Raw genomic sequence first — 72,089 nt, forward strand, 5'->3', positions numbered from 1 at the left:
GTGTGTGCAAAGAAGAGTACCAGTTAATTTAGTAATAAAAACACTTTGATATTAATTACCGATTGATCCTCGGTAGAGTGAGCGAACCTCGAGCATGCTCGAGTCGATCCGAACCCGAACTTTCTGCATTTGATTAGCGGTGGTGGCTGCTGAACTTGGATAAAGCCCTAAGGCTATATGGAAATCATGGATATAGTCCTTGGCTGTATCCATGTTTTCCAGACAACCTTAGAGCTTTATCCAAGTTCAGCAGCCCCCGCTAATCAAATACCGAACGTTCGGGTTCGGATCGACTCGAACCTGAACCCGGTTCGCTCATCTCTAATCCTCGGTTGACAGCTGGCACCCACCGCCTACATCTAGAGTGCTGCGTTATTTTGTTTAGTGTGTATATATATAATGCAAAGAACCAACTGTGTGGGAGCCCCCACAAAACAGAAGTTCACAAACACCAGCGCTATGATAGTCTTGCAGCTGTCAGGCTGGGAGTCACCCTCTTCTCTCCACAAATAAATAAGTTACTAATAAATACTAAAGTGCCAAGCGCAAGTAAACATGTACTGCTATACTATAGGTGCAACAATAGGTCTCTTTTTATATAATTGTACGCTGAATAAAAGTGACCTACAAATGAATACTAAAATGCCAAGCATAGATATTATGAGCTGTTGTACTTAAAAAGGCAATGATAAAACTCTTTTATAGTTGTACGCTAGATATCACTGTGAAATAGATGAAAGTACCTATAGAAATCGTGCAGTAAAAACTTCATAGGCGTAGTAGTCCTCCAATGTTGGCGGTAATGGCAGACCGAGATCTGGTACGTTGGCGTTGCTCCAAGGTCTAATTATGGTGCAGAAATGTGCAATACTTTACCCAAGCTGTTTGGATAGGGATTCCCTGGCCGGCGGCCAATCCCCCCAAGAAAAAAAAGAAGGTTCACGGAACCGAGTGACGTCACTCTCTCCCACTACGGATTCTGTAGAGATTCAAAAACCAACGCGTTTCAGCAAAATAAAGCGTTTGCCTTCGTCACTTTAGTATTTATGTGTGTGTGTATATATATATATATATATATATATATATATATATATATCATCAGAAAACAAAGGGTTACATAGATCCTATTACCTACTTGGCTTAAATGTTAGTGAGAGAGCAGCTAGTCTAGATATATTCTAAACTTAACCTCTTCAATGTGTCACTTGGTGGATTATACAGCCCTAATTATATTTTTACACAGGCATTGGAGCATAAAGCTTTCCAGGATAGCGAGAAAAAACAAAAGATTTGAAGTTGTTTGTGAAAAGCCCAGCACTCCTTCCCTGCACTAAACACTGCAAATATTCATGCCAGTCCCAAGCTGGCTGTGTTCTCCTTACTATAGAAGTCTCTCATTTCCGACAGAAAATTTAAAGACTCTTTAGATTGGTGACCAAATATAATTCTGCAATGAATTCAATATCTGTCTTTCACATAAATGCTTTTCCCTTTAACAAACACTGAGTGTGGAGTGGGAGAGACTTAGGGAACATACCAAATTAATATAACTTTTATCAAAACCATCTCAGTCCACGCTCGACCCCCAGAAACATTGGTGGTTTTCCAATAACTGGAATGTTATTATTTTCATTCTTGTTTCATTCATTCAGTTCTGAATAGAGTTTTTGTTTACAAAACAGGTTTATTGGTTTTATTTGGCAAGATCTTCTCTAGGAGGCCTATTTCATCCTCTCCATTACCCATATGTAATTGCCATACTCCACTGCCGAATGCGATGCCTAAAAATATATGAATCCACAACAGAACTGCTGTTCCGTAGGAAAACAGCTTTGATTTATCCAGCTGATCTGTATTACCAGATCTATGTTTGGAGGTCATTTTAAGAGAATCTGTTACTATTTATTGAGCTGTAATCTATGTTAGCTTTGCAGCTTTTATGTCTTTAAGTGACTGTTTTGCACAAAACATGAAGCAATCTCACTTGCTCCCTTGTTATTAAAAAGATATTTGGTACTTCTGAGCCTGTGTGATGGTGCTGATAGTATAAGTGTGATTTAAGCATTTCATTATTTAGGTAGCTCCCCCTACTCTACAAGTAGAGAAGCAGCATTGGACAGGGTGTAGTAATGCACTGTACAATTTGGTGTGTGTGTATATATATATATATATATATATATATATATATATATGTATTCTTAATTGTTACACTCGCAATTGTATATATTTTTCACTACTGGGATAGCCTGCATGTTTTATTTATAGGCTATGGTGCAGTGTGTCATGTTCCCATAATATACTATGTGATACCACATACCATGAATGATGCCATCTTGTTCCACCCTTGCTTATACCTAAAGGCATTGCAAAGTTCTATAAAAAAAAAAAAAAAATCTCATTTAAAATAAGCAATGCCAACTTAATATTCTGATCAGCTTTCTATTTGTTTCTCAGGCCTACCCCTGATTTCTGAAGTTTTCTTGTCTTGTCTGCCTTTTCAAAAGAGAAACCAACAGCAAGTTAGAAGAATCTAACTTGCTGTTATGTTCCCATAGGACCAGGGAAGCTAAGGAAGAAGGTAATTTTTTTTACCTTCACCCTCAGTGTCTTTGTTTTATTAATTAATTAGGCCGTTTAGTGTAGTAGAGGCAGTGATACAGCCAGTCCGCTTATCTGCCCGCCCCTCCTCATTATTAATTATCTCGTGCTCTGTATGGGTGGGTTTATACTGAGAAATTCTCAGTGGATAATGTCCGCGGAATTCCGCTGTCTGTCCGCGTGACATGTCACTTCTTTCGTCGGATAGAGGAATACGCCGGCCCATAGAATGGTGCACGCGGACAGACATCGGAATTCCGCAGACATTATCCGCGAGAATTCCTTAGTATGAACCTACCCTAAGGGCCAGTTCACACTGAGCAAATTCGGCAGAATCCCGTGTCAGACATTGTGTCTATGGGAGGGTTTGCACGCCTCCACTCTCCACATGTGAATTCTTTGAAAGGAGAGCGGAGGAATGCGAGCCCTCCTATAGACAAGCTGTCTGACACTGAGGTAGGTGGGATTCCGCGGCTGAGAATTCTGCTGAATTTGCTCATCGTGAACTGGCCCTGTCAGGAGTGACATCACTGCCGAGCAAAGCCTCACTATTCTTGAAGAAGGGCAGACGAATCAGTGCATCAGGGCCAGTACTACCGCCCCCAGTGCAACAAACCACCTAATTAATTTAATAAACACAGCATTTCAGGTAAACGACTCTGGGGATAAAGGTAAGAAAACAACTTTCTTCCTCAGCATCTCAGCCTTATGAAAAAGTAAATACCTCAGGGTCATCTTAGTTTTAAGTGACCACAAGGGCCCTTGTGTTTTACATCAGTGCCCATATATGTTTGGTGAGTTACTATACGTTTTTTCCAGTTCATCTTACCTGCTGTTAGTTTGCCTTTAAAGATGACTTAAATCATATTTATAGTGAGTGTGAGATAACATAAAAAAGCCAATCAGTAGTATAAAGAGAATGCTGCTGAGATGGCTGGACAGGGGTGGATGCAATATCTATAGACAGTTATTGATTAAAATAAACAGGTAAAAGTCAAAAGAATTAGGCCATGTTCACACAACATAAATTCCACAGTAATCAGAACAGAATTAGAACAGAGCTTATGTTGTGTATACACATAGGGGGAGATTTATCAAAGGGTGTAAAATTTAGACGGGTGCAAACTGCCCACAGCAACCAATCACAGCTCAGCTTTCCTTTCAGCACTGCCTAAAGCTGAGCTGTGATTGATTGCTGTGGGTTGTTTGTGCCAGTCTAAATTTAACACCCTTTGATAAATCTCCCCCATAGTGTACAGGGCTGGGATCCCTAGCAACCCCACGAGAAACTAACATGTCAGTTTTCTGCAGCCACTATTCAATGAATAGCGGCCGCAGAAAACCCTGTCAGTTCACACAATTGTGTGCAGTGGGGAGTTCTGATGCGGGCGCACACGGATGCACCCGCATCAGAACTCAGCGGCCCTAAAGATCATCTAGCCGGTACTGCAGTACCAGCTGGGATGATCTTTTCTGAGACTGGCTGTTCCGTAACCCGGCCGTGTCTTGTAAGGGCAGGTCTCTTACAGCGTCTGAACATAGCCTGAAAGTGTAATATATATGTAGGACAATAATTCTTTGTCTGACAGTACAAATAAAGTGTGTGGAAAACATTAGAGCTTGAAAATTAATGTTTGTCTGCAAAAAGTTTTTAAGAAAACATTGATAGATTTTTTTTAATTATTTATTTATTTTAAAAACAACATGAAGGTTTCCCCCTATTTTTATAACCAATCAGGTTAAAAACCAAACAACAGCAGCCTAGTAATACCAGGACGGGAAGGGACATTTATTTTGGCCCTCCCCAGCCTAATATTACCAGCCTGCTGCCACCCAGTCCAGGAGCGCCAATTTTGACGCTCCGGGACCACTGGCACCCGGCTCTTCCCAGTACCCCTGGTGGCATTGGGTACAGGCTAACACTAAGCCCTGACTTAGTAATGGATTCCATCTATTAGACGGCTTCCACTACTAAGTCTATATAGTAAAGAAATAACAGACACAAGGGAATTTTTTTTAATTAAAATAAAAACACCCCCACACCCCCACACCCCTTGGTGACCATTTTATTAAAAAAAAACAACCTTAATTAACGCTCTAGGATAACACAGGCATAGGAGCTGCGCCTGTGTCATCCCTGGTGGGTCCCAGCTATCAGTGACAGCTGGGGACCCACCACAACCATTAATCTTATAGATACTGCGGTCAGCACGACCTCAGCATCTATAGGGCTCCAGATAGAGAATTCTCCCTCTACAGAGGGAGAATTCTTTCTCCGGTGTCCATCAGGGCTCTGTGAACTGATCGCAGAGCCCCGATGGTAGCCATGGAAACCGGAAGACTCAGGCTTCCGGTTTCCTGGCTACAAAAGCTGGCGGGGTCGGGAGGGAAGGCTGGGCATGCGGGGTGCATGTCGGTGAGCTCTTCCCCCACCCCTCTCTCCTCTGCCACTGATACAAGATAGTAACAGCGGCAGGGGACAGAGGAAAGGGGGCATAGGGACATCAGCTTATGGTATGATTATGATTGCATAAGCTGATGTCCAATCACGACCTGGGCATTGAGGCATCAATGACCCCAGATCGTGAAAGGGTTAACATAGAGGGCAATTGGGCAGCCCTACACAGGAAACGGTTCGCCCTCATTCTACAATGCATTTCTTCCTATTGTTATTAAGGACTCCCTCAGTGGTCTATTCATAGGATAATGCATACTGTACAATAGACACTTATGTTTAACAATAGTCTGGTGTCACTGGTTACTAAAATTATTTAGAAAGAATACTGAAGAGCTCAATCTAATACCTGTGTATACCAGCAACTGGTTAAAACATCTAATATGGGAATAAATGCACCTAAATCACTGTCAAATCAACCAAAGTGATCACAATTGTGACCACTAATATAGGGATCAATGTAAATATTTCTCACAGTAATTCCTTATCAAAGGCAAATTCAATCAAACCAGTATTGACTCAAGGCAATGAACATTAATAATGAATAGAGGAACAGTGTACGAGGCAGATGAGGTTCAATAGTGATAAATGGCGGATAAGATTCAATACTGTCAGATGTAAGGTTATGCACATGGGGAGGTAAAATCCAACCTGGAATTAGATATTAAATGGAAAAACACTGGATTAACTGTAGCAACCAGTTTCAGGCAGCTGCTGCAAAGACAAGTCACATTGTGGACTACATCAAAAGGGGAATAGATACGCATGACAAGAAATTGTTCTGCCACTGTACAGACTGCACATAGAATATTGTATACAGTTGTGGCACAAGTTTAGAGGAAAGACATGGTGGAGCTGGAGAGTGTTCAAAAACAAGCAACCAGAGTAATAAATCTAATGGGAATACTACAGTCCCCAGAAAAATCATGAAAGTTAGGGCTGTTTCCATACCAGCACAAAAAGGGATTCTTTACTGTAAGAGCAGTAAGACTACCAGAGGAAGTGGTCATAGTGAACTCACCATGGTCATAGTCATTAGAATTTGGAAAAGGGTCTTTGATCATTGATCCCTGTTATAACAAGATCTAGGCCTCCACACCCTAAGGGTATGTTCACGCAGATGGGGAAAAAAAAGCCACAAAAAGACACAAAAAAGCCTTAGAAAACACCAAAATTTTGAAACTTTTGATTTCAATGGAGAATGCTCAAAAAAGTGACATTATATTTTTTCAGTGGTTCCGCTTGGAAGTTCACATTTAAATGAGATGGAAGCTTGAAATAACGATTGAAAAGCCACCTAAAAAGCACATGGGAAGAAGGGCTGAAATCAGAGGTGTTTTTTGAGACAGTTTTTGCAGGCAAGATTTAAGGGGAATCTGTCAGCTGCAATTCACATTCCAAACTACTGACATTATTAGATAGCTCTTAGGTCAAGAATACACATGGTACCTTTCATATAGCCAGCTGTGCTACCAGAATGTAAAAAAATATTTGTATTACATAGTAAGATGAGTAAAAGAGGTGTTCCTGGGCTCCTGAAAAACAGCAAGCTGTAACACCTCCTTACTTCCCCTTCCCATACCTAACCCTGCTTGGTGCTCAGCTTTCCGGTGTCAGTCAAGCAGAGAGGAAGGAAGAGAGGAGGTGTTGCAGCTCACAGAAGACCAGGAGCTTGGAAACACCTTTTTGACTCTTTGTGCCATTTTTTCCAGATTCTGGTAGAAAAGCTGGATATATGAAAGGCACCATTTGTCTCCTTGCACTAACAGCTATCTAACAGCTTTAGCAGTTTGGAATGGGAACCACAGCTGACAGATTTAAGAAGCTTTTTGTTAGCCTTATAAACATACCTTAACACTACAGCTAGTGCTCTTCAACCAGGCCCTCCTCCCAAACAGTATCTCTACTCTTGCACCATTGGCCTGATTTCAGATTGAATCTCAGTCCTTAACATATGTTTTAATTATCCAAAAGACTGGGATTTATAATGTATATTATAATCTTTATAGCAGAATTATTTTCACAGCCAAAACCCAATGATGATGGTGAATGGATGTGTACACACATGATGTAATTAACATTACATCATTAACTTCAAAAAACACAATGCTTTGATTTCCTATGTTACTCTGAAAAAAAAAAATCTAGGGCCGTTGTTTGGGTCATTGCATTTGAGAAAAATCTGAAACATATAATCATCAAAAAGACAAAACAATATAAATAGCTTATACTGGTGCCAAGCAAGATTCTCCTCTCCCAGATATAATGTAGCATATTGCCATGAATTACAAGCCCGAGTGGCGATGACATTGTTAATATTTATTACAGACATATGCCATTACATTAAAGGCAGGTTATTTAGTTGGAAGAAAATAAAGATTTCCTTTCTGCGAGCCAGGCCTAGAAATGATTAATGCCAAACACTGCATAAGTTATGCTGGATCATACCTAAGAGATAAAGCACAAAGGTACAACGGGAATGTGGGGCCATAAAACTGCACAACTGCACATTGTAACTCTTTGTATCCTGTTTACACTTTCTATCTGCTATTTTACCTATTGCTCTGGTCTGGCTTTCAATCTATTACAAAACTCCAAAAGACAGGGTCCAATTGCTAATATTTTACCCACATATCACTAAAGATGGGAAAAGAGGTAAATTGTTTTCATATCTCCTAAAGGGCTGATAGAGTGATAAAGTAACAGTGTTTGTAATCATAATCTAACTAACACCAATATTTCCAGGAACAATCATATAAAATGTTCTGATGATGGGAAAACCCTAAGACTGATATAAGTAAACCTACAAGAATGGTTGCCATTTCACAAAAGTAGTCATACACAGTATTATGCAAAACATAACTTTTTTGTTCATAAAACATGACCATGAAGGAAGGAGGCCAAGCTTTTGGGACAAAGTATATGGTGCGTGGTAAAGTGCAAAGAGTGCATCCACTTTTATATCCCCATGATAAGACTATTATATCCCCATGATAAGACACCCAACATCGGCATAGAAAATAAAGTGCAAGGGCTTGATTTTATGCCACAGAAGGGTTAAAAATAGGGATGGTCCGAACCGAGTTCGGATCGGGTTCGTACGATCCCGAACCGTCGGTAACGATTCCCGCTGTCTGCCCGCTCCGTGCAGCGGGTGGATCCAGCGGGAGGACCGCCTGGAAAAATGGGATACAGCCATAGCCATAGGCTGTATCCCATTTTTCCAGGCGGTCTTCCCGCTGGATCCGCCAGCTGCATGGAGCGGGAAGACAGCGGGAATCCGATGCCGAGTGTTCAGGGTTCGTACGAACCTGAACCTCGGCAGGTTCGGACCATCCCTAGTTAAAAATATGCACACAATTATAATGCTACTGTACCCAAGTTTAATACCCAAATAAGAATAACGGTCCAAATTTCAGCTTGGACAACTGGAAATTTAATCCTCTCATCATGGGTGCTGTTAGAAGCTGAGGATACCACATTAAATTATTTCATTGCCATACACTTTGCAATCTTCTCTGGGCACTGGTGCATCCAAATCAGTCTACAAAAGCAGTCCTGTAATCTTTTTCCGGTGGTGCACAGCTCTATAACTAGGTTCAATTATTCAATAAATTTAGAACTTCAAGGGTACTTTTAATAAATAGAAATACAGTTCAGGTAACTTTAAAAGGTACATGTCACCTGTAAAATGCTATCTAATCTTTTGGCATAATGATATTGAGCAGAAAGAGCTGAGATTTATAAATACTGTATCTTTGTGGGGAAAAAATTCAGTATAACGTCATATATTGATCAAAATCTGTGATGTTTCTATGCTTCAGGAGTTTAGTGGTTGATCCTTTTAGTTAGTGACACTGGATTCTTAAGAAAAGGAAGAGTAGGAATTTTTAATTAATGTGTTATAAGTTGTACTGAATATTTCCTGCAAATATATGTATTAGTCTACTCAGCTTAGATTAGAAAACAGATTTGATAGCCTCCCTGAGATCAGTGATCTATCTGTTTACCGTATTGGTCTACTAGTCATTGCTCCCACCTAGCCAGAATCCTGCTCCACACCAATTAGGGGCAACACCCTAAAACAGCTGTCTGTGGATGGAAACCAGGGTTTGATATTTCCCCTGTCATATCCTGAGACTCGTAATTGGGTTGGATATTGACTGAAAGGTTGTGGTGGTCTCCTTTTGCTGGGTCCTTCCCTGGAGCGATATCTGGATAATCCTGTGTTTTGAGACTCATAACTGATGCTCCGCTGACTTTCTTGCATCTATAGATTAGGTGACATCTTTGTCCTCAAGAGAAAAGGAATCAATTGTTTCCTACTCTTCTTTTTATTTCAACAAATATTTCCCCTTTTCTCGTAATTTCCCTTTTTTTCTGGTTAGGACACAAAAATTCTATACAGTACATTGTGATGTCCAAAGTGACGTACCTATTTTAGACCCTCCCATTGCATTGTCCTATTTCCCTTTTTTCCTTAATTAGAAGGATTTTCCTAGACATTATTTGGAGAGTTCGACACCCAAGAATAGCAAGGACGTAAAACAGACTTCATGGGCAGTATAGGATTTTACAGCATAGCTCAGCAGTCACTTTGAACAAAGCAAGAAGCAGTTTGAATTCATTTGATGTGTAGCCATGTCAACCTGCAACTGTAGCTTAGCTCCCGTTCAAGTGAATAGCAGCAGAGCTGCAGCTAAAGGTCGCTGCAACTTCTTTGGATAGTTCATCATGCTATTATGGCTGAAAAAGCCAATTAGCTCTCTTGACCCACTTACATCGGTTGTATAACTCGGCTGTTTTGAAGGAGCTGACTCGGAAGCTGATCCCACCCCATAGACAATGCACTTTTTTCTTTTTTTTTTGTCTTCAAATTTCAACCCACAAATATTTTTAGTTTTTAGTTATACTATATAGTAAAATGAAAGAGTCACTAGAAAGTACAATTATCTCCACACTATATAGTAATGAATGGAGTCATGGATCTGCTGTACCACCACTAGCGATGACATAAGACGCACCAGGAAGCAAAGTCTAAGGGGCTGCTGGTGTTAGGATCAGGACAGAGAGACACAAGGACAGGTGAACCCTGAAGCTAGCACCCGCCCCACTGCCCCTACCTGCTTGCCTCAGATGCTCTAATATAGCAAACGGACAACTGGACGGCAGTCCCTGATCTAACTACAGTGAATACACAAAACAAAACAAGACAATACACAACACAATAAAGGGAAGTCAGAAGTCCGAGTCAAAACCAGCCGAGCAACCAAGTACCAAATCGTGTCCAAAAGAATAGTCAAGTAGTCAAAGCTGAAGTCAGGTAACCAGGATATAATGCAGGGAATGCTAGATCAAGTAACACCAGGCAAGCCAGGGACTTTCACAGGCGAAGCATAGTAGACTGGGGAGGATACTTATAGGTTCCAGACTCAAGATTACTGACAGCTGATTGGTAGTGTCAGCTGTCAATCAACAATCAGCTAACACACACAACACCTATGCTGCTTAGCCAGGGCAGTGGAACCCTGGCCTCTGCTACAACACAGAATAGCAGAGCCGAGTAGGTAAAAAACACAAGAAGCAGTCCAGCTGCTATGAGCGCCGTCGTCCCGCCCCTAGCAACCGGCCTGAGCGGTCATGTATGCTTTGACTGCATGCATCGGCGGTGCCAGGAGCCGAACGAGTCCTAACAGCTGGTCTCTATCGATCCCCACCGCAAGGCAGGATGGACTTGCTGAGGCAGGTGACTCCTAGATCGCTACCCCTGGCCTGGATTGGTAGTGGCGGCGGGTGAGGTGCAGCTGGAAAGTAGTAGGCAGGCTGGCTGGAACACAGCAGCACTCACAGCTGGAACCAAGATAGCAGTCACAGGCAGGGACCCCATATAGCTGAAATGGGCAGGAACCATGGGCAGGAATCACAGGCAAGCTGGGACCACACACTTATGGGAAGCATACAGATGCTACAACACCAGGGTCAGGAGGAAGCAAAAATTTATAGGGCGATGTTTATTTGCAAGGACCAATTAGAGGCGCACTGGGGGTTTACAATTAAAATGGGTACTTTTATTGGTCAATTATCTAGCTTTTCACATGTGCGACAGATCCTGACTGTCTGTAGCATTGCATGTCAAGGTTTTAAGTTACGGCCATCCATAAAGGAATGTTATATATTGAAAATATTGCAAGCTGAGGCCATTGTATCTTGAGGGACCACTGTATATGTGTTAAAACCAGGTATGGCAAGGGCAGTCAGACAGATATGGACAGACACTGAGCCCTGGCTGTTCAGACCCCTGTACCTGCCTACCTGCCTAGGTCAGCCCTAGGCAGCTGCGGACAACCACAAAGACGGTCCCTGCACTGGTGTGAGAGGAACACAGAACACAGACAGACAAACAAACACAATAAAGCATGAACAGTCCGGGTTGGTCACGGCGGGCAACAAAGATACAAAAAATGGAGGCAGTCGGATGGTCAAGGGTCAGGCAATATGGTCAAGGCAGGCAGCGAAACTGGAAAGTCAGAAAACAAGCAAAGGGTCAGAAAACGAGCAAAAGGTTAGAGTACTACAAGTCACAGCAAGCTAGCCTAGCAAAGAACACTAATAGCCAGCATTGTCTGCTGGGCTTACACACTATTTATGGAGGATCAGGAACTCAGTCCAGCAGCTGATTGGACCGGCCCCTGATCCTCCACACAGCCCACATATACAGCAGCAGGTTAACCCTCAAACTGTCAAGGCATAACAAGCAAGATGGGTGGGGCTGAACAAACCTAAAATAAACCTGTGCTCAGACAGGGTTCTGGAACTGCACCAACTCAGTGCCTTCTCTGCCGCACAGCCCAAACCGAGGAGCGCCTGCGCACAGTCCTGACAATATGGTATATAAGAACTACCTAGTGGCATTTTGTTCTATATTGCACTTTTAGTTTCTCTCATTTTATTCTATGTTTATGCTATCTACGGGAATGGATAGTGAGCATTTGTGGGAAGGTACATCAATGTTATACCCAACATATAGCATCAGTGTAAACTCTCTCTTTATAAAATCGTAAAGCAGTTCTTTTTTAAACAACTGAGCAGCCTCTTAGTCAAACAGGTTAATTTCTAAATCAGGAAGAACAATGCATCCAAATAATTTTGATTCAGACATGAAACATTTTGTATAAGTTATGCAAATTAGGAAATTGTTATCAGACTGATTTCCTAACAGTCAGAACAATACTCTATATAGTGAAGCAACATGTAAAGATTTTATTTTGAATTGATTGTTAGCATGCACATTAACTGCATTTACTACAAATCTTAAACCTAGTGAATCGATTCTATGGATTAGTGCAAATTTGCCCATAAATATAACATTGCTTAAGCAAACATGGGATATTTCATTAATATTGCTAGAGTCATAGGAACTCCAATGTAGAAAAGAGTTTATTGCTCTGATGTAGAAAAGGAAAGTGCTTGTCATATTTAAACTACACATTACCTTTATAGACTCTATGGAGGCGATATATCATCCCTTCACCTGGATAATACTTAGTATAGTATTCGCCATGCACCTAAAGGATAGGCAAGGTGAGCACGGCAAGGCAGGGAGAAGATTTGGCTTCCTCATGTGCCTGATTTATTATGATTTACACCTGCTTGCAGGCCTAAATCATGCTAGAAATATACACCTGCCCCTGACCAGGTGTAGATTTTTGTGCCCGTCTCAGGCTTGTCAAATTAGGCTGGCATACTCGAACGATACATGGCATACTCATTTGATACATTTCCCCCCATATGCTTTTCCAATATAAGCCACAAATAATACACAGAACATTTTTTTTTTTTGCCAATGACATTAGGCAAGCTAATGAAAACCTGCAACCACTGGGAGAAAGTAAAAGTCTGTACCATCTAATCTCTTTGTCATTTTTTTTTTTTTACCCTTACTCAGCTTTATATGTCCAAATTTTCACCATGACCTCTGCTTACACATGGGCCTCTAAAGAATGTTAAATGCAAACAAATACCTTGCCCTTTGCTGTTTTCCGCTATTTGAGGTTTTTCAGCAGAGAGTAGGCCCCTAACCCTGAGAAATTTTGGAGGTCTAAGGGACCAGGATGCCAGCCACTATAGAAGGAAGAAGAGCACTAATGTTCTGCTGTTCCTGACTAGCAGCACAATACTGAAGAGTAGCAGCCCTAGTCAGCAATGGACCTGCCTATTTGGACATATTGGTGGTAGGGTTATTAGCAATTTACCACATCAAAAGGAGAGGAACAGAGGAGCAGGACCTGCCAGGTCCTGCACAGCACAGGAGAGGGTTGAAGGACCTTATGATCACATGACCCAAAGGTCCTGAATACTTCTATGTTAAGATCAGCCCGGACTACAGGAGGAAGAGGGGGGAAGCCTGGGAGCTGTTAGTGCTGTGTATGTGTGTCAGTGTGTGTATATATGTATCTGTGTATATATGTTTATGTCAGTATGTGTCTGTAACACTGGTGTATATGTGTGTGTTTGTGTATGTCAGTAGTGTCTCAAGTGATTGACAGGTTTTCTCCTAAAGACTGCAGCCGCTTCTATTAATGCTGGGCTCTAATAAAAGAACCCACCATTAATATCTGCTGCGTTTTCATTTATTTCTGGTTGAGTATTTATTTATTACACTGAGATGATTTCCCTGTGTATAGTCTACTCATGGTGTATACATCAGCACTAGTGTATATATGTGCGTCCAGGGGTGTAGCTAATGTCTCTTGGGCCCTGGTGCAAGAGGTAAACTTGCCTTCCCCTTCCTCAACCAAGCGATGCTAGACTGATATTACCAATAATACCAGTAATATGGGAAATATCACCATGCATATTACCGCCATACTGTTACTAACCAAATCCTGTATACTGAGACCAATATTACCAATAATACCAGTATATAGGAAGGAAACATTATCGCCACACCACAACCACCATATTTTTACTGACCAGATCCTGAATACTAAATCCAATAAAACACAGTACCGGATTACAAGTAACAAATAATACCACCACATACTGACTAACACCACCGCTGCTACTGACTAACACCACCACATACTGACTAATGTCACTACATACTGACTAACACCACCGCTGCTACTAACACCACCGCTGCTACTGACCAACACCACCACTACTGAATAACACAGCCACATACTGACTAACACCACCGCTGCTACTGAATAATACCACCGCTGCTACTGACTAACACCAACACATAATGACTAACCCCACCGCTGCTACTGAATAACTTCCACTGTACACAGATCACTATCACCCATACAATCATATAGAGGTAGCCTCAGCTCTACACAGGTCCTGTACACCATATACATTACAGTGCAGTTACATCAGGTGCTCACATGGGACGTCTTCTCTGATCAGAGTTCTTCCTTTTTCATCTTCTTCTGTCCTGGGCCATTTAAAGAACTTTTCCGAGCCACGAATCCACAGAATCTGTCAGACAGACATGTTAGGCTCCTCACTTTGTCACCATCCTCATCTCTTTACACAATGCACATCTGTATTGGCCCCTTTACACCCTCATTTAGTGGGTAGGCTGACTCTATGTGACCCCCTTATAGTATATGCCCCCCTCTGTGGTCCACTATAGTAAATGCCCTATTGCATACACTCCCCATGTAGTCCCCCAATGTTTCCCCCTTATAGATAGCCCCTTATAGATGCCCCTTATAATGGCCCCCATATAAATGGCCCCTATGTAACCCCCTTATAATGGCCCCCATTGTAATCCCCCTTATAGATGGCCCCCATTGTAATCCCCCTTTATAGATGGCCCTCATTGTAATCCCCCTTTGTAGATGCCCCCCATTGTAATCCCCCTTTGTAGATGGCCCCCATTGTAATCCCCCTTTGTAGATGGCCCCCATTGTAATCCCCCTTTGTAGATGGCCCCCATTGTAATCCCCCTTTATGATGCCCATTATAATGGCCCCCAGTCTGTGCAAAAAATAAACAAACACACAACTCACCTGACAACTCACTCCCCCGCCGTGTCTCTCTCCTCCCCGGTCTGTCTGTCGGCTGCCGCGCGGCTCCCAGCTCCCTGTCTGTCCCGTTCCCAACCGCACACGCACCATAGAGCTTTGTGCGCACCGGGATGGTACTTCCGGCGCAGTGACCTCTGTGCCGGAAGTACCCCCAGCATCCCCAGCATACACAGAGGTTTGTGTGCGGCTGGGGACGGGACAGACAGGGAGCTGGGAGACGCGCGGCAGCCGGGGGCCCGTCCCAGTCTCCATCTTGTGACCGCAAGTAAAACCGTGCTTGCGGTCACAAGAGGGAATGGGAGGGGGGGAGTGCAGTGGCAAGGGGGGGCGCCGCGGGGTACCTACTCCACTGTGTCCGTCATTGTCTGTGTTTGGCAGTGGGGGTGGGGTAGGGGACGTACAGGATTCATGGGGCCCCGTACAGTTTTTGCTATGGGGCCCCATGAATCCTAGCTACGCCCCTGGGCTTCCCCCTCCACAATTTACAGCTTCCCCCTCATTTCCTACTCCCATCTTTCTTTAACCCTTTCCTTTTCTCCTTACTATATGGTCTAGAGATAAGCAAATTTGCAAAAATTTATTTTGAGTTAATTCTATCAAATTAACTTTCTTTTCGTCTTTATTTTGAATTTGATTATCAAATCAGATTCAAAGAGAATCAGAAAATCCTGTTAAAAGACAGGAGTGCTTGGTTCTCTATAGCAAAGAGTGATGTATACAATGTATGCTGTCCCAGGTACACGTATATAAGCAGCGGTAAATACAACTGGTATAAAACACACAGCCCAAACCCCGTGAAGTGAGCAGGAGTTATGGAGTGTATGACTTACCACTCAGGCTACAAAAGAGGGGGTTTCCTGCCTTTGACAAGAGTCTCTGCTCCTATGCGCAATTCATCAGAAACAAATCCCAAAAATTCAGATTCAGACAATTCTTAATTTTTGAGGAAGCATGGAACAAAATTTGTTTGTGCCGAACCAACTTGTTTATGTTGAATAAGGGACTTACATATAAGCATACGTATATAAGATGACAGAAATGCTCTAATTATTACTTCTGACATCAACTATAAATGCCGGTGAAATCACAGAGTACAACTCAATACATTATAGTTTGCCAAAATATATCAAATCACCAAAGTGCAAACAAAAAATACAACTTTTATTGAGAGGTTAAAATATAAAAAAAAAACTTAATATAATGGTGTTCCAATCTCAAGAACCTGTGATAGGCAGGTATATACCACAGCCAATTGACAAATACAGACCGGTGACAAATCTTGCCACATTTATAGGCATATCCTTGTAGGTACTGGACATAGGATCTGAAAACCATCTAGCCTAATCTCTCTAGTGAGACCAAAAAAAAGCCTACCTGACTACACTACTTGTCTTGTCCTACTCACCCACTGTCAAAAACATTTGAATATACACTCACGCCACAAAGTTTCTGATATAGAAGTTTTTTTCTCAGTTTACTGTATATGTGTACACTAAAAGTTACATTTTATTTTACTTACTAGTCAACTACAGTTATTCACTATCTTTACTACATATAGTATCAGGCCAAATATAGCGATTAAAAAAACCTCCAGCATAAGCAGTCATCAAAGCAAGGGAAATGCACAACCATTAGCCATTCCAGCTTTATACATAACCAAAAAAAATATTGCACTATTGTGGATACTTAGCCATCCCTACGCTGTGTTCCTACCTTCAACAGGTTTCCTCAGGGGATAAATGTGGCCATTAGTGATTAAAGGATTCAGGTATCGATGTGTATCCCTACTCAAGATGTCACCAAGCAGCTCTTTCCCACCATGATGCAGGTCTGTAAACAGGGAGGGATAGGTTACTGACCTAGACGGCCCTTTTTTAATCAAATTCCCCATCTAGGTATAGGCCAGTGCATCTCCATAATAGGGCTGGTCATCTTAGGCCCCAGACACAGCCGTGAGGTCCAACAGTGTGAGGTCCTATCCTTATGTGCCCAGCAGGGCAGGTTTTCTTGGTTGTTGGAATTGGAACACTATTACATTGGGTGTATTTTAGAATCTTAATAAAAGTTATATTTTAAGTTTGCACTTATGTGATTTTATAAATACAAGTGCCCCATTTAAGTAAAACACATGACATTAAACTTCCTATACTTCATATACCACAAGACAACTTCCTGCTATCAACCTGCAATGGGATCTTACCGTGACATTCTACCAAAGGAGCTTACGGTATTTCTCATGCTATGTGATTTACCGGAGAGGTGATAAACGGACATTAAAAGGGTTACTTGAGTATGGGATGCATAAAGTCTCCTGCTGCTAATTCAAAGTTCCAGATGAACACTAGTAAACACCCTAACTCAAGGGATGTGAACTGTATCTAAATGCTTACTGTACCTAATGAATCAGTCTGGGAATACAATATAGTATTGACTATGAATGTTTTAGAGAAGACATATAGGGGGTGAAATGTTCCAGAAAGGCAGAAAGTCTTAGATACAATGCCATTCTCCATCACCAGTATATTAGTTACACTGATGCCTACTTAGACATCTGTAAGAGAATCAAAGTCAGCATGTAAGAATGGAGGACACATTGAGGCAATCACGTAGGGAATATTATAGCAGGAAACAAATATGAGCCTGATTTCTTTCATGACAGTTTTGCCGGTTCTGTCACGCTGTTTCTAATGAAATGTTGTTTGAAGTTAAATTAAATACTTTACCGGATATAAGAGATATCTATATTTTTATTGGACAAGAAAGAATAAAATAGTTCTATTTATTATAAAGGGAAAATACCACTTTAATGTCCTTGCTTGAACTGGTGGGGTTAAAGAAGCCACAACCAAATGACTTTGAAGGGATAACTTATGATGACTTTACTACCATATTTTAATGTTCATATTGAAAAAAGGCAGAGGTTAAAGGAGTTATCCACCCTTTAAAAAATAATATAATATTATATATACTTACCATGAAAACTTACCATACTTACCATGAGAACTGTGAATCTGTGGAACAGTCTACCACAGGATCTGGTCACAGTAGAGGGCTTCAAAACAGGACTAGACAAGTTCTTAGAGCAAAATAACATAAATGCATATGTATAGAACCTATCATCCCTCCCCCTCCCTGTATCCATCCCCTGCTTGGTTGTACTTGATGAACATGTGTCTTTTTTCAACCGTTTTAACTATTTAACTATGTAACTATATATACATAAACGTTCAAAAGTTTGGGGTCACCCAAACAATTTTGTGTTTTCCATGAAAAGTCACACTTCTTCACCACCATACGTTGTGAAATGAATAGAAACTAGAGTCAAGACATTGACAAGGTTAGAAATAATGATTTGTAATTGAAATAACATTGTTTTTACATTAAACTTTGCTTTCGTCAAAGAACCCTCCTTTTGCAGCAATTACAGCATTGCACACCTTTGGCATTCTAGCTATTAATCTGTTGAGGTAAGCTGGAGAAATTGTCCCCCACGCTTCTAGAAGCAGCTCCCACAAGTTGGATTGGTTGGATGGGCACTTCTGGCGTACCATACGGTCAAGCTGCTCCCACAACAGCTCAATGGGGTTCAGATCTGGTGACTGCGCTGGCCACTCCATTACCGATAGAATACCAGCTGCCTGCTTCTGCTGTAAATAGTTCTTGCACAATTTGGAGGTGTGTTTAGGGTCATCGTCCTGTTGTAGGATGAAATTGGCTCCAATCAAGTGCTGTCCATTGGGTATGGCATGGCGTTGCAAAATTGAGTGATAGCCTTCCTTATTCAGAATCCTTATTCAGAATCCCTTTTACCCTGTACAAATCTCCCACCTTACCAGCACCAAAGCCACCCCAGACCATCACATTACCTCCACCATGCTTAACAGATGGCGTCAGGCATTATTCCAGCATCTTTTCATTTGTTCTGCGTCTCACAAACGTTCTTCTTTGTGATCCAAACACCTCAAACTTGGATTCGTCCGTCCACAACACTTTTTTCCAGTCTTCCTCTGTCCAATGTCTGTGTTCTTTGCCGATTTTATTGACCAGTCTCAGATATGGCTTTTTCTTTGCCACTCTGCCAAGAAGCCCAAAATCCCGCAGCCGCCTCTTCACTGTAGATGTTGACACTGGTGTTTTGCGGGTACTATTTAATAAAGATGCCAGTTGGGGACCTGTGAGGTGTCTGTTTCTCAAACTAGAGACTCTAATGTGCTTATCTTCTTGCTTAGTTGTGCCTCCCACTTCTTTTTCTACTCTGGTTAGAGCCTGTTTGAGCTGTCCTCTGAAGGGAGTAGTACACACTGTTGTAGGAAGTCTTCAATTTCTTAGCAATTTCTAGCATGGAATAGCCTTCATTTCTAAGAACAAGAATAGACTGTGGAGTTTCACATGAAAGTTCTCTTTTTCTGGCTATTTTGAGCGTTTAATTGACCCCACAAATGTGATGCTCCAGAAACACAATCTGCTCAAAGGAAGGACAGTTTTGTAGCTTCTGTAACGAGCTAGACTGTTTTCAGATGTGTAAACATGATTGCACAAGGGTTTTCTAATCATCAATTAGCCTTCTGAGCCAATGAGCAAACACATTGTACCATTAGAACACTGGAGTGATAGTTGCTGGAAATGGGCCTCTATACACCTATGTAGATATTGCACCAAAAACCAGACATTTGCAGCTAGAATAGTCATTTACTACATTAGCAATGTATAGAGTGTATTTGTTTAAAGTTAGGACTAGTTTAAAGTTATCTGCATTGAAAAGTACAGTGCTTTTCCTTCAAAAATATGGACATTTTAATGTGAATCCAAACTTTTGAACGGTAGTTCAACATTAAGTAAATTGTTAATAATGCAATGATCTAATAGGAAGCAAACCTGTATCTACAACATTTAAATGTTCAATATGTTTTTGCTTTCTTCAAAAAGTTTCTACCTCCATCTTAGTTGTTGACCTAATCTGACTTTCATGACATCTATATCTTTAAAGAGAATCGATCAGCAGAATTGCTCCAATAACTTTTTTACACCTACAGATCAACACTGTCATGCTGAATCGATCAGTGCCTCTCATTTTAAATTCTACTGCCCCATTTCCAAGTTATACATGTGTTTCTGTATATGCTAATTAGCAGGTCTGGCACACTGGAGACATGCCCAGCCCCCCTAGTGCAGCGATTTTTTCCTCACATTGTTGACGTGTCCCATTATTATTCATGTATTTAAACCTTTTGGTTCCCAGCCTGGACATACATGAATAATAATGGGGTACAGCTGGGAAGGCAGTTTTCACAAAAGTGACTATAAGCTGTATAGTCCTTTTCTCTCACTCCCTATAAATCCCAGCATGCCCTGTCCTTTGTGTTGGAGCCTCTACATCCTTCCCTTAGTGTTTTTGGCCCAGCTCCCTGTTGTTCCTGCCCACTGCCCGTGCCCGTTGCTTCTGTCCGCTGCCTGTGTCCGTTGTTCCTGTCCACTGCCCTTGTCCATTGTTCCTGTCCATAGCCTCTGACACCTGCGGTTACGCCTAAGACCACCGTCTGCACAGTCACCTGCCTACTGCTCCTGCTACACCTTGCCTGCCGTCACTAGCAAACCAAGCCAGGGGTAGCGACCTGGGGGTCACCTACCGCAGCAAGCCCATCCCGCCTCGCGGCGGGCTCTGGTGAAAACCAGCGGCCCCTTAGACTCTGCTCCCTGGTGCGGTTTATGCCATCACTGGTAACGGTACAGAGGATCCACGACTCCCATCGTTACAGTAGGCTCCAACTATGGATCCCGGCGAGGTGCCTGATACCCGTGACATTGCCAGAGTGGTCGCCCAGCAGGCTCAACATATCCAGCAACAGTTGCAGCAGATCCAACAACTGACTACCGCCTTACAGCAGCGTGCTACAGCTCAACGCTCGCCTCCAACTGCACCACCTCCAGCACCCTCTCTGAATCTACGACTGGCGCTCCCAAGTAAATACGGTGGAGACCCCAAGATGTGCAGAGGATTTCTTACCCAGTGCAGTATGCATATTGAACTCCTAAGCAACCGGTTCTCCACCGAGCACTCTAAAGTGGCATTCATCATCAGCCTCTTGGAGGGTAGGGCCCTGGCCTGGGCTATACCGCTGTGGGATCGAGATGACCTGGTTGCTGCCAATCTCCGGACCTTCCTGGCTGAATTTCTCTCTGTCTTTGAGGAGCCAGCTCGTCCTTCATCGGCAGAGACTGCTCTCCTCAACCTCTTACAGGGGAGCTCCTCTGTTGGCAAGTACGCCATCCAATTCCGCACACTGGCAGCGGAACTAGACTGGAATGAGGCTGCTCTGGTAGCCACCTTCAAGAAGGGCCTGTCCAGTCAGGTGAAAGACGTGCTCTCCACCCGAGATCTTCCGACCTCCTTGAACGAGCTCATCGCACTGGCTATTAGGGTCGATATCCGGTTCTCCGAGAGAGAGGAGGAGGTTCGGCAAGAACGGCTACTAAGCCTTCCTCTTCGCCATCACCGGCTGCCGGTTACCCCTGCATCCAAGCCGACTGCTGAGGTACCCATGCAGGTGGAACGAGCTCGCCTGACCCCCGATGAGAGAACTCGCCGTTGGGAGCTGAATCTCTGCCTCTACTGCGGTGGCTCTGATCACTTCCGGCTGAGCTGTCCCCAAACGTCTGCAGCATTCGGGAAACGCTCGCACCTAGGTCCGGTAGGAGAGGCCTCCCTAGGTGTGAATGCCTCCTCTCCAAGGTTGTCTATGCCAGTCTCCATCCTGGCACCCTCAGGACAGAGTCACCAGACCACTGCCTTTCTCGACTCTGGGTCTGCAGGCAGCTTTATTGCAGCAACGCTGGTCCAAAGATGGCAGCTACCCATAACCCGGCTTGGTAGATCCTTGACTATCTCCTCGGTCACTGGCAAGACTCTTACTGATGTTGTGCACTGCCAGACTGCACCACTAATCCTCCAGGTGGGCGCTTTGCATCAGGAGAAGATCTCCTTCTACATCTTGCCCCATTCCTCTTCCGCCATCCTGCTGGGACTCCCGTGGCTGCAAATACATTCCCCTAAGCTAGACTGGAGAACCGGGGAGGTTCTAAGTTGGGGTCCAGACTATTCTAACCGGTGTCTGAATTTCACCCTTACTCAGGTGTTCTATGACGTCGACTGACCCCGTCAAGTCTCTACCCGGCTTACCGGCAGAATACCAAGACCTGGCTGACGTGTTTTCTGCCAAAGAAGCTGCCTCATTACCTCCTCACCGGCCATATGATTGTCCCATTGACCTCCTTCCCTGGACTTCTCCCCCTCGTGGTCGAGTGTTCCCTCTCTCCGTTCCCGAGACTGAGGCTATGTCCTCCTACATCAAGGAGAATTTGCTGAAGGGCTTCATCCGTAAGTCCACGTCTCCTGCCGCACGGGATTCATCTTTGTGCAGAAGAAGGACGGTTCTCTCCAACCATGCATTGATTATCGGGGCCTAAATAAGGTGACGGTAAAGAACCGATATCCTCTCCCGCTCATCTTCGAATTGTTTGATCTTCTCCGCGGAGCCCGTGTTTTCACCAAGTTGGATCTCAGAGGAGCATACGATTTGATCAGAATCCGTGAAGGTGACGAATGGAAGACCGCCTTCAACACCAGAGATGGGCACTATGAATTAGGGATGAGTGAACTTTTGAAAAGTTCGGTTCGGTTCGATCCGGCGAACTTTCGTGAAGTTCGGATTGGTCCGAACCTAACCGAAAACGAACCTTGCTCTAACGGCTGACTAATTGCAGCTACAATAGTGGGAGTGTGATAGGTTATAGTTTCGTTTGGTTGCAGTTGATATTACAATGAAAAAAGTGGGGGGAAAAAAGTGCAAAAATAATGAGTAAAAAATAATAATAATTATAGAAATAATAATAAAATATAGTAAATAAAAGTGCCAAAATAGTGACAAAAAATATTGAAAAAAAAAGTTTACAAGGAGGATGCGGCAGCACTTGACTGCACCCAGGCCAGTATTGTTGAGAAGGGACAAGTTGAGCAGCAGGAGGAGGCAGCGGTTGATTGCTCACCTCTCAGGCCAGTATTGTTGAAAAGAGACAAGTCGAGGAATAGGAGGAGACAGCAGTAGATTGCTCGCCTCTCAGGCCAGTATTGTTGAGAAGAGACAAGTTGATCAGCAGGAGGAGGCAGCAGTTGATTGATTCCATTCCAGTATTATTGAGGAGAGGCTACTTGAGTAGGAGGCAGCAGTTGATTGATTTCAGGCCAGTATTATTGAGGAGAGGCTACTTGAGTAGGAGGCAGCAGTTGATTGATTCAAGGCCAGTATTATCGAGGAGAGGCTTTTCGAGGAGGATGAGGCAGCAGTTGATTGATTCAAGGCCAGTATAATTAAAAACAGACTACTTGAAGAGCAGGAGGAGGCAGCAGTTGATCGATTGCAGGCCAGTATTATCGAGGAGAGGCTACTTGAGGAGCATGAGGCAGCAGTTGATTGATTCAAGGCCAGTATTATCGAGGAGAGGCTACTTGAGGAGGAGGAGGAGGCAGCAGATTATCGATTCCAGGCCAGTATTATTGAGGAGAGGCTACGTGAGGAGGAGGCAGCAGTTGATCGATTCAAGGCCAGTATTATGGAGGAGAGGCTTCTTGAGAAGGAGGCAGCAGTTGATCGGTTCAAGGCCAGTATTATCGAGGAGAGGCTACTTGAGGAGGATGAGGCAGCAGTTGATTGATTCAAGGCCATTATTATCGAGGAAAGGCTACTTGAGGAGGAGGCAGCAGTTGATCAATTCAAGGCCAGTATTATGGAGGAGAGGCTACTTGAGGAGGAGGCAGCAGTTGATCAATTCAAGGCCAGTATTATGGAGGAGAGGCTACTTGAGGAGGAGGCAGCAGTTGATCGATTCAACTTTGTGGGTTGCAGCTATACAGGGTTGACAGCACCCAACAAAGCAGCAATGTACAGGTTATCACAAACGAACAAACAACCAACCTTTTAAAAAAAAACTTTTTGCAAAGTTCGTAACGAATCTGGTTCGGAACGGTTCGGTTCGCTCATCCCTACTATGAATATCTGGTTATGCCATTCGGCCTATGCAATGCTCCAGCGGTCTTCCAGGAATTCGTCAACAATATATTTCATGACCTTCTCATCGTCCATCTGGATGACATTCTGGTCTTCTCCTCCGATTTTCAGACTCACGTGACCCAAGTACGCCAGGTTCTACGACGACTGCGGGCCAACCGTCTGTACACCAAGCTAGAGAAATGTGTCTTCCATTAACCTAGCCTTCCCTTCCTTGGGTATATAGTCTCCAATCGGGGTCTACAGATGGATCCAGCAAAGCTCTCTGCTGTCCTTTAGTGGCCACGTCCCGTTGGACTCAGGGCTATCCAACGCTTTCTGGGATTTGCCAACTACAATCGGCAGTTCATCCCACACTTCTCTACCCTGGTTGCGACGATCGTGGCACTCACCAAGAAAAAGGCGGATCCCAAGCATTGGCCATCCGAGGCTGAGCAAGCCTTCACCAGTTTGAAGTCAGCCTTCGCTTCAGCACCCGTCTTAGCCCGTCCAGACCCCACCAGGACATTTTCAGTAGAGGTCGATGCATCTTTGGTGGGCGCTGGGGCTGTGCTCTCACAAAAAGATGCTTCTGGTAAGACCCGAACCTGTGGGTTTTACTCAAAGACCTTCTCCCCTGCGGAGAGAAACTATACCATAGGAGACAGAGAACTTCTGGCGATTAAGTTGGCCCTGGAGGAGTGGTGTCATCTCCTAGAGGGAGCTAGGCATCCGGCTAATATCTATACGGACCACAAAAATCTCCTCTACCTCCAGTCGGCCCAGCGCCTCAATCCCAGGCAGGAGGTGGTCGCTCTTCTTCTCTCGCTTCAACTTTGTCATCCATTTTCGTCCGGCTGAGAAGAACGTGAAAGCCGAAGCGCTCTCTCAAGCTTCTGATGTCCTGGGACAAGAAGAATCTCCTCGCCACATCATCCCTCCTAATTGCTTAATGCCAGGTGCCACTTCGGTCCTTCAAAAGGTTCCTCCTGGGAAAACTTATGTACGCCCTGCACTCCAGAGAAGAATTTTTAAATGGGGACATTCTTCCTTAATTGCTGGGCACCCTGACATCCACAAGACCGGTCAACTAATCTCCCGCCACTACTGGTGGCCAAGCCTACCCCAAGACATCAAGGACTTTGTGGCTTTCTGTACCATCTGCGCCAAGAATAAGTCCTCTCGTCTTAGACCTGCTGGCTTGTTACAACCCTTGCCAGTTCCAGACCGTCTCTGGTCCCACATTGGCATAGACTTTGTCACGGACCTGCCCCCTACTACGGGTAACACAGTCGCTTGGGTGGTCACAGACCGATTTTCGAAGATGTCTCATTTTGTGGCGCTTCCTGGACTGCCGTCTGCTCCACGCCTGGCCCAGTTGTTTTTTCAACAGATCTTCCATTTACATGGACTTCCTCTACATATCATCTCTGATAGAGGATCGCAATTCGTTTCCAAGTTCTGGCGTGCTCTATGTTCTCAACTCCAAGTGGATCTGGATTTCTCTTCGGCCTACCATCCCCAGACCAACGGACAAGTGGAAAGGGTCAATCAGATCCTGGTAAATTATCTACGGCACTTTGTATCTGCACGTCAGGACAACTGGTCCAGCCTTCTTCCGTGGGCGGAGTTCTCATACAACCATCTGGACTCAAGTTCCACAGGCAAGTCACCCTTCTATATTGTCTATGGTCGTCACCCTCGTCCTCCTCTGCCTCTCTCTTCATCTTCCGAGGTGCCAGCCGTCCAAGAACTGGTATCAGATCTTCAGTCTATCTGGGAACAGACTCGACAGTCCTTGCTCAATGCTTCCGACCGTATGAAGGTCCAGGCGGATAAGAAGAGAAGACCTGCCAGAAACTTTTCTTCTGGTGACAAAGTTTGGCTCTCAGCCAAATATGTCCAACTCAAGATTCCCAGCTACAAGTTGTGACCCCGATTCCTCGGGCCTTTTTCAGTGTTAAGACGCATCAACCCGGTCACCTACAAATTTCGTCTACCCCCTACTATGCGGATCCCGAACTCCTTCCACGTCTTCCTCTTAAAGCCTGTGGTCCTCAACCGATTCTCCAGTAAGTCTCCGTTCACTTCTCCACAAGCCATCTCGGACGATGTCTATATTGTTAGAGATATACTGGCAATGAAGACTGTCAGAGGAGGACAATTCTTTCTGGTGGACTGGAGAGGTTTTGGTCCTGAGGAGAGATCCTGGGAACCCGAATCTAACCAGGATCTTATCAAAAGATTCTTTGCAGACAAGAAAGAGGGGGAGGCCAAAGGGGGGGGGTACTGTCAGGACTGCAGCGGCGTCCCGTGCTCCGGGCCGCCGCCACACACCCTCTCTGTCCTATGCAGCCGCCGGTGTCCCTTTGCAGGGACCCAATGCTGCTGCTAGCTCGGCCCCCAGGGGCGTCTCACCTCACCTCGCTCCTGTCTCCGTCTGTCCCGGCCAGCGCGCGTCTCCACCTCCTAGGGCGCGTGCGCCAACTGTCACTGATTAAAAGGGCCAGTATGCTCCTAATTGGTGTATGCACACAATCACTCCCTATAAATCCCAGCATGCCCTGTCCCTCGTGTTGGAGCCTCTACATGCTTCCCTTAGTGTTTTTGGCCCAGCTCCCTGTTGTTCCTGTCCGCTGCCCGTGTCCGTTGCTCCTGTCCGCTGCCCGTGTCCGTTGCTCCTGTCCAGTTACCTGCTTACTGCTGCTGCTACGCATTGCCTGCCGTCACTCGCAAACCAAGCCAGGGGTAGCGACCTGCGGGTCGCCTGCCGCAGCAAGCCCATCCCACCTTGCGGCAGGCTCTGGTGAAAACCAGCGGACCCTTAGACTCCGCTCCCTGGTGCGGTTTATGCCATCGCTGGTGACGGTACAGAGGATCCACGACTCCCATCATTACAGTGAGGCCCAGGCATCATTTTGTCTGTTGGGGGAGGCTAAATTAGATAAAAATTTAGAAGTATTGCATTAGATTTTGAACTTGATTTAGAAAAGGATGGCATAGAAGTATAGTTGGCCATAGATATAAGGGAGTTGTCAGTTGAAGTGATTTTGGACATTTTGGCCCACCGCCATCTGTAAATTACATATGAACAATCAAGAGTGATCGTCAATTACAGGCCAAAAACGGCATACTGTATTTGTTTTTTTCTTCCACTTTTGGTTGGCTGACAAAACCAGTGTATGGCATGAATAGCAAACTGCACCCAATCATTTGTAACTCTGGGCAAGCTCACTGTGTTTATTTTTTTTTTTTTTTTATTCTTACAAAAAACATAACGATTTGCCAGTTCACAGGACACTACATTACACGCTACAGCATGGACACAGATCTGCATGTACTGTATGGCTCAGGCTGTTAGGAAACTGTACAAACTGTCATGAATGTTACAGCACATGTCATAGAGATCAATAAACAACTATTTTGACAAGTGTTAATGCTGCTCAACTTTCAGTGAAAACACTGCAGGGAGATACTCCACAGACGGATGTTAAATTGTGTGAAATTGTGTGTGAAAGTGAATCCATACCTTTATAGGTATTAATTTTCAATTTATAGCCACACATGTAGTTTTCACCAGGGTCTGATTTACATAATTGGTGCTCGTAGCACAGTTTCAACAAGCTCAGCAAGAGTTTGCACCTATGTCAATGAACAGATATAGTATCATTCACCAAGATTCTCACCTTAGTTATTTCTTTTCTACATATTATTATTTTCACATTTCTAGGGATGATACATCAAGTATTTAATCAGTTAGAATGAAATTTAAAAAAAAAAATCTTACTAGTGGAAAATCACATTCACTAAAATAAGCCAAGGTATACTTCTTCCGAAACTTTGGGACCCTTTAACTTTTGTTAGGCCTATTTCACACATTCAGTGAATTTTTCTGAACCATACATTAATGTCCACAATCTCGTCTCTAATCCACAAAAAAAAATAATAATAATTGCCCATAATGCCCATGCATCTGCAATCTATATTTTTTGCAGATCCACAAAAATTAGGTTGAACTGGTTAAAAAAAATGTTCAACCTCTAAAAGAGTCACATGATCGCTTTCAGACTGTGATGTTTCTTAAGAATTTTTGTATTTTCTGCAGATCCATTTTTTTTGCGGACATTACAGATGTTACATCTATACCATCCGCAAAAAATAGTGGATCCCATAGACTTCTATTGGCTAATCCATTCCACAATTATGATCCATACTAGGACATGTCCTTTTTTGTGGTAGAGATTGTGGATGCATAAAACTATGTATAGTGTGAATAGCCCAATAGAAATCAATGGGCACATTTTTTCCCATAATTGTGGATCCGCAATTATGGACAAAATAATGGAATGTGGGAATAAGGCCTTTACATTCTCGCCTTTCAGTGAGATCAGCGATTGTTTGCAGTGCCTTTACATGGCATGAGAAATCGGGTGACTGAGTTGCAAAACGATTCATGTATCGTTCTTGCAACCATTAAAACTCAGAGCACAGATACACATATATCCATCCTGTCAGTTTGCTAAACACAGAGCAATGGCTTAATTACCTAGCGCTGCTGCTTGTAATCTGTCATCCTCTTCTCTATCCTGTTCTAGCAACACTCCTGGACGATAAACCTTAGTTTCCATCCATCCTTATATAACATTGTACATATGTGCCTCTCTAACAGTAGGGCCCATAGACTCATAAAAAATGGAGAATGTGCACACCAAGGGTCCTATTACACGGAGCGATTTTTAATGATTAACGATAAACGATCGCAAATGAGATTATTTATCGTTAACCTGAAATCGTTCACCATAATACACAGAACGATGGTTGTTAGTTACGATCGTTATAAGGATCGTTATTGCAATTGATACTATAATCGTTTACTCCTTCTGATCCCAGAAAAACAATGAACAATGTGCTATTACACTGAACGATTAGTGAAAAATGCGGAACTTCAGTGAACAAATGTGGAATTACAGCGAACAATTAGCGAGCGATTATCGATAATTTTAGGTTCAGATCTAAATCAATGATCATCGACATACAAACAATTTTTCCATTGTTGCCTGCAATTACACGGAACATTTATCGTTTAAATTTTAACGATATAAAGATTTTTCGCACAATAATCGTCCCGTGTAATAGGGTCTTAAGCCTCTGAGGTGTCAGTGAGACAAAGCGTAATCTTATACAGAGAGAGAGAGAATATCCGACAAAGATGTGTTGGAGCCAATCAGATTTTGGGTTATACAGATGGTAAAGATTGGCTGCTCTGAGGCCTGGAAGGAAGGTTGGATAAAAAAGCCAGTTCAAGGTTTACTTGTAAGATCAGAGAGAAAATAATCTCAAAAACCCACTTGGAGAATAACTAAGACAGACTGTACCCTCTTTCTGCAAAGAGAGTAGATGGTAGATGGTAAAGATTGGCTGCTCTGAGGCCTAGGAGGAGGGTTGGATAAAAAAGCCAGGGCAAGGTTTGTTTGTAGTATCAGAGAGAGAAAGTAGTCTCAAAAACCCTCTTGGAGAATAACTAAGAAAGACTGTACCCTCTTTCTGCAATGAAAGTAGAACAAAATAGAAAGGGATTCTCAGCTCACCACACACCGCAAGAGCTCCATCTGTCAAGTGCTCGGCAGTGCAAGCTTCACCAGGTAAGATACGATAAAGGCTAGCCAACCAGGATACCATCCATAATGCTTTATTCGGTCTTCACATAAAATACAGAATTAACAGCTGTAGCTGATGTGTTTCGATCCAAAGGCACATGAAATACAAGTCTTATATATGAAACATGCCATGGAAGCCACTGATTAATTGTCTGGGAGTGGCCACCAAATAAATGGGCGTGCATAACAATAAACATCTTACATATGCAAATCTACACAAATACAAAAATGCTAAAAAAAAATACAAAGAGTAAAAACATTCTATGATGTAAATAGTCATCTATTTTTGCACTTTAAATGGAAAAGTTGCAGAATAAATATCAATAGTATACACAGAAATGTGTGTTCATCGAAAACATTCAAATCAATACTCTACATATGACAAAACCATAAGTATGGAAAATGACATGTTAGTGTATGGCAAGATATGCATGTGAGTTACTTGGGAAAGGAGAGGGGAAAGAAAAAAAAAATAATAAATAAAAAATGTCAGTATTGATACATGAGGTCCTGCCTTAAATTTAGATCCTCTGGAGAACTATTTCCCAGCTTGAAAATCCAGTAAGCCTCTTGTGCGATTACCGACTTGTTCTATGCCCATGCAAGTCATGCCCGAGAGATTTCCTTGATGGTAGGTTTAAAAGTATTTTGATACGGCGGAAACATTTACCGCAGGGCAGTTCACACTGTCGGAAAGATGCCATTGTATCCGGACTTTCAAAGGTAGTAGTAGTGGTACCTACGTATTGAATGGAGCAGGTAGTACATGTAATCAAATACACAATGTAAGTGAAACTGCAGTTAATATATTGTTTAATGAAAAAACTCATATTGTTACTGCAAGATGTGAAATTCCTGGCTATCTTCATGTAATTACAGGTCTTTTTCTCCCTGACGAAGTTCCGGTGGAACGTAACGCGTAGGGGCATCATGGGTCGCCAAAAGTTGCTCCTCTCACTCTCTGTTTGGTAATATGCTTTTTTGATAGTCTTCATTCTTTATGACATTGATGTATTGTTTATAACTTCACAATTTAGTCACCATTCACATGACACATACATAATTTGGTTTCCATTCAGGACACTTTTATTTTTGTTTATGTTGTTTACCCACTCTGTATCATTATTAAAGGTTAGTTGAGCTGTATCACAGGATCGCGTGCTGACCTGGGGGTACCCCATATTGTGTGGGTTCTCCCTTTTTGTGAATTTTAATTGTTTTTAAATGTGCAGGGATTTCTATTCCTTTGCCAGTTTTTGTGTCATTATAATGTAATAACTAATAAATATATTTTTGTATTATTTCCAACTTTGGGGTGCTCCTTTATATGACATATTCCTGTTTCTTTTGTGATGTGGAACTGCAGTTAATATACTGTTTAATGAAAAAACTCATATTGTTACTGCAAGATGTGAAATTCCTGGCTACCTTCACGTAATTACAGGTCTTACACCTATTATGTCCACACTTATGGTTACCCGTTGTTCTTAACCATGTCCCATTTCTGCCACTACTTTCGCTCTGATATAACTTGGTGATCAGCATGTTTTCCATGAACACACATTTCTCTGTATACTGTCGATATTTTATCTGCACCTTTTCCAAGCAACTTTTCCATTTAAAGTGCAAAAATAGATGACTATTTACATCACAGAATGTGATGTGCAAGTGAATGGTCTTCAAACAAATGATACCCTTGTCTTGTTGAACTTGAACTCAAAATGTGTTGATCATCTGGTGGTCAGAGACTTGTGAAAAGGAAAAGTATTGAGCGACATGTAGATATGTATGTAAGCGTAGCATAGTGGTATGTTGGTATGTTGGTATGTTGTAGCATAGTGGTCATAGGGACACACAGGGGCATTCAGGCAGTCCAAGACAACTGGCTAGTGCAACGCTAAAAAGTATGCTTTGGCAAACACAGCCATATGGTATCACTCTCTTACATATGCCAGTCATGTTTGATGGACCCCATGGAAAAACAGGGGTCTCAAATTGCAGCCAACACTGACCAGATCTAATTGTAAAATAAGGGTCACATGGTCATGTAACCCCTATTATTTCAAGAGACCCAAGAGGGTATTGTGTAGCTATGGCAAAGAATGGATTAGAATGTCTCTTCAACTTATAATAATGTACCAAAAAATCTGTTAAATTACAAATTAGGCACACACTGTAGCATAACATGGTCCTATCATTCTAGAATCATGATATTTATCTATACTTTCCACATCTGCATGTCATTAATTGTATAAATTTTACATTATTGGAGAAGCAAAACTTCAATTTATGACCAAAGTAAAAAAAAAACTAATTAAACCCCAAGGGAACCCCAATAAATTGATCTATTTACAAACTTAGACAGACTTCAAATGCACCAGATTTATCAATGTTGTGCACGCTGATGGATAAATGTGTCGCATCAGAAGGCTTTTATGCCAGATTTGTTGCATTATAGGTCAAACCTCTTTTAAACCAGATCCTCTTTTCTGACCTGGTGTTCAGTGTCTTAAAAGTGTTTTAAAAGCATAATAAATGTGTCCATTCAGACACATTTTGGGCTTTGGTGCTGACTAGAGGTGAGTGCAACTTGAGCATGCTCGGGTCAGTCCACACCCAAGCACTTAGCATTTCATTAGCTGTGGTTTCAGAAGTTAGATGCAGCCCTAGACAGTCCTGGAAAACATAGGATGTATTCAACTTCTCCAGCCAGCGCTAATCAAATGCCATACTGTATACGCTCATATGCTCAAGTTGCTCAGACACATTAGTATAGCTGGGCCAATAGTTCTTAGAACAGAATGGACGCCAAAAACATAGCCTTGGCCTTTCTATGAATAGCGAAAGCTAGAAGAACCCCGCTCTATAATCAGCCGAACTTGTTAAAGGATGAACTTTCATCTCAGCATCCTGTGTATTGTTATTCCTTGTCTCTTCTCCGCATGTAATTGCTTTTAGTCTCTTAAACCCACATATAATTCCAGACTAAGAAATATTCCTTTGAATTACATTTGAAGCAGCAGAAGTATTAGTATCCCAGCCATGACAGTGATGTCCTAACAATCTATACATATTGATTTAGGTTGATAATAAACAATTTGATTAGCCTCTATCTATTGTGTGTCATTTCAATCACTGTCACAGAACCAATAGAGTGGAAGGGAAGCTTTTGCAAACGCCTAGGCCGAAATTTCTCAAAATAAGAAACTCCGTCCTGATTAGAGGCCTGGATTCAGTGAATTGGACAAGACAGTTCAACTGCCAGGTTATTAACTCCTACAGAAAATACTCTGCTTTTTTCCCCCAAGGCCTAGCTGAATATTCTGATCTGGATCGATAAGCAATCTCCACTGTGTAGAAAATGCCAAGCAGAATCATTTGTCTCGATGTATCTTTCCTACAAAGGATAAAACACCTGCAAAGGAAAAAAATATGTCCTCTGAACCCCCTCGTCTATGCACATTTTAAATAATGACCCGCCACCTAAAGCACAATAATGGAATCCATTTTATCACAGAAAACGTCCTCTAAGGTTCCGTCTGCCAATACGTAACAGCAACCTCTCAATCTGATAAAAATTATATCAGTCATTGTATCCCGATGGCATATTTATGGCAGTAATGTGTGTAGCGTTGTAATGACAAGAGTACAGATGTCACACTAACAGTGCCCTTGGCTAGGAGATATTTCAGAATGTCACTTTTTTTTATTAAACACTCATACTGTCTGTACAGTTTGTGGATATTAAGTTTTTCGACAGTACAAGGCATCAAATGCTTTATCATGTTGGGTCACAGAGAATATTGAAGGCCCTGGTTGAAATTGTTTTCTCCACTATGCATTAATCAGAATTAGGTTTTATTTATTTGTGCAGGTCACATTGTTTTTCGCACAGAGCTGTACATAGCATATAGGGAATTAGAACATATACTGAGAAGAAGCACTGAAAACTAAATATACTGTTATCCAATGTTATATCAAACGTCAATTTTACATGGGATAATGAACCCTCTATTGGGAAATTGATTCCTGCTTTGAAACTGTTCAAAAATGGTAAAATGAAGAATTGTTTTTCATTATCTTATTGTTATCCACTGCCTGTTATTATGTGTTTCCATTATGTTTGGAAGACTTAAAGTTACACAGCTCATGTTATGTGAAAATCAGCAGGGCCCTCAAAAAACATGTTCCTTTAACCCCTTAACAACATCGGGCGTATACTTACGCCCTGATGCCGGTAAGGACGTTCAGAGCGGGGCCGCGCGGCGACCCCGCTCTGAACCGCGGCGATCCCGGGTGCCGCTTGTAGCCCGGGACCATAGGTATTAGCGGGCACGGTCCGATCACCGTGCCCGCTAATACAGTAATCAGATGCAGCTGTCAAACATGACAGCTGAATCCGATTACCGGATTCAGCTGTTCCCTGGTGTCTAGTGGCGGAGATCGCTCCCCCGGGATGTTATCCCGGAGGAGCGATCTCCGTTTCTGAAGCCGGCCGGGGACCGCTCCAAGATGGTGCCGTCCCCGGCTCGGCACTCGTTTACTTCCGGCTGCAGCAGCCGGAAGTAAACGAGTGCCTATCTCATGGATCTCTGCAGCATATCTATGCTGCAGAGATCTCAATGAGAGATCAGATCACTTATACTAGAAGTCCCCTAGGGGGTTGTTAATAGTAAAAAGCCCCCTCCCCTAATAAAAGTCTGAATCACCCCCCTTTTCCCAGGTTATAAATAAAAGTAAATAAATAAATAAATAAATAAACAAACATGTTTTCTATCGCCACGTGCGTAATCGCCCGAACTATTAATTAATCACATTCCTGATCGCGCACGGTAAATGGCGTCAGCGTGAAAAAATCCCAAAGTGCAAAATTGCGCATTTTTGGTCGCATCAAATCCAGAAAAATTGTAATAAAAAGCGATCAAAAAGTCATATATAAGCAATCAAGGTACCGATAGAAAGAACACATCATGGCGCAAAAAATGACACCTCACACAGCCCCATAGACCAAAGGATAAAAGCGCTATAAGCCTGGGAATGGAGCGATTTTAAGTGACGTATATTTGTTGACAATGGTTTAAATTTTTTACAGGCCATCAGATACAATATAAGTTATACATGTTACATATCGTTCTAATCGTAACGACTTAAGGAACATATATAACAAGTCAGTTTTACCCCAGGGCAAATGGCGTAAAAACACATTTCCCCCAAATAAACAAAATGCTTTTTTTTTTTTCAATTTCACCACACTTTGAATTTTTTTCTGGTTTCGCAGTGTACTTTATGCAAAAATTCAGCCTGTAATTGCAAAGTACAATTAGTGATGCAAAAAATAAGGGCTCATGTGGGTCTCTAGGTGGAAAAATGCAAGTGCTATGGCCTTTTAAGCACAAGGAGGAAAAAACTAAAAAGCAAAAATCGAAATTGGCTCTGTCCTTAAGGGGTTAAAAGCCATCAAGTCGCTATACACAGATGCAAGGAGATGAAAAGAAAAATCTCATCTTGTCTGTAAGGAGTGGAGGAGACACCCCCAATATTGATAAGGTATTTTATAATGTTTGCACTATGTTTTATACTAATCATGTTATTGAAAATGCATTAAACCAGGTATGACATTGAGCAGAAGAGGTAAAGTGATACTATCGCCTCCCTTAGGGCCCGATTCCACCGGACGATTATTGTTCAGATTATCGTTAAATCATTAGAATCTAAACGATAATCGTTTGTTTGAAATGCAGTTAACGACTAACGACTGAACGAGAAATCGTTGATCGTTTAATAAGACCTGGGCCTATTTTTGTCGTTGCTCGTTTGCAAATCGTTCGCGTTGAATTTGAATAAGAAGTCGTTCGGTTGTTGGCAGTAGTGACGAACGCAATAGCGACGACAAAACAACTGCAAGAACGATCATAAGCAACAATTATCTTTCCATGTAAATGGGCGAACGATTTCAGGTCTTTTGTAATAGCGCTCGTTTGGATTGTTTATCGATTATGCGAACGATAATCGTCTGGTGGAATAGGGCCCTTACTCTCACTTCATGTAAAATAGTGTACAGTGTCATCTAAGCTGGGCTTAACTGCACTTAGGCCTCATCTACCTGCTGAGGAAAGGGCCCAACTGCCATGAATCCCCTCCTAGGTGACACTGTCCATCAATGAAATTAAAGGAGATGTTTGGCCAGACCCATTTTTTTTTAGCAAGGGCTGGAGAGGTGAAGAATAAAAAAACATGCTCTTACCTCGCCTGCTCCATCACTGGTGGTTGCATACTGCCGCTTCAGTCCCCGGGTCCCCAGCCATTTCCTAGTCTGCTTAGACAAGGAAGCAGCCAGGGAAACGGGGACCGGAGAAGCAGGATACGGCCACCATCATTGGAGCAGGGGAGGTAAGTGCGCTTTATTTCTTTTATCCTCCCCCTCCCCAGCACTTGATATAAAATAGGTCTGATCAGACCTCTCCTTTAAGCTTTTTTAGATCAGAAAGAAGACAAAGACATATTTTATACAGATATATATCTAATGTGCATCATCTAAACTTCTGAATGGTGTGGAGAATCTCCGATAGAGTAAGGGTGGTGACAATATCACTTTCACATTCACATAGTAGGAACCTTCATGAGAGAAGGGAGAATCTTTTCCTTGTCAAGCCTCTCTACTGAGACTAATGGTGCGTTTACACAGGCAGATTTATCTGACAGATTTTGAAAGCCAAAACCAGGAATGGATTTGAAAAAAGGAGAAATCTCAGTCTTTCCTTTATGACCCGTTCCCTGTTTATGGTCTTTTCCTGGCTTTGGCTTCAAAAATCTGTCAAATAAATCTGCCTGTGTAAACGCACCATAAGATGAAGTTAGAGTAAGTCTAGTGTAGAGAGCATTAGCCTCTCTCCTGTAACACGCTGTTAGGAGTCCAGAACAGTTTGAAGTACAGTACTACTAACTCCTGTTAAGTCCAACAAACCACTTCAACTTGATCCCCTTATCTAAGAGAAGGAAAAGGAAAACTAAAAGTCTTTGAGGATACATTGCACAAAGGGTAAAAATTCCTCAAGAGCTATTCCCTGCCTTACGAAACTGCAGCACAAGCAGGAGTGGATATACTTTGCCACCTGACCTTAGCCATAAGGGGAAAACGACAAAGGACTAACAACATTACAAATGTCCAATGTGAAGTGGACCAGCTCCACATATCCTAGTATAGACAAACATTGTGGGCTATCTTGCTTCAGCCACAAGCCTACCTGTTCATTTGTTCCGGAAATCAAGAAATATATCAAGAGGTAAAAGTGGTTGGGGTTTTCAGAGGACCAAGTAATGCTGCGTTTACAGGGAACGATTATCGTTCAAATTTTCACATAAACGATCCCATTTGAGCAATAATCGTACCGTGTAAACACAGCAAACGATTAAACGACAAGCGAGAAATAGTTCATTTTGATCTTTCAAGATGTTTTTAAATCGTCGTTCATCATTCGCTGAAAATTCGCAGATCGCTTCGTGTAAACAGTCTTTCACCAATTTACCCTATGTAAAAGATGGGCTTAAGCGATCTTAAAAACGATCACAATAACAATTTTTCGTACGAATTTTCTAATGATTTTTCTAACGATTTATTCGTCTAAACGGTGATCGTTATAAAAACGAAATCGTTGCTTCAAAATCGTTAAACGAGCGGTTGGGTGAATTATTGCTTCGTGTAAACGTAGCATAAGTCTAAGCCTTAACGTACAGGTGGCACAATCCACCAACGATAAAAAGCATTTTTTACTGGACAAAGCACCAACACTATTAGGCTATGTTCACACTACGGCCGTTAGTTTGAAATACAGACGTGTTTTTTATGTAGTGTGAACCCGGCCTTATAAAGTAAGGTATGAAAATTGCAAAATTTAGACTATACAGCTTTAAGTATCCCTATCACTGCATGTAGAAGATATGTAACTGGTATGTGACAGGACAGGGCTTATTGCAGACAATTTATGGTCACTATTTTTAAGTGTTTTTTATCTGTTTGCTGATATGTAATAAATATTATACTTTTTGCAATTTTGATATTTGAGTGTGCATTGTTGTTTATAATATGGCTGCTTTGTGTTCATATGCTTTAGGCTAAACATATTGACAGTGCGCCTTGATTTATTATACATGGTAACTCTGCCCCCTCTTTTCTGCTTTTAGGGTAGGGCTTATGCAGCCCTGCAGTTCCTGAATAAGCTATCGGTGGCAACAAAGGGGCCATGTCACCCCTTATTGATGCTACTCATATACACTACCGTTCAAAAGTTTGGGGTCACATTGAAATGTCCCTATTTTTGAAGGAAAAGCACTGTACTTTTCAATGAGGATAACTTTAAACTAGTCCTAACTTTAAACAAATACACTCTATACATTGCTAATGTGGTAAATGACTATTCTAGCGGCAAATGTCTGGTTTTTGGTGCAATATCTACATAGGTGTATAGAGGCCCATTTCCAGCAACTATCACTCCAGTGTTCTAATGGTACAATGTGTTTGCTCATTGGCTCATAAGGCTAATTGATGATTAGAAAACCCTTGTGCAATCATGTTTACACATCTGAAAACAGTCTAGCTCGTTACAGAAGCTACAAAACTGACCTTCCTTTGAGCAGATTGTGTTTCTGGAGCATCACATTTGTGGGGTCAATTAAACGCTCAAAATGGCCAGAAAAAGAGAACTTTCATCTGAAACTCCACAGTCTATTCATGTTCTTAGAAATTAAGGCTATTCCATGCGAGAAATTGCTAAGAAATTGAAGATTTCCTACCACGGTGTGTACTACTCCCTTCAGAGGACAGGACACAAACAGGCTCTAACCAGAGTAGAAAAAGAAGTGGGAGGCAGCGTTGCACAACTAAGCAAGAAGATAAGCACATTAGAGTCTCTAGTTTGAGAAACAGACACCTCACAGGTCCCCAACTGGCATCTTCATTAAATAGTACCCGCAAAACACCAGTGTCAACATCTGTTAAGCATGGTGGAGGTAATGTGATGGTCTGGGGTTGCTTTGGTGCTGGTAAGGTGGGAGATTTGTACAGGGTAAAAGGGATTCTGAATAAGGAAGGCTATTACTCAATTTTGCAAAGCCATGCCATACCCAGTGGACAGCGCTTGATTGGAGCCATCCAATCCTTCAACATTTCATCCTACAACAGGACAATGACCCTAAACACACCTCCAAATTGTGCAAGAACTATTTACAGCAGAAGCAGGAAGCTGGTATTCTATCGGTAATGGAGTGGCCAGCCCAGTCACCAGATCTGAACCCCATTGAGCTGTTGTGGGAGCAGCTTGACCGTATGGTACGCCAGAAGTGCCCATCCAACCAATCCAACTTGTGGGAGCTGCTTCTAGAAGCGTGGGGGGCAATTTCTCCAGCTTACCTCAACAGATTAACAGCTAGAATGCCAAAGGTGTGCAATGCTGTAATTGCTGCAAAAGGAGGATTCTTTGACGAAAGCAAAGTTTGATGTAAAAACAATGTTATTTCAATTACAAATCATTATTTCTAACCTTGTCGATGTCTTGACTCTTTTTTTTATTCATTTCACAACGTATGGTGGTGAATAAGTGTGACTTTTCATGGAAAACACAAAATTGGGTGACCTCAAACTCAAACGGTAGTGTACCAGATGAAGTGATAAGAGATGACTGAACCTCTAACTCAAGTATGTAGCATTTAATTACTAGTGGCTGAAAAGGTTGGATGCAGCCTCAGAGCTGCTCTTGGCTGTATCAATGTTTTCAAGGACTCCCTCTATCTACCATTGCAACTTCTGCAGCCACAGGTTATCAAATGCCACATGCTCGAGGTCCGCTCATCTCTCATAGTGATGTTTCTTAATAATTTGTTTTCTATTGCATGGAACTGCTATGGGGCCTAGCAGTACAGGTACCCTACTTGCTCACCTTCCAGCATTTGGTAGTGCAGGCTCAAACATCCATAGTTTCCAAAAAATATGTCTTATATTAAACAGCAAATACAATACAGACATAAAGTGGGAGAGTAATAAAGCTGTAGTCTCCCCATTGCGATTGGTGAGGAGGAGAGGAGAAAAGAAAAGTTAAAGGAGAAGTTTGGAAAAAAAGTTCAGCAGGCAGGAGCACAGGGAACATAATAAACAATTGCTACTAAGCTCTCTTTGTGCCCCCGAAGTGGTGTGTCACAGGCTCCCAGACCCCCACTGGAACTCCCCTGAGTTCCCATGTCACAAATTGGGAAGACATATCTGACCTGGCTGATGTATTGCATGCTCTGCAAATCAGTGACTGCAGCAGTGTCCCGTCCCAGTCACCGACTGGCTGAGCGGGCAAGCCATCAGCTGGATTGTGACGTAGCTAGAGAAGGAGATCCCGAAGCCTGGTGGTAGTCCAAGAGCGGTAAGGTAGTGTTGTGGAGGCGCGGGGATAGGTAAGTAGCGCTTTTTTATTATGTTCCTCCCTGCCCCATTTGCAGGAAAATTTTCATTACTGCCATACTTATTGTCATTTGGCATTTGAATACCGGTGGCTGAAGAAGTTGGATGCAGCTCTAGGGAGTCTGGAAAAACATTGATATAGCCTATGATTCACCTATAATAGATAGATAGATAGATAGATAGATAGATAGATAGATAGATAGATAGATAGTATATTACATAAACACATAAATTGCTCATTAGCAAATCCCATATTTAAAAAGAAAAATGGTTTTCATAATAGATGAATTTTCTATTGGATTCCCCCATAACTTGGTCGTGTGGACAATTGCAGACGAGTAATTACTCTAAGAGAAAAATAATAGCATGTCATTTTCCAGGGGAATGCAAGAGCGATTTTGCTTCATTAAATTGAAACACTACTGTGTTCCCTTCATCTCTTTATCTATTTTTTAGTTAGTTTTTTTTTTCCCTCCTTGTCACAGTCTTGTTTTATGTCCTAGTAGCGAGCGAGTTATGCTTGTAATTTATGGTGAAAATTGAGTGCAAACAAATCACAGAATATTTTCATTGATTACCCTAAATTGTCTAATCTCCGGTATGTTTTTAAGAGTTGATTGGGTGGTATTTACTGATTGCTTTAGTGTAATTTAAAAATCAATCAATAGTTACAATGAGCACTGGGAGATAAATCCGCTGTAATGCTGCATAAAAGCAGAAATATCAGTCAGTGGATCTGTTTTCAATCAGATTTGTGGGACGTTCTAATACATAAAACAAAATGTCTGGGAGCTTTATTTGTGTAGCATATCATTTGAAAATTGCTCTCTGTAGCATGGCATTCTCTAGCTATTATATTGTTGACTTAAGTTAATTTTCCACAGCTAAAATGAACATATTTCACTACAATAAAACTGTAAGAAACCACAAAGAATGGGGATGCTTTAAGTTTAAAGGCTCTTCTCTATCCAATAACATCCGTGTATAATAGCCAAAATTACCATAACATCAGTTGTTCTTATAGCCACCTACCACTTTGGAGATTTATAGGGCTTTTTTTATAAAGGAAATGCATTTTCAGTGTTCAGCAAGCATATATATTTCTTTATCCATAAACATCGCCTGATCTATGAAAATGAAAACAAGTTTTTTTTCCCCCAGTCTGGAGTAATTTCAAGACATTAATTGTATTCTCTTTAAAATGTGTCGAGCTAGTTCAAGTTGAGCAACATAATTGTGTGCTCCAAACTCTATTGACATCCCAAATAGGCACTGTAAAACATGGTAGAAGGGGTTAACATTTCTTTTTGTCATCAATGCTAGGCTAGGTTCACACAACGTCTAAAAAGACGTCCGTTATTGCATCATTTTAATTGACTTCAATAAATTGCATTGCAGTCTATGGAATAGCGGACATCTTTTCACACAGTGTATTAAATGACGGACATCATTTTAAGTGGACGTAATTTAATACAGCGTTAAAAGACATCCGCTATTTCATAGACTTCAGTGCAATATATGGAAGTCAATTAAACTGTTGTGATAGTGGACGTCTTTTTAAAAACAAAAAACGGACGCCTTTTTCCTTTTTGGTTTTCAAAGATTTTTTTTTTTTTTTTTTTTTCAAGAAATGAACAAAGCCCAACATAGGCTAACAGAAAAAAAGGCCTTCAACGGCCAACACCATAATTCACTGGTAGGAGCATGATGCAGAAAGAAAAGAAAATCAAGCAGCTTCCAACATAGTCAAAAGTCATAAAATTAGCATAAATCACAACGTGCAAACTATCAGAGCAATAACAAAACCATTAATATGAAAAAAAGCTATATCCATTCTCGGGGTCCATTTGTCCCCTTACCGCTTCTACACACACTATAGGTACAGAAATGAACCAACAAAGAACCAGCAAAGGCCAAATAACAGAGGACAGACAATCAAACAGACAAACAACAAGACAAAGACAAAAAAGGGGGGGGGATAACAAAATAACAAAATAGAGTCGGTAAGAGAAAGCAACCTTCGCCTTCCCTACCCAGTAGCCCCGTCCCCGATGTAAGAAATCCAGGGATCCCACACTTTTCGAAAACGATCTTCAGAATCGTCCCATACGAGTGTAAGCGGTCATTGACCATAATCCAATTAAGTTTAGATTTAACTATATCCAGGGGAACAACTGCTTTCTTCCAGTATGTGGCTATAGCAATCTTTGCAGCTAGGAAAAGAAAGCCGTTGTGTGAACATTTATCACATTTTCTTATGGGAGTGAATCACAGGGCAAGGCTATGTTCACACAGCATTTAACAGCGTCCGTTGCATAGCAACAAACACCGTTAAACTGCCGGCCGCCGGGCTACATTTAGGACTTTCTTGCAGCCAATACCTCTGCATCTTTTTTTTTTTTTTAAACTATTGATTTGCGGGCACCGTCGGGTGTGCCCACAAATCAATTAGCCATTTACTTCAATGTGTATATTGTGTGACCAGGTTTTATTTCCGGACGTTGTTCACTAAACAGCGTCTGGAAATAATAGGCAGGTACATTATTTTAATGCCCGTTCTAAATGCCCCTGCAGTAAAGAACCGACGCTGATTTAATTGCAATCAGCGTCTGTTCTTTACTAAAAAAAATTACGTAGTGTGAACATAGCCCAATAATGTAATGTTAGGAAAGAACCTAATGTTTGAGGTCTACTAATCAGCTTTTCACCTTCTATGCTAAATGTGAAAACTGTAAAAAAAAAAAAATGGAACCCCTTTTATCTGACCTGATGTATGTTAGATTTGCCAAATAACAAAAAAAAACTGGGTTTTTCCCTTTGAACCTATTGCCCTTGGTTATATGAGATATTGTCTTGCACCTGATAAAGCAGATATCATGGAAAGACTTTGAATAATATAATGTTCATGGCTCCTTATAGTAAACCAAGAGAGACAGTTCCTATTTAAGCTCTGACAGTATAATCTTGATTCTCCGCCATTCTGCATTTCAGTGGTCATTTTCAATGGCTTGAGAAGCAAAATCAACTTGTCCAATGTCACAGGCCAAAATGACCCACTTAGAAGGCAATGTTTTCACCCTTATACAGCCCAGATCTATACATATATTTGTCTTACTTTGACACATGGTGGGGGCCATAATGTGAAAATCGGAAGTAGAGGGGAGAAATATAAAGAGCAGTGACTTTTAACAAAGACATAAGCATTGTGTGATCTTCAGGCGGCACAATATAACCACCACGTAGCTGGTTCATGTCAAAGAAAAATGGCTAACAAAGTGACCGGCTTATACGCATTTTACTTTATCATGGTAAATAACTAAAAGGGCAGACCAATTAATCAAATAACTTACTAAAAGTGCTTTTTATTTTACCATTTAGCATGCCAGAAAGATCATTGTCTATAATGTATATACCCAGCCGTTACATGATTTCATCCATCATGTATTATGAAATTAGTTTTTCTGTGATCTAGCTGAAGATCATTAACCTCAACTATTATCAAACTCATACATCATGTACCATATTACCTCATGGTAGTGAAAATAAGAAGCACTTTCTTTTAAGCGGCTTCGTGGATAATCCATTTTTTCTACCGGCGCTGACAAGCGACGTTGCTGTTTTTACATTGGAAATTATTCAACATCGGGGTGAGCATTTAACCACAGAGATTTCTGCAGGGCACAATGCACAGTTGACTCTCAGTCAGGTCAATTCACATTTAAACTCTGCATTCAGCAATCTTTCTTGTAGACATGCAGTCTGGAAGCAATAGGACGGCATATAGAATTGACAGTAACACATACCATTGCACTTTCTATAGATACTATGTTTCAGGTATACTCACTGCTACCTGATTCCAAGTTATATTTGCCAGGGATTATCATTTACAGAAGACAAAAGTGTTCTGTTTTAAACAGTTTTTTTACATTTTCTATTACTATCGAAAAGAACAGAAATGTTATGTTACATAGTTTTATAATTACAGACATAAGAATAAAAAAAAAAATTAAAAAAAAACTTCCATGCAATGGCCAATAACCACCTACAAGTAAAAAGTTAAAAGGCAGAAGTCATTAAAAATATATGTATTACTTTCATGTTTTGTGGATCCAGAGGAAGTAAAGAACACAGTCTTGAACTTAGTTGATTTGTACAGGACTTCTTTTCTTTTCTGGATTAATTAGCCCTATGAAAGTTAGTATTGCGAAGGTCCCAAAACACATTCAGGGTCCCCTCCCATATCATGACATAATGAACATATAATGGAAATTTCATGAGGTAGGAATGGAATAGTGAAGATGCCTAAATAGTGGTGGCCCATTTCTATAATAATATATAATATCTTTAATATTGTTGATATTGATCATTTGTTCCATCAGAATGGAAGTGCATGAGAATATGTCAGCAGTGGATTGTACCCCTAATGTGGCCAAACAGTGCATGATCTGAGGGAGGGATCAGTGAAGATAGCTGCAGGTCTAATAAGCACTGGGCACGATTTATCTTGTACATAGCAAGCTGCAAATTCCCATTCACATTAAGATCTATCAGAGACCTTTTCTGACGGCTTGGTCTCCAACCCATGCTGCCTTCTCTTAAGCAATCATCTACACCTAATTATGATCAAATTAAAGTTGATCAAGATTGATGGTGCAGTGATACAATGAAGCGGAAGACGCCAAAAAGTTCAAAATGTTTGTAAAGAAATATACCAGTAAATAAACGATTACAAAAATAATTTTGATCCCCTTCCTCTCAAAAAGAAAAAAGACCTGTAAAAAATGCTCCCAGATGTCATCATATTCTTTAAGTTATACTAGTAAGCTATTTATCTATGTGAGTGGCTGTTTCAATCCTTCCATAGGCCCGTGGGTCATTTTTATCACTACTAGTTATAAAGCATCATAGTGCTATCATTGATGTGTTTATAATGCATGACAGGATCTAGACATTGCAGACAATGAAGCATGGAGAAAGTACACTCATCAATCCTTCCTAATTTATGTGTTGAAAAGGTGGGGCTGGGTGTGTAATTAATGTTTGCGCCCCTTAATGAAATACGCTAGCACTTTGCAGTTCTGTCATGTGCAGGGGCAATAATTCAATTGATTGGTGAAACACCCCCATGGAAAATGAGATGCACAGCAGAAAAATGTCCTATCTAGCATCATTTACAGTCTGAATTTCCTAGTAGTGGCGAAATTCTTGGTAAACCACAGAACATTAACCCATATGCAGCCACAGGAACAAATTATTGAGACTATAAGATTCCTCATCGGGAAAAAATATTAATAATGATGATAATAATAATAATAATATTAAAACATAAATGCAAAATGATTTTATGGCAAACTAACAACCCCAAAAAGAAATCACATAAAGCCAACCAGGGAAAATATATTAAAACCTTGTATGCTTTAGCCGCGCCAGAAAAAGTGTGCATGCAAAATGTAAATGTGTTTTTTTTCCCACTGCAAAAAAAGCTTATATCTAAATAGATCTAACATCATAGATTTAATTCTAAGCTCTGACGGCTAGGTTATGCCACTACTTTATGATCAGTGGGGGCCTGACATCTGCGTTTTTTTAAGTTTTGGGAACTGCAGTGGGCCCTATTTAGAAGTCTTCTTGTTTTTTCTCTCTCTCTCTGCTCACCAATTTCTTAGATACCCCTCCCTCTTCTCTGCTCCTGTGTTCATTATGTAACATCACAAAATGTGATGCTGCAGCTGATGCCAAGAAGGGACTCCTAACAGTAGGCATCAGCACTGCACTTCAGTTCCCAGTGCGGTAACTACAGGGTGGCTAGTTGTCACTTGCAAGGGCAGGTGTTGCGGTACCTCTGTGGCACTTGTCACGAGGCATGAGTGGTGTATGCAGGGCCGTATTAACACCTGCTGATGCCCTAGGCACTAAGCCTGAAGACGTCCCATCTTCACTCACCAATTATCATCATGATTTTCTAGTTTTTGCACATCATATTGATATCTTATCCGTCTTAAGCTGCGTTCCCACATTTACTGTCACCACATGCAGCCGAAACCAGACCTCATGTGCTAACCAATAGGGGTATGAAAAATAATGCTGGTAACAGCATATGTCTAATGAGGAAGAAATGGGAGCGTGGTTTCAGCCACATGTGTGGTATCCCACCAGAGGTGTTTCTGGTTTGGGCACCTGTCATAAAAGTCCTGTACTACAAAGGAAAGTGGTAATGAAGGTGCATTCTCAGGTTTTACCACAAGATGTCACTGTATATATCTATGTATGTTGCACAGCTGTAGTAAGTCAAGGGATATTATTGTATCTTGTGATTCTGTAAACCAATGAGAGATGCTGTTCCTTTTCTTCCTATCTCTACCCTCTTCTCTTCTATACACTCTCTTCACCACTCACAGGAGCTGTTACATACACCCTGTAGGTGTAGTTACATGGGGAGAGGAAGTGTAGTTTTACACTTAGTTATTTTCTGATTCTCAGTGGAGCAAGACACACAGATCAGGCATCCCTGCTGAACTTAGCCAGGAGCCTGGCTCTGCCAGGTTCCCGGTCCGGGACAGACCAGCTGTAGTGTACAAGTATGGAGAACTCAGAGACTTTAATTCTAAGAGCAAAACTTATACTTAAGATGCAGTGCTAAACACTGAAAACCTCAAAAAAAAGTCAGAGAAAACCTCAATTCACTGCATGAACATCTCTAAAAGTGCAGGACATTATCCTAGACAGAGGAACTGGTCTGGATAAAGCAAAGCAGCCAAGAGCCTACGTACTTTACCTCGCAGTGCAGGTGACACTGGAAAACTTCGAACACTTTGCTCAACTCAGGTAACCAGGACTGGGGCTTGTGTCACCCTTGTAGGACAGGTACCCCGACACTGCAGGGCATAAGGTGGTTATAGCAACAAAAATCAAAACATGGTCTTTCAAGAATTCTTCTTCTTCAGGTATCTCTTCTACTAAAGTTCTGGCAGAGCACACTACTAAATTGGGTTAAGACTGTCCCAAAAAAACTCCTATCCACCCTTCTGAACTCTCTACTCTACTCAACCAGACTAGCACTACTGTTCTACCTCTGCACTTCGGCAACTCTCAGTACAGATCCAGTGAAAGCAAGCCTGTATCACGTCACGCATTATACAGTTACCCTGTATTATCAGACACTTGTCAGTAAAGATCAGTTTATTTATTCAACTGGGATTCAGTACTAATTCCACCAGCACCCGTTTACAGAGGCTACACCCTCCTTGGGTCATTTTCCCCTTTCTGTGGGTGGTCGTACCAAAAGGCGTAGCTAGGATACATGGGGCCCCATAGCAAAAAACTGTATGGGGCCTCGTCACCTACACACTAATTAATATATATATATATATATATATATATATATATATATATATATATATATATTATCCTGCGTGCAGCCACAACAGTGACTGGCAGAGCAGAAAGCCAATGTCTACTTGTTCTGTCCATCCACTGTATTTAACTATAACAGCCTATTAGGAGCCTCATGGTTATATACATAGGTGCATGAGCAGGCTACCTTTTGTTTAACCCTTTATTTACTGCAGTGTGTAAGTGACCCAGTGTTCTCTTACATGCTGCAACACAAAAAAGGGTTAATACAGAAGACAATTAGCTCTCTCCTTCACTACTCCTGCACTGATAACCCCTGACCTCTGCAGGAACTCAGAGGTCAGAGGTTATCAGAGTAGTGAGGCAGAGAGCTAATTCTTAACCCTTTTTTGTGTTGCAGCATGTAAAAGAACACTGGGTCACTTACACACTGCAGTACATAAGGGGTTAAGCAAAAGGACATGGGAGGATCTTATCTTCCCTGTGCAGGGCCCCCTCCCTCCAAGGGCCCCATAACAACCGCCTTCCCTGCCTCTATGGGAGCTACACTACGGGCAGTACCAACAGTCCGGGAATCACCGTGATAAGACCAAGGGACCCATGACAACCTGGCAGGTCACCGACCATTGGGGACCAATATAGCCAGCCAGACACTAAAGCAGGTATTGTCATGATTGTGCCTGAAAAGGCATCAGTGCCACCCTCTGCGGTGAAGATCCGACCTCTGCGCCAAAGACTGCGCTTTTGGCCATGATCCGTTCCTTGTTTTACTGTGTTTTCTACTTGTGTCTTCTGTGTTCCGGTCCATGTTTTATTAGTTCTCCCTGCACCTTCCTTGCTGTGGTCTGTTTACTAATTGTGTCTGCTGTGTTGTGATGGACAGGTCTCCTCACCTCTGGCTTTCTGTGATTTCTTGTGTTTCTCCTGCTCCACCTATCAGCTTGGAGTCCGGGACTTCTGTGCCCCTCGCTCCACTCTGGGCTCTTGATAGTTTTGCAGCTTGTCTGTCTGCTAGATCCTGCCTTTCCTTAGATTGTTTGTGTTCCTGGTTTCCTGATCCCTTGCTTGTTGGTTACCTTCTTTGTCTTTTGGTTCAGTGTTCTCCTTAGTCCTCAGTTTACCTTGCTTAGTGCTCAGTTCCTCTTGCTTCATCTCTGGCTTTGGCTCCACTGTTCTGGCTTTGGCTTCACCGTTACCTGGTTGCATCTCTGGCTTTCGTCCTCCGTTCGTTTGGTCCTCCGTTCCTTGCTGCTTTCTTGGTCCTGTCCTTCTGTGTGTCTTTGTGACTTTGCCTTGTCTGCTGTCATTGTACCTTGTTCGTCTGTACTGTGTCTTGTCTGTGTTCACACTTATTTGAGTGCAGGGATTGTCGCCCAGTTGCGGACTGGTTGATTAGGACCTGCACTGCAAGTAGCTAGGGAGAGTGTGGGGGGTCTTAGCTATAGGGCCCACTTGTCTTGTGTCTCTGTGTTCCTAGGGGCCCTTACATTCTCCCTACCTACTTGCAGTGCAGGTCCTAAACAACCAGTCCGCAACTGGGCGACGATCCCTGCACTCAAATAAGTGTGAACAGAGACAAAACACAGTACAGACGAACAAGGTACAATGACAGCAGACAAGGCAAAGTCACAAAGACATACAGAAGGACAGGACCAAGAAAGCAGCAAGGAACGGAGGACCAAACGAACGGAAGACGAAAGCCAGAGATGCAACCAGGTAACGGTGAATATGCAAAACAAGAGTCCGTGGAGCCTCAGTTACGAGTCTCAAAACACGGGATAGCCAGATATCTCTAGCCTGTTGCCAACGGGGTGCCTCCATGATGGGGAGAGCACCACACCACCCTGATAAATAACCCCTTAAGTCCCACTCGGTTGCGAGTATTGGAACATAGACAGGAAAACAACAGGGTGGCCCCTTTCGTCAATGTCTAACTCAAGGTGCGAGTATTGCGATCATGACAAGGGCTTGCAAAGGCAGGCTTCCACCCACAGACAGCCATTTCGGGGTTTTTGCCCCTCATCAGTGTGGGGTAGGATTCTGGCTAGTTGGGGCAATGAAAAATCAACCAACAAAACACAGTGATCACTGAACTCAAGGAGAACAGCGAAAAAAATTCCAATGAAGTACTCAATCAAGAGTCTCCACTGATGCCCCCAAAAATTTAAATATGCAAAATAGGAGTCCGTGGAGCCTCAGTTACGAGTCTCAAAACACGGGATAGCCAGATATCTCTAGCCTGTTGCCAACGGGGTGCCTCCATGATGGGGAGAGCACCACACCACCCTGATAAATAACCCCTTAAGTCCCACTCGGTTGCGAGTATTGGAACATAGACAGAGAAACAACAGGGTGGCCCCTTTTGTCAATGTCTAACTCAAGGTACAAGTATTGCGATCATGACAAGGGCTTGCAAAGGCAGGCTTCGTAACTGAGGCTCCACGGACTCTTGTTTTGCATATTTAAATTTTTGGGGGCATCAGTGGAGACTCTTGATTGAGTACTTCATTGGAATTTTTTTCGCTGTTCTCCTTGAGTTCAGTGATCACTGTGTTTTGTTGGTTGATTTTTCCATTGCCCCAACTAGCCAGAATCCTACCCCACACTGACGAGGGGCAAAAACCCCGAAACGGCTGTCTGTGGGTGGAAGCCTGCCTTTGTAAGCCCTTGTCATGATCGCAATACTCGCACCTTAAGTTAGACATTGACAAAAAGGGCCACCCTGTTGTTTCCCTGTCTATGTTCCAATACTCGCAACTGAGTGGGACTTAAGGGGTTATTTATCAGGGTGGTGTGGTGCTCTCCCCATCATGGAGGCACCCCGTTGGCAACAGGCTAGATATATCTGGCTATCCCGTGTTTTGAGACTCGTAACTGAGGCTCTACGGACTCTTGTTTTGCATATATAAATTATTGGGGGCATCAGTGGAGACTCTTGATTGAGTACTTCATTGGAATTTTTTTCGCTGTTCTCCTTGAGTTCAGTGATCACTGTGTTTTGCAGGTAACGGTGAAGCCAAAGCCAGAACAGTGGAGCCAAAGCCAGAGATGAAGCAAGAGGAACTGAGCACTAAGCAAGGTAAACTGAGGACTAAGGAGAACAGTGAACCAAAAGACAAAGAAGGTAACCAACAAGCAAGGGATCAGGAAACCAGAAACACAAACAATCTAAGGAAAGGCAGGATCTAGCAGACAGACAAGCTGCAAAACTATCAAGAGCCCAGAGTGGAGCGAGGGGCACAGGTATATGGGAACAGAAGTCCCGGACTCCAAGCTGATAGGCTGAGCAGGAGAAACACAAGAAATCACAGAAAGCCAGAGGTGAGGAGACCTGTCCATCACAACACAGCAGACACAATTAGTAAACAGACCACAGCAAGGAAGGTGCAGGGAGAACTAAGAAAACATGGACCGGAACACAGAAGACACAAGTAGAAAACTCAGTAAAACAAGGAACGGATCATGGCCAAAAGCACAGTCTTTGGCGCAGAGGTCGGATCTTCACCGCAGAGGGTGGCACTGATGCCTTTTCAGGCACAATCATGACAGGTATACCATCCCACCTGTGTGCTGGACTAGCACTGGCATCACAACAGAACTATAACCGGCTGGGCTATTTTCTCCCGACCAACCACCATAGAAGTTGCGTCACCCGAAACAACTTAGCAGGTGATCAGTCGAGCAGGCACCACACATGCATTTATCTACATGTAGAAACATTGTCTGAATTGCGTTTTTCATCGTTTTTAACTTCCCAAAACATAAACAAATTTCCATATTGAATCAATGATTAGAGCAATCTGCATATTGTCTGAAGGAATTCTGACCACAGGATTAGTAGGTAATAGCTCCAGGTGTCACATTTAACAGCGCCATACCAGACCTGAACTATACCGCCATACTGTGACTGGATAACACCAACAAACCAGACTTGAGCAATACCACCATACAGTAACTGGATAATACCACCATACCAGACCTAAACAGTACTGCCCTACTGTGACTGGATAAAACCACCATACCAGACCTGAACATTGGCACCATACCCCCTACCTTATAAAGACACCAGATTTAGGGTCCTATTTCACGGGACGATGGGGGCCCTTCAACGATGTAAACGAGCACCGATCTGCTAGATTGGCGCTCGTTTACCGGGCCTATTATACGGCCCGAAGATCGTTGAGTGAGTTACCGATGTCCTTGCAGCCCTTGCACCATACATTACCTGGCAGGACTTCTCCTCCGCTCCATCTTCCTCCCCGGGTCCCGCGGCACAGCATCAGCAGCTCCGGAGCGGCCTGACTGAGCTGTCAGACAGCTCAGCCAATCACTGGCAGCAGCAGTCCTGGCCTGTGATTGGCTGAGCGGTCTGACAGCTCAGTCAGGCCGCTCCAGAGCTGCTGATGCTAAGCCGCGGGACCCGGGGAGGAAGACAAAGCCGAGGAGAAGTCCTGCCAGGTAATGTATGCTGCTGCTTCTCAAATCGTCGGTCGCCGCCACGCACCACTATTCCACCGTAGCGATGCGTGGTTGGGGACCGATGATTTTAGGTCTGGCCCTAAATAAACGATCAGCCGATGACAAGATCATCGGCTGATCGTTTTCTCTATTCCACCGAGCTATAATCGTCCGAATCGGCCCAAATGGGGCTGATTCGGCCGATTATCGCTCCCGTGGAATAGGCCCTTTATTGGCAAGTCTGAACAGGAGGTGGGAGACTAAAACACATAAAATAAAATAAAAAAATAGTTTCTTTCCCCCTGCTTCCTGATACTGCCCCCCTGAAAGGCACTGCCCTAGGCAGCGAACCACGTGTGCCTAGTGGTAAATACGGCCCTGGGTCCCAAACACTTTAAGGTAGTCCTTGTGTCCCTGGAGTTTGATGACGCAATATAGTGCTGAGGAACCACAGAGTCCAGCAGTAACTTAAACAGGTGAAACTTTTATTTGGAATACTTCTTAAAGGCACAGTACATGGTATTAACAGTCTCCCTGTAATCAAGATGCAAGAAGGTAGTTTGAGTGCTCCCTTGTAATTCTGCGTGTACTTGGATCACTGCTGTAAAAGGTATACTGAATAAGACTTGGACGTTTTAGACTCTGAAGAATATAACCTTCTTTACATTTTTGTAGTCTCTTTAAGGAGCATACTTGTGGCTTGGTTGTACTTTAGACTTGGTCCAGTAGGCTTTCTTAAGGGGGGACCTATCTAGACTACTAGTACTCAGCTTAAGGGCTCTTAACATTTTGGCTTTCTGTCAAAATACCTGTATCCACAGCTATGAAGTTCCACCTATTGCTGGTTGAGGGCACAAAGTGACACAAATTCAGGAACACAGGCCACATCTTGTGGTTAAAGCTAGCCGGTGGAGTTCTCCTTAAGGTCCTAGCAGGTTTGCAGCAGAGTTCTCTGCTTTAGTTGCTCTTTCCTAACTGCTGACTTCTAAAGGCTCGCAGTTATCAAGGCACTTGAGAAGAAGAATAGAATAGCCCCTCAGTGTGGTTTAATCCATGGCCCCAGTCTACAGTAGCAGAGGAACACTTAAATTGAGAAAAGTAACAAATCAGGAACAGAGGTGGACCTAACTTGGGGACCTTCTAGAAAGGGCACCTGTTACTTGCTCTTACTCAATCTAACTAGGAAGAGACCAAAACAATCTACTCCACAACTATATATAGGCCTCAGGAACTAAATAATTGGAGGACAGGACACAGGAAGCCAGCAAGTCTAACCTCTGGCAGGTTAGTGAAACTAAGGAGGGTCTAGAGTAAGGTACCGTCAACAGGGATTGATCCTCAGCCAACTCTCAGCTGGTGGTAAAACATCAGAAAAATACATCAATTTGGTCACATACAGTTGTGTCCTTGGTCCTTCCTGGCTAGTCCTGTGTTTTTGAGACTCTTCAATGAGGCTCCACGGGCTCTTCTTTTGCATATTCATGTTTCCCAGGGGGCAATGCACATAGGATTTCACTGCATTGAGCGCTTTCACTTGCAGCCAACAGTGTTATCAGCGATCTGTTTCTCTTATGGCTCTACTAGGCATTGCTCCCAACTAGCCAGAATCCTGCTCCACACTGATGAGGGGGCAACACCCCAAAACAGTTGTATGTGGCCTTGGTTTTTCCCTTGTCATTACATTGACTTATAGGGCCACTTAATATGGTGGTTTCCTTACAGGAGCCATACCTTGGCTGGGTCCTTCTTGGAGGGATATCTGGCTAGTCCTGTGTTTTCGAGACTCTTCAATGAGGCTCCACGGGCTCTTCTTTTGCATATTAATGTTTCCCAGGGGGCAATGCACCTAGGATTTCACTACATTGAGCGCTTTCACTAGCAGCCGGAAGTGTTATCGTTTGGCTGGCCTCCCTGAGATCAGCGATCTGTTTCTCTTTTTTTTTCCTAGCATGACGCATCAGATCTACAATGTAAAGGTACCTACAGTACGTAAAGTTTGTGAAATAGGCTACTGGAAACTGTCAGCACTGATATATGTAGACCCATGCTGTCATTTTAATTTAATGTGTACGTGAGTTTTTTTAAAGTACATACATGTGTGTATGTAAGCCATGTATGTCCTATACAATATTATGGAATTATGAAGTGTCACGGCCGTGGCGGCGTCCCACCGCAGCCGCACCTCTCCCTGTCCTTCTTCTGCGGTCACTGGTGCCGACATGCCCGGCGCTGCTTCCTCTTCGGCCCCCTGGGTCGTTTCACTGATCCGCTGTCCAGGTCGATGCGTGCGGCCCCGCCTCCTAGGGCGCGCGTGGTGCCTGTTGTTCCAGCTGTGTGTCCTGCTGTGTTACTGCTGCCTGTAGTACCAGTCGCGTGTCCTGCTGCAGTCCTTTCTGCCTTCCTGCCTACGTGTCTCCAGCTGCACCACTAGCAACCAGAGCAGAGGTAGTGACCTAGAGGGTCACCTGCCGTAGCAAGTCCATCCCGGCTTGCGGTGGGCACTGGTGAAGACCAGACCATAGACTCAGCTCCCTGGTGCGGCTCACGCCATTGCTAGTGGTGGTACAGCGGATCCACAACTCCAGTCGTTACATGAAGCATAGTAGAACCATGTTTGTGTGCAGTATAGAAGTAGGATGTTATGTGAAATATTTTGCAAGTTGCATTTTATGGTTGGTAATTTTTAGTTAACATTTTGGTCTGCATCTATTCCTGGAGACCTTGTACTCTTAAAATTAAGGTTTATTATACAGTTTTTTATGACTGTATACCATAATGTTTTATAATTATGGCAATTATGTGGTCCTGGTAATGCCTGATTACAAATATTTTTATTCAATAAACATAAAAATAAGATAAGCAATGTCTTTGTTGATATTATATCATGATAGTATATTAAAAGAGCACCATCATTGTGTACCAGTATATGTTACTATAGTCAGTTCTGTATATATATATATATATATATATATATATATATATATATATATATATATATATTTATATCAGAACTTCTAGAAGACATGGCCAGAAACAACTTGGAATGTTGAGCTGTCTAGAGGGTTAAAGTGATACAGTCATTTCTTGCTGTCTGCGTTTGTAATAGGTTCACAGGCCCCAAGTGAAAGTAATACTCTCTCTATAGCCAGGTGTGAGGCAGGACTGTAATTCAGAGGTCCGGATGCATTGCACACATCCGCTTGGGAGGCATTCAGCAGTGACAATAATCAAACTATTCTGTAAGCCATTTCATTAAATACTGCACAGCGATGGAGGTGGCTGCCCGGATAACACTGCCAGGCATCTGCTACCTGCAACAGTTCAAAGAACTGAGCACTCAGTATAGTTTACAACATGAAAGGGGCGTTTGAAGCAAATGTTGAGGAGGAGGGGGTGCTTATACTTTCTTAGCATATGTTACATTACCTGGTTGAAGAAATAAAAAAAAAAAAGAAATAGTCAAACAGACAAAGGTTTTAAGGTCTAGCTATTCCCCTACTCAATGTTACACTCTATTTCCCATTCACAATCATGCTTGCAGAAGTCTCTGGCTTGAATACAGTAAGCTGTTTCCTTTTGTCTGATGACTCCTTGCCTGCGAGAGAGACACACAAAGCACTTCAAAGGCTCATTCAGCCGCTATTCTAGCAATTAATCGGCAAAGTCCCACTCGGTTTGTTAAATAAGGATATGAAATTCCTACTGACAATGTGGAGTGTTGCAGGTCTTAGCAGATTTTTTAAAGGACCTACAGAGACTATCCCTTGCAATGCATTATAACAAGAGCAACAGGATCTTCACATTTATTGAACAGTCCATTAAAGAATAAATACATCAAAGGGTACATTGACCCTACTCCCTCTACACTGGGAATATTATGAAATGTGTTACCAAAACATAGTAGTATAGTGTAAACAATAGATCTCATTATATTTAATCATACAACCCCTAAGTATCTCTGTATGCAATCCTATTACTATATATTATGCATCTTAAGAGTACCTGTCAATAAAATATTTTTGGACATGGCATCAGGCATGTCAAAGGTTGAGACTGCTGAGACCCACTACAATTGGGTCTCCATTAGAATTAATGAAGCTACATCATAGAGGGGTTTCCTCCCACTGAGGGCGGGCTGGCCGACCTCCAGTGCTTCACCCCTGGCCGGTGCCCGGGAATAGAATGGCGCCATACATGGCAACCAGGCCACGGTTCAAAAAAAGGATAAAACAATGCTTAAGGCTATGTTCACACTCTGCAAAGATCATCACGGCAGATACTGCAGTACCGGCTGGATGATCTTTCCGTACGCAGAGTCCTGATGCAGGCCCATCAGCACGCGCCCGCATCAGAACTCCCAAAAGCACTCAATGAAGCAAGCCGCCGAAGCCACTCGCTTTATTGTGTGAACTGACAGGTCCTTCTGCGGCCACAATTCACTGAAATGCGGCTGCAGAAAACTGACATGTCAGTTCTTTGCGGCGCCACATGGGATCCCGGCTGGAGCGTATACTATGTGTATACACTCCGGCCGGGATCCCATAGAAGAATAGGCAGTGTTGGACACCGTAAAAGTGGCCACAACGGCCGTACTTTTACGTGGTGTGAACATAGCCTAAGAAAATGTGCCAGTTTTTTCTGTGTATGGAGTTTTGCTATGAAGTTTGGAATAAATAAAAGGATTGCTGGCATTCTTCTATGTCTCAGAACTCTTTATTTGAATAATGGATCCATTCTGATCGCCGCTTAGGATCAAGTGATTTCGCTTTCCTATCTGGGGAACGTAGCTTATGTCTTACGTTTTTTTTATATTTTATTTGTATTTTTTTTTTCAATCAATAGAAGAAAACAAAATTCTAAAGTTACTCTTCTTCCACATCTTCTCCCTTCCCTTGGTTGACCTTTATGGACATCCTTTTAAAAATCGTACTATGTAACTATTTTTACATATCTGAAATATCTGAAGGGTTTAATTATCTATATCTACCTTGTCACCATAGATGAGACTATAAATCCAAAAACTCCATAGTCCTCTAGGAATCCTGAAACCAACTCCCATTCCACTCATGACCCCTTAAAAACATTTGGTTTATGGTTTCGAACACGCCATTTTTTTTTTTTTTTTTGGGGGGGGGGGGGGGGGATTAGCTTTTCAGCCTAATCCAGATGTGGGTCTAAAAGGAAGGAGAAATATAAGGACTTCACATTTAATTATCCTTTTAAAAAAATTTTATCATCAAATCTGAGGTGTTTGCACTGAAATGTTGCTGGAGTTGAGCATTTTTCAATGCATGAGTGCAAACCCCATTTAAATCAATGGGAGACTCAGGCTTTTTCCCCCTGCTTGGTAATTGTCAGCTTACCGAGTTCTAATGTGTCTTTCAGAAGTCTGTTGCATTTGTCGTCCTAATTTTTGCATATTCCATTTTAACATTCCTTTAAGGCATGAAATATACAATATATATATATAGAACGAAAAAAATGAAATAGTTTACTGTGGAGGGAGATATAACTGATGAGAAATTGATCGTGTGGCCATCAGTTATAGAAGGTGTATGGCCACCTTTACCTAAGCACCACTATGCAGCGCCACCAGCTCCCTGACCTTTACCGTACTTCAGTTCTTCCCATCTTCCTGCATTGTCATGTCCCAGTGGAAAGTACCCACTCAGCCAGTCAGTGTCCTGCCCCAGTCACTGACTGGCAGAGCGGGCTTTCTAAATCAGGAGATGAAGCGGCAGGGGTAGGGACTACAAGAGGCCAGTAGTGGACAGGGAGCTGGTGTTGCTGGGCTGTGGGGGCACAGAGACAGGTAATAAACACTTCTTTACTATGTTCCCCCCACCCCCTGCCCACACTAGATATTTAGATTTCCCCAGAGTTGTACGTTAAGTGATAATGTGAAGTATTCTAGAAGTTCTTATGGGGACTTCAGAACTTTAAGAAAGCTGTCACTCTCAGGTAGGTTACATTGGTGCTTCGAAACACTCAGCACTAGAACCACTAATTACATGTTCTTTATTAGTGAAATCCTTACAGTAGGCACTAAATCTTAATTCTCTTTCAATAAATTAAATTATTAAACCATCGCATGCACCATTTTATTTCCTACAAGAGAAGAGATTTAGTTCCGCTGGGATTCACAAATATTGGCCATGGTATTGACTGACCATTGCACTCTAAAATTACATTGCAATCAGATCAAAAAGCACCAAAAAAGTTCTTATTATACCTCTCTGACATTAATTTAAGCATTTTTTTATGTGTGTCCTATTAAGTACGCTAAGTGCTTTTTGATAATTGCTCTTTGTAGTTTTTAGAGCACTTCAGACTATTCCCAGTTCAATTTCTTCTTTTATCTGATGTTTGAAATATTGATTTCTGACAGATAAAAGCAAACATTATTATCTCTGCGACATACAATGAGAGAGCAGAGGCTTGGCTCCCAATACCTCAGGGACCAGTCATATTTGAAACACCCTTTGGTTTATTACATTTCGTCAACAGAATTTACTTACCGCTTGCTGGGATTTATGTAAGAAACAAGTGGAGTAATTGCCCCCACAATATTACCAATTGCTGGGACAATTTTGCATTTAGTGAGATAAAAGCAGGCTCTCCCTTGATGGCTGCAGTGATTGTAACGGATTTAACGGCTGTCAGCTGGCAGCACATAAGTGTGATTTATCTTCGTCCCTGTCCGTTGTATCTGAGTATTGAGAGTCTGCATTCAAATGCAAGATTGTGTCACAATCCTGTGTTGCAATTACATGAAGCACATCTTTGATATGCAGCGTGTTTGTGTTTTATCCTTATTACTAGAGACGCTGAAATATTCTTGTTCTTTAGCGGATGATTCTTAAGCACTATAGATCTGGTTATATTAAAGTGGGGGGTTTTCAGACACTTGTGATCAATAGGAATATTACGCGACACTGACATGCAAACTAACACGTTTATAAGGTCGTGAGCACACAGATGCATTACAAATACATGTGAAAAAAACGATCCATAGAAACGAACGCATATTGTATCTTGGTGTGCAAGAGAGTACATACGACAGTGGCCATTCATTGAGCTGCTTTCTTATGGGCCGACATGAGAAGAAAACATCAAGTCCTGAGGGGGCTAAGGAAGTTAGAAAGTTTGAAAGTTCTGGGTCATCCTGTAAGTAAAGCAGAACAAGCAGGATCTCATTTTAGGTGTTTCTGTGCTGTATACACTGTCTGTTTGCCTACAGTTTTATACAGGTACATGCTTAGGTTTTTGTCAAGGATCGATAGCGCCATTGATTTGACTGGGCAGGACGGAGTCATTTTGTAACTACTTCCTGTTCTTTTTCCAGACGTCTACTTTTTTTGTGCAGGACTCAAAGCTCTGGGGCTGAAAATGTGCTGTGAACATAGCCTTACAGAGGTATTCTTAAAGTATCTATTTTAGACATGGCTGTATTTGCCACTAGACACTAAAGGGCCCATGTCAAGGGCAGCAGCATTGAGGGAGGCAGCACTTAACTGAATTTGAAAAATGATAAATACTTTTGATGCAGCTGCCCCCATGCTGGGGCCTGTAGATAGATAGATAGACAGACAGACAGACAGACAGACAGACAGAAAGATAGATAGATAGATAGACAATAGATAGAGAGATAGATCAAAGATAGATAGATAGATAGATAGATAGATAGATAGATAGATAGATAGTCCAAACGGCCAAACTGCGAAATGACGCACGTCATTTTAACGTCAAAATAACAGGTTTTATTTTTTCAAACCAAAAGACAATTTATGCAGCTAAGAGATCTCCCCCCAATGCTTTATATACAGTTTAGACTGCTCACTACACCTTTAGTAAATCGTCCAGCCCCCCATATGTTGCTGCTACTTTTTATATTATGAACAAAGACATTTCAGAGCTCTGTGAAAACTGAAAATTATAGATTTAGCTGACAGAGTAAGAAATCTGCTGAAAAATGCCACATATAGGCTATGTTCACACTACGTAAATCTACGGCCGTAGTTCTCGCCGCAGAACCAGGGCTGTAGATTTGCGGTGTGGACACAGCCTCAGTTTCAATGGGATCCCGACGGAGCGTGCACACATCATATACGTTCCGGCCGGATCCCATGAGGCGCCGCAAAAAACTGACAGGTCCATTATTTGTGTCTGGAACTCAGTGAGTTCCGGACGCAGAGGGACCTGTCAGTTCACACAGTGAAGCGAGCGGCTCCAGCCGCTTGCTTCACTGTGTGCTATGGGAAGCTCTGATGCGGGCGCGCGCTGATGCGCCCGCATCAGAGCTTCCCGGGCAGATAGATCCGGGCTGGGACCGGCCATTCCGTGACCCGTCCGGGGTCACGGAACGGCCGGATGTTCACGTAATGTGAACATAGCCATAGGAAGCATTCAGGATTTGTACTAAGGGGAAAAAAAAAAGGTTTTCCCCTATCATTCTGCACTCAATACTTTATAATGTGAGAACAGCATTTTAGACATTTTTGCTAATTTCTTTGAAAGGAAAAACTAAAATAGACATACTGTAAGTATCTAGATCCTCCCATTTACCTTGATTATCTTTGAGCTTTGAGTCGCCTGTATTAAATTCCACTGGCCCCCTATTTTAGACACACACATTAATTTTATAGAGTCCTAAAAAACAACTTTTAAACTTGCAGCCCTGGGTCAAATTGGCGTGACCTAGAGTCTCTGTGCCCTAGGATTGCAATGCCCCTCCATCCCTCCTCCCCGCTCTCTTCATTATTAGGAATGCCCCCGGGCAAGATTTCTCCTATTCATCATCTGTCTGAACACTGCACAGGTGCCGTAACGATCCAGCACATGTGCAGTGTTCAGACAGGTGATGAATAGGAAAAATTGTTCTAGGGGCATTCCTAATGATGAAGAGGGCATGGAGGGGGGAGGCGGAGAGGCCATGCCTATCTGACACAGGGCTGCAAGTTTAAAAGTTGTTTTTTAGGACAATAACTGCATCACCTACTGAATGAACCCCAGGACAGATCTTGGATTAAAAGCAGCAATCTAAAGGTACAAGTGGTTTGGGGGTGGGGGGTCAGATTGTGGCTACAGAGTCGCTTTAAAAGATGTGATATGCCAATGAGTGGGTGTTTTCCTGCTTCTTGGCTGATCACTGACACTTTTACACTGGCAGAATATCAACTAAATAAGCGTTTCTAGCAACACTCATTGCCAATAATCGCCCATTGTAAGAGGACCCTTGAACTATTTTTTCTTGCCTGTCATTCTAGAATAAACTACAATATGTGTTTGATCAAACTGAAAACAGTTGAGGTACACAACTCTACACACAAAAGAATAGGACATTTCCAACCCAAATTATTCCCAAAGATTCTTTATTTTTAATTTCAGATTTAAGAGCAATAAAAAATGTGAACGGTGTCTTAAACCGTGAACTACATTTTTTCTTCACTTTTGCTTTTACGAGTCCAGCTATAAGATAGACTCCCTCATTATATACATGTATAACACACTCCATCAGGAAGCAATTGCCTCTTCAAATGACCCCATATTTTAAGGAGCTATAGACTGCAGAATAATCAGTGTTTGTGTGTAATAGATTTTTGTCTAATGATATTTTAAAGCTAAAGCAATCACACTGAATTCTAGTGTAGCAAGGAGGTAAACTTACAAAATGTAAGGGAAGAGGAAAGACCTAATAATGTTCTCTAAAAGACCCAGCTCTAATGGTATGTCTGTAATCGCATTATATAAATATCATATTTGAAGTAAAATGTCTAGGATTGTTGTTGGTTTAAGATTTATTTTTCTAATCCTTTTAACCTGTGGATAAGAAGATCAAGTTGTGAAATTAGTTACGTGTCACCACATCAACCACATTTATCAATCAGTCCCCTTATGTTACCAATAAAATGCTTCACTATGGATATGTTGATTTGAGGTTACAAAATTGCCAAATTTGTACCATCTGCCTTTATGGGTATCTAATATATACATTGCTTTGCTTCACTTGTCCAGACGATAACTTATTTTGCCCAGTACTTCCAATAACAAGTTTCATGCCAATATACTGTCTGTAAATTGACTGTGACAATCCATTTTAAACTTAGGCATTGATGAGAAAAAACAGAGGTCATAGTAATTACCATGCTTAAATTGACGAAGATTGTGAGTATAGGTAGCAGTGCCATAGGCTGCTGGAAAAGTGTTAGAATGATCTGGGTAAACCCAGCTTACTGTCATACTGAAGGTACAGGTAATAAACTCACTTTCTGCCAACCTAACTCCTTGCAGCTTTTTTGTATTAATCTCAATGCATTTAGCGGGACATTTATCAAGACTGGCATACAAGTTCACCAGTATTAAATTAAGCCTCGTCGCCAGTTTCCTCTTAGTAAATCCGTCTGGCCCTCTATCTGGTGCAGACATTGCGCTGCAAATCTACACCTGTTTAGGAGCTTGTAAAGAATTGTGCCATGATTTACGCCTGCCAGTGGGCATAAATCATGATATATCAGGTGAAGGAGGAGGCCACGCCTCCTTCCCGCCTTGCAGCTTCCCCTCCTTCCCGCCCATAAAGCATAGGCCCTTTTCCTTTTTGATAAATGTCCCCCGATAAGCAAGAATGCTTTGTAGTACTGAAATAATATTGAATTTTTCCATCTAAAGAAAAAAATCACAATAATGTCACTGAAGTTATTGCATGCAAACTTTCTAGTTCAATTATTCTAAATGATCATAGATTTGTTTTATGGTTTCACTTTTCCAGTTGAAGGCTATGTTCCCACAATGTTTTTTTAGTTGAAATAACGACCATTGTTTTTAAAATAATAGCCATTATTGTATAATGACAGCCTTCATGGTCAAAAAATAGCAGTTTTTTTTTTTTTTTTTTTTTCATCTTAGGAAGGAGTTGTGCGGATATAGCCTAAAGCTATGTTCCCACACTGTCAAAATGATGGCCGTTTGGATGTCTGTCATATTATTATATGAATAACAGACAATGTTTTAAAATGGGGGTTTAATAGGAAGAGGGCCATAGAAAACATTGGTATTTGGTACAAGAAAATTCTTAGATTAGTGTCCATAATGTGTCTAAGGAGCAACATTTCCAGAGTCCACTACCCCACTACCCATATCTGTCTCGGATCCACATGACTCATCCTTGCCAGTCCACAAACATTTATTGAGATTATATTTACTAGATTTAACATTTTTCACATTGAGTGTTTAGTCTAGTCCATTTATAATAGTACTAGCTAGCCCAGGCAAGATAGAAGATGGACCTTAAAAAGGAGGACAGTGATGCGATCACCATTTCCTTATGTATATTATACAGTTCATAGTACAGCATATAGTCATGGTCCAAAATTGTGACTCGTACAGTTAACTATTTTATAACTTGAGTATTTCCCCCCCAAAAGGATAGACTGGAAAATCATAAAGATTTTTTTTAAATTTTTTTAATCCTGCAACTTGTCCCTTAAAAATTTAATGGTAATTTGAAAAAAAAAAAAAAAAAAATTACGCTTTAAATTCGAAAAAAAAAAAAAAAAAACAAGGATAATTTTGGGATAATAAGGCCTAAATTAAATTGGTCAGTGATAAAATGGTAAACATTGAAATATGTATCAACAATGTTTGCCAATTCATGATTTAATATAGAGTTACTCCATTTCTGACTTGATTCCTGACTAGCGTTCGACCATCACTCATATATAAATGTGGCTCCCAAGAGACAATCTGTTGGGGACCTTTGGCTCATTTTAATATACAATGTTCTTGATGTTTTAGTGTGTGGTATAACATGCACTTTCAACTACTCATTAGATTGGCAATGGAATTGGCCCATGCATAGCCACTCTAAGGGGCCATAAACTGTAACTGCATAGTCCTCACAGTCTTTTGTTATTAAAGACATTGCATTGATCCAAGCAGTTTACCAGATACTCTAGGTTCAAAATGTGATGACTGTACACATCAGCAATGTAAAACTATGTTTGATGATTCCAATGAAAGGTCCCATTAATACAGAATAGTGTCTTTCTATGAAGAAATCAAGATATGTAACATATAGAACTCAATTTTCTAATTTCAGGAATATTTTGCACAAATTTTTATGTTTATGTGGAGTAAGAGAAACATTTAGATTTTATGTGAGTGCAGGATACTTATTGCTCTAACCTGGTAGCAATTACTGCATCTCATCAAGTTCCACAAATATATGTGAAGGATGAGATGGTTAATCTCCATGGTTACAGAAAGTGGTTTAAAAAAAAAATCAATGGTTAACAAACCATTAGGTATTTTGCTTCAGTTGCTAATAATGTCAATTAGCCTCAAAGATGAATCATCCGACAGCCATGCTTTTTTCACGCTAAATCAACAAGATATTCACCTTCATTAATAATGGTTGTGAACCAGTCAGGGTTAATGAAATACATTGTTTTTTATGCTTTATCCATATAACAAAGAAAAATCAGAACCTTGACATGATTAAAGTCCTCCCGGCAGATGACTCTGGATAGTGAAAAAACATCATTCCTGTGTTTAGAGCTGACGCTTGTAGACTGAGTCAGGAGATTCGGACCAAATAGATTGAATATTTCACACCACATCAGAACTACATAAAACGGTCATTGACATAACTGCCCTGTAATGTGGATACATCCCCTTAATCTGCACCATTTCAGTCCCAGGACCATAGTCTCTATTGGCTCTGGCACTGTTAATACAGTTGAGCAAACTTCATGAAAGCGTCCTGGTTTGGCAAATTCTCCAAATCCTAACGCTCAAAGTTGGATGCCGCCCTTGGAAGTCTTAGTCCATAGGCTATTTCAATGTTTTCAAGGCAGTCCTCTGGCTTCCTCCACCTGCTCCAGACATGGTGCGTTAAATGCCGATTTTGGATTCGGGTTCCGAGAAGATGGCGAAAGTGGACACTTTTATGAAGTTCAGTCAACAATGACTGTTAAAAAACAATGCTTAAGTCATTCAGTCAGTTCATTTGTCAAATAGACATATAAAAAAGTTTTTATCTGTCAGGGTCTGAGTGCTCAGATGGTTCCTTATATTAGCCTTTTCTTTGCTACCGGCAAGTTAACTCTGTCCAGAAATGATCATGTAATCCCCGGTCTTGGCCAGGGAACCAGTACCCCAACTATATGGGATGTCTCTTTAGGGGAAGGGCATCCAGGGTAATATAGAGTAAGGTTCCAGACGGGTCGCCCGTATAGGAATGACTAGGGAATTCTAGCAGCCTAGCATTCTATGTAGATGGGGTCAAATCTTTCCTTACCTAGTGGATGCACATGGTAGGACATACTGTTTATACTTGAGATCCACTCACCAGGAATAAGAATACCATCTAGCCCTTAATAGTCCCCCACCTGTGTTCCTTCCCGTTTATCTGTAATATCCCCTCTCATTAAGCTACATTACTTGGATGTGGCCTCTCTAGGATCAACGTATCTTACAAACAATAGTATGAGATGCAGATAGATCTTGGCGAACACATTTATAGGGGCTTACATATGGTATTTACACACCATGATGGTTTATGTATTGGTCACAGTCTCTGTACCATATAGGCAAAAACCTTTATTTATCTGTGTAGTATACCCAGGGCCGTTTTAATACATTGGTGGGCCCAGTGCACAGGCCTCAAGAGTGGGTCCCCCCAACCCAGCGTTATCAGAATCGGAGCTCCACACACAGTATAATCCCCTGAAAATGTCTCCACTCTGTATTAAGAGCCCCAATACATATGGTAGTTACCTCATAACAATATCACCAATGATACCATTATATATATATCCCCTGTGCACCCCCGAGTAGTATATAGCCGCCATGTGCGCTCCCTGTTATATTTACCAGTTATATATACCCCCTGTGCGCCCCCAGTTATATATACCCCCCGTGCACCTCCCAGTTGTATATATATCCCCTGTACGCCCCAGTAGTGTACAGCCCCCCTCTGCACCCCCCCAGTTATATATACCCCCTGTGCACCCCCCAGTAGTATATAGCCCCCCTCTATGCTCCCTGTTATATATACCCCCCTGTGCACTCCCCCAGTTATATATATACCCCCTGTGCGGCCCCCCAAGTTATATATACCCCCCTGTGCACACCCCAGTAGTATATAGCCTCCTTCTGTGCTCCCTGTTATATATACCCCCCCAGTTATATATACCCCCGTGCGCTCCCTGTTATATATATATATATATATATATATATATACCCCCTGTGCGCTCCCCCAGTTGTATATACCCCACTGTGCACCCCCCAGTAGTATATAGCCCCCCTGTGCACTCCCCAAGTTATATATACCCCCTGTGTGCTCCCCCGTGGCACCCCTAGTAGTATACACCCCCGCTGTGTGCTGAACCCCCCCCCCCCCGTTATATAGCCCCCCTTTGTGATCGCCCCTCCCATATAGCAAATAAAAAAAAACAACTTTATACTCACCTGGGTACGTGCGTTCCTCTTCTCATCACTTCATCCTTGTGACCCTAGGCAGAGCTTTGCCTGCGGTCACAAGAGACCGATCTCCCCTCTCGCGGTGTCGGTGCTGAGTGACGTCACTCAGCGCCGATACCACTATGGAAGAGCGGCCTCTTGTGACCGCAGGCAAAGCACTGCCTGTGGTCACAAGGATGACCGACAGGGAGGGAGCCAATGGCTCCCGACCTGTCAGTGCCGCTGCTGCTGCCTGTACCTACGAGCGCTCGTTACGAGCGCTCATAGCTACAGTGCAGAGCGCAGCAGCAGGCGGGGGGGCCCTGCAGGGGGCGCCATGGATGGGTAACTTACCCATCCCGATGGCGCCCCCTTGGCAGGTTGGTGGCCGGAGCCCTGTGCGACCCCACTGGTCGCACAGAGCAATAGTCGTCCCTGCGCAGGGTGGGCCCCTTTAACCAGTGGGCCCAGTGCACGTGCACCATGTGCCCTCTGGTTAAAGCGGCCCTGAGTATACCCACTAATGGTGTGTAGTTTTCATTTGAATAAAAACTGTTCTACTTACTTAGGAGTCTTTACTGGGATGCCTTGTTATGATCCTTCTATGTGCCCTCTGTGTCCTCAGCAGCGCCGGCTTGAAGAGCGCTGCCCCCATCTGTGTATGTGTGGCGGGGTTATAACAAGGCGCCCATCGTACTGCGCTAATACATACCTAATAAAGTATCTGGATTTTATATGTTACATGCCGCAGTGATATGTCTTTCTCTTTATATGTTATAACACAATTGATCTGTTTGATATCTGAGTGTTCAGACCCTGACCAATCAGCTGCCTCTGTGCCTGAGACCTAGACAGCCCCATAGACTTGCATTGTGTCAAATGACACAGGGTCATGAGTAATTGTACTGAGTTTGTTCTTCTTCTGATCGATCATGGTCTGAACACTCAGACCCCAAACTATCAAATCTTTTGAAATGTCTCTCTAACATATTAAAAGTTTTTTTGATGACAGTGTCCATTTGAGTTGATCCTAAACCAACTAGTCAGTTTGCTGCAAATTTAATCCTAGTCAACATTGGTCAACCAGTGTGATCCCACAGTACAATATTCTACTTTGCAAATATGGAACTTTATATATGTAATTTAAAAAAATAAATAACCTCTTCATACTTTATTGTACTGTGAGAAAATAAAATTACACAATGAGCATCTTAGTTGGTTTTTATACTCATTCCATTGCACAAGATATAATATTGCCTTCTACATGCAGGACAAATTACTGTGAATTACAGAGGTGTGGCGTAGGTAAAAGCTTAAAATAATTTGCTTGTTTTCATTGCGTTTGATTTCATTAACACCTGGGTTTGGAGCGACGGGGGAGAGAATAGGTTTTAGCTATAATCTAATGATTAGCACTTCCATTTCCCACAGTATACACAGAGTGTCAGATGTCAGGACAGCTCACAATCTGCCTGCCTCGTCCCCTCAATGCTTATTTCATGAAGGGAGAGTAAAAGGATACATAAATTTATGTTGAAAGAGAAACATGATACAGCAATTTATGTAATGAAATTGGAAATTGAAACTGAATGCTATTCCACGGCCAATTATTAGATATGCTAAAGAAGCCCTCAGAGATTTGGGCTGGGATAATGTTATCGTTTTGAGCCTCTAAAATGTTATATATTTTTTCTGTGCCCCCTTTTTTTATATTAAACACAGTTTGTAGATTAGGAAGGGCTGTAAAAGAACATTATGCAGTACAAGTTTTTATTGGTGAGTCTATATACATGTATGAAATGATCATTGTGGTGGAGTTACCAAATACTATGTCATTGCTTTGAGTGATGGATTCAACATCCACCTCAAAATCTAATGCACCAGCCCTGGGGTCCTTTATAATACAGTTGCCAGAGTCTGATATGGACCAAGACTATACCTCTGCACACCTCTGAGTTCATGAAAAATAAAATCAGAAAAGGGGGAGTATTGTCATGTGAAAGTAATTTACTTAAGGGGGTTGTCTGGGGCAATTTTTTTTAAAGGAAGGATGCTGGGTGCAGCAAAAATTAAAAAATAAAGCATACTCACCTGCCCTGATTCCCAACTGCTACTAATTCAATGCCTCCTGGTCCCTGTTGCTCTGCAATTCATCCTGCTTCTGACAACATGCTGACCCTGCATAAACTGATCACCAAGCCAATCACTAGCTCCAGTGGGTTACCACTGGCTGTGCAAGTGTTTACTGTACATTAAGCATATCATGAATAATGACAAGAAAAGGAGAGAACCAGACATCAGGAGCCATTATAACAGTGCAAGGTGGGGATTTAGGCAAAAGAGATCAGGGCAAGTGAGTATGCACCCCCCAGCGTCCTTTATAAAAAAAAATATATATATATTATATATACACTACCAAAAACCCTTCTTTTAAAGCAGAGTAGACATCTGTAACCTAGACCAACAATGGCAGGGAAAGAGTGTGAAATCAGTAGAAGAGGCAAGTTTTCTAAGTGAATGTATATGCAAAAATATTGTATTGTAAACTTTTAGAGTCCTTTAAGTATACATACTGGGGGAGATTTATCAAACATGGTCTAAAGTCAAACTGAGCTATGTACTTCCAAGTGAAGCCAGTCTGCCTGCTGAATATGATCTGGACTGTTCCTCAAAGGTAAATCAAAGGTTACCTCCCATCGTTCCTTACCCATAAAGTACAGGGCAGCTGTCCTTTTGTGTGAATATCTTTAGGTGTACCTTCTGATGTTTGTCCACAGTGCTGCAGAATGACCCCCCCCCCCTTTTTTTTCTTTTTTTTCTTTTTTTTTTTTTGCTTTTCAGTAGTAGCAGTTCAGTTCTTAAAGGCGTTGTCAAGCATAAAACAATTACATAGCTAAATAGTATGATTGAAAAAAGACACAATGTCCCACAAGTTCAACCAAGGGAGGGGATGAATAGATAAATCTTATGGGTATTCCTATCTTAACTAATACACAGTGGGGGAGATTTATCAAACATGGTGTAAAGAGAAACAGGCTCAGTTGCCCCTAGCAACCAATCAGATTCCACCTTTCATTTTCCAAAGAGTCTGTGAGGAATGAAAAGTGGAATCTGATTGGTTGCTAGGAGCAACTGAGCCAGTCTCTCTCCCTCTGTATATACATATGCTAAGCACTGTTATATTTATCCCTGCATGTCTGTTACTAGAGGCAGATTTTCCCTGACAACAGACATTAGAGCTTGAGTAAGTAGTAATTTGTGATGAATTAAATGATTTACAAATATGTTAGGAATCATATTGGCTATCATATGGAGTATAGTGCTCATTTGATTAAATTAAATATATTTTCGTGTTAAATTTCTGAATTATAGTCAAAATAGAAATGAAAAAAAAAAAAAATACAATACAAAATACAAAAATAGGCTATGCGGTTAGGTAAAAAAAGAGATGTTCAATAATCCCCCTACTGGAGACTAAGAATCTGCACCATACTTATTTATCTTATCAGTCTCCTTGCTGAGTTCTGAGTATCCTGCTTTCTGCTCAAGACACATTAAATTGTGTCTAAACTGTTCTCTCCATCCCTGCTCTGCAAAAAGCCACAAAAAAGAAAAAACTGCAATAAATGTACATTTTTAGATTTGACTACACCTTGGTCTGTGACAGTAAGATCCACTAGATTTGCATGTATACCCTACTAAAGAAACTATGAGTGTGTTGCTACCCACTGTGTATCATTTTAAATCGGAGATGTCCTTATATTTAACAACCATTTTATTTTACTGCAAACAAACAAATAAGGAATTTTAACCTATCCGGTGAAATATACTGTGCTGTGCTTAATTCTATAACATAAGGAGTTATAGACCCCACATAAGATTGCATTGAGAACAAATTAAAAAAGCATGAGTGAGCAAAATGGAAGTAATGTACTAGGAAGGCAGATGAGCCCTGTGATAATGTGTTATGGATAAACATTTGTTCTATAATACAGTACATTGTCAGTTTTCTATATAAGAAAATTGGTTTTCAATTGTTTTCAAAATACTTGAGTTACTATAAACCTCTTAAAGGCACTGATTTTAGAAAATATGATGAGTTTGTATATATAGGTCATAATTCATACAATGATATGAAATATAATCCATTCTTATCATAGAGGAATCCATTTAAGGAACTGATTATATTTTATTTATCTGTAGCTGGAGAACATGGATTAGTCTCCAGACATAGTTAAGTTGGGTTTTTAATATTTTAGATACAAGTCAATATTAGAGAAACTGCCTCACTTAATCTCATAGTAACATGCACTTTAATATATACTTATGAAAAGGTAAAGAGAAAAGGATTATTTTTTGATTAGAAGTCACACGAGGAAACATAATAAACGCATTTTAACCCTTTCTGCACAGGTGCATCCTGGGATATTGAGACTTTTTGCAACAGGAAATATGTAAAATACTCTGGTTTGTAACAGGTGCCAAGCTTTAGTTTGTACCCTTAATGTGGGTTCACACTTCCTGGAATTTTGAGTTCCGCAGCGAGATCCACTGGGATTCGCGACACTGTCAGTTTGAATAGGTTTACATACTCACAGCAGAGTATTCCACTGCAAGTATGTAAAGCGCCATCCCCCTTAACCTACCCTAACCCGATAGGATGAGGTCCTGCTCAGCCAATCAGTGCGCTGTCCCGTCACAGCCACTAATTGGCTGAGCGGGGCGTCATGGAGCCAGGAGCCACAGAAGCAGGCTGGAGCACAAATGGGTAAAGTATTCATCGGGCCATGACCGGTTAAGGGGGGAATGGCGCTTTACAATAAAAAGGTAAATGAAAAAATGGGAATGAAAAATACGCTGCAAGTATGTAAACCTATTCAAACTGACAGTGACGGGAATCACAGTGGAACTCTGGTATGTGTGAACCCACCCTTACACAAGAAAATAGTTGAAAGAAGTCCTTGTAAAGACACAATGGCAGCAGTTTAATGAACAGCATTTTTTTCAAACCTTTTTAGGTTTTTGACTCAGAAACATTGGCCCTGATGTACTAAAACTATCTAAGAAAATGGGACACCAAGTTTCTGATCAAACCATATTTAGATATAAGCTCCTAAAGGGGTTATTCAGGGCTACAAAAACATGGCCACTTTCTTCCAGAGACATCACCACTCTTGTCTCCAGTTTGGATGCAGGTTTTGTAACTCAGTTCCAAAGTGAATGGAGCTCTAGAAGAAAGTATCCATGTTTTTGTAGCTCTGGATAACGCCTTTAAAGTGACTCTGTACCCACAATCTTCACCCCACAAACCACTTGTACCTTTGGATAGCTGCTTTTAATCCAAGATCTGTCCTGGGGTCATCTCAGCATATGATGCAGTTATTGTCCTAAAAAAACACTTTTAAACTTGCAGCCCTATGTCAAATTGGCGTGGCCTAGGGTATCTGAGGATTAGACTTGCACCGCCCCTCCATTCCTCCTATCTGCCCTTTTCACCATTAATGAAAAAAAAGAGAGATGGAGGGGGGGGGCGCTTCCTTGTGTAGTAGGTGGAGGCCAGATGTATAGTGGTAGATGACTGCAAGGGGCCAC

The sequence above is a fragment of the Dendropsophus ebraccatus genome, chromosome 4 (genome assembly GCF_027789765.1).
Source record: "Dendropsophus ebraccatus isolate aDenEbr1 chromosome 4, aDenEbr1.pat, whole genome shotgun sequence".
Classification (NCBI taxonomy): Eukaryota; Metazoa; Chordata; class Amphibia; order Anura; family Hylidae; genus Dendropsophus; species Dendropsophus ebraccatus.